The 72,089-nt window shown below is 45.6% G+C and overlaps 1 protein-coding gene across 1 annotated transcript; it reads left to right on the top strand.

The window, feature by feature from the left end:
- The first annotated feature begins 29,540 nt into the window (after positions 1-29,540).
- Positions 29,541-58,195, top strand: LOC119372599 (uncharacterized). The gene is made up of 2 exons (XM_037643079.2): positions 29,541-29,748; positions 52,761-58,195. Exon 2 carries the CDS (start codon positions 53,001-53,003, stop codon positions 54,582-54,584), a length of 1,584 nt encoding a protein of 527 aa, XP_037499007.1. The 5' UTR covers positions 29,541-29,748; positions 52,761-53,000; the 3' UTR covers positions 54,585-58,195.
- Positions 58,196-72,089: the final 13,894 nt, after the last annotated feature.

Below are 72,089 nucleotides of genomic sequence, written 5' to 3'. Positions count from 1 at the left end.
GGCTGTGGCACCTGGCATGGCTATCTCTCATTTCGCGCATCAGCCGCTTTCTTTACCAAAACACGTTGGCCTGAAGCATCGTTCCAGTCATAGAGTGAATTATCAATACGAAGTCTATCATTCACAAAGTAGTCCTTCTGGCCGTTGGGTTTATCAGTGTTAGCGCATTGCCGCAAGTTCTGTCGTTTCCTTCGCGTTTCATACGAAACGTCGTTTTGAAGAAATATACGAGTTCTATTTGGGAAACGTCTAGCCTGCACGCAACATACAAGTACTACCGTGTCAAATGAAGCCAGAAGAGCGGCAAGCCTTCACAATGTTCGTGCCATCCAGTTATCACCATGGGCAGGTGAGCACATGCGCACTGCGGCAAAACCAAATGCGAGCGCCTGTCAATGGTGATGACAGGACGGCGCGCACTATACCACTGCGACGGCTTGCCGCTGTTCGGGTTTCATTTGACGCCGATTGTACGTGACGAAAGAAGACACACAAGCGCGAACTCACAACTCCGCTTATTGGTGAAAGGCGCCCGAAATTTCTCAAAATGCATTCATACCAACTCGCCCAGCTTCCTATACTTTTACATACAAGTTCTTGTTTCTCCAAGTAATATTGAAAATACAAGATTACTGGTCGGCTTCATGATGTCTTTCCTAGTCTATGTGTTCGTTCGATAAACAGCGAACCCCAAGCTTGTCCTCAATTACTTGCTTAACAACATTTTGCCCGAGCATCGCCTGTGTTTCCTATTTTGTTTCATTAAATGCAAACCTGAAAAGATTAGGTGCTCTACTCCTATCTTCCAGTTCCACTAACTTCTTTTGGCGCGCTTTTGTAGTTTCTTGAATTTCCCGTAGGATTACATTGGAGCTAGCATTATCATTTGTCTTTTTTACTTTCTTAATTTCATCTTCCCCATGTCGACAATCCGCCCGTCAAAGACTCTATGGTTTTATCACTTTCATCCAGTGTTTTTATGACGTCAACCAAGTTATTGCGTATAGCCTTCTGTGCATCTATCAGCGTTTGAAGCATTTGAGCGACATCAGGACCACGGTTTTCTTCTACGTCCCCACACAGCTTACAGACATTAAAACACTCCGATACAACTTCCAAAAGTCTACGTGGGCACGGCAATATCCAAATGCATCGCTCATCCCTCTTGTGTAAACAATATTAACTAGCCTGAAAGCACAATAAAGTAGGTATGTTTAGAGCTCTGGCAACTGCACTTTCACCGAACCCACCGGATCCATTAAAAAAGACTGCCGCGGCCCGTCACCTCCAACTTCGGCTCCGTCCGTCTTTGTCATCGGTTGAAAGCTGCTGCCAGATAGCATGGACGGGTTTGGAATCGCTTTCACGAAGCGTGAGCCCAGAGACCGTCTGGCCGCTAGTCTCATCGGGATCATTGGCTCGCGAGCTATTTCGCACTGGTTCGGCTGCAGCTGGAGCCGCCACGCAGTGAGTTTGCACCCCTTTATACCCACCCGATGGAGACTTAGGATGCCACGTTAGCGATTGCTATAGATGGAAAGATCTGTAGAGGTAATGCATCTTGCGAACATTCACTGAAGGGTATTGCTTATTACAGTGGTCGCAAACTGTCCTGAAGCATATGCCAAACCTCCACTACCACAATACAATATTGGCCTACCGGATGCCTTCGTACACTCGTTTCATGCCTTGGTGACACCGGGGAGGCGGTTTTACATCCAAGTATGTTTTGTGGTTCGGCCAAACACGTCGATAGCCGACCGTTTTGACAGTGGCAACGTATGGGATAGCGTCATCCTGCAAACCCACACTACATCGATAGTTCTCGCACAGCCGATGCATACGGATGTAGGGGAGAGCCCGCAGCGAAGTTTTCTTGTCTAATTAGTTCATACCGAGATATTCATGGTTTGTGTTCTATTCTGTCTTCCATTACTTTCTTTCTACTTGCCCAGGGCATCAATAGTTCTGTGAGAGCCCACGGAGTGCAGTGGCTACGAAGTACACTTCCTGTGACTGTAGCGCCATGGTTCACATGATCTGTGCTATATTTTCGCTTAAATGGGATGCACAGTTTCGGTCCACGCACGAGCTGTTTGCTCACTCTGGCAGCCCTCAGCCCCTAACTACTCCTCGCAACATTATTCCTCCTTTATCACCCGACGGAAGACATAGATGAAATGCTGCTGACATTGCAAATTTCATGTAGGCTACTGAATTGGCAGAACCTGATATTGCTGAAATGTGCAGAGTGTGGGGGAATATGGGCAAACTAATTTTATATCATGATTGTCTGTCTCGTATGAGCGTTCCATACTTAAATGCGTGACATAAGATGCGATGATGAGTACGTGGTAATGGTTGGTCTATGTAGGGCAGCGTTCTCTACCACGCGGCCTGCGGGCCGCATGCGGCCCGCGGACGTTTCGCTAGCGACCCTCGGCTTCAGAGGGAATAAAATGCCTCTGACTTTGCTAAATAGTAGAGACGTGTGAATATTCAAGCTTCGAATTCGAATCGAATAATATATAATTGAATAATTCGATTCGACTTCTGAATAACCAGTATTCGAGGTTTCGAATAATTCGACAGGGCGAACATCTACATCGCGAGAAAGAACAACGGTGCATGCTAATGATTATGGAGCGGTCAGAAAAAAGACAAAGGGCGGAAGAAATGTACACGAGATGCGCTGTCGTGTGCTTGGTTAGCGTGGGGTGGCTAAAACTAACGCTAACGTCGATACATTTGGGTATTAGTTAAAGCTTTCACCGATATCCTGGTTCAAAAACGAGCGCATGTTTATTTTAAAGGAGATTATGTCAATTCTTCACGTAAAAATACACATGAGAAAACTATCAAGCCCTTTACAAATTCGTTTCTGAAACGAAGGGACGGACTTCTTGCGCAGTTCTTGTGCGTATGGCGTATGCTGCAAGCGCCGTAAAGCGTTCCGACTGTGGCCGGCCAAACCCTCGGTGATTCGCTTCACATGTGCAAATTTGTTTACGTTTCCAAAATACTTCAATGAGCCCCTGATTCCAAGAAAGGATGATTCTTTGAAATACTGAAGAGAGCATAGAGCTGCATTTTATGCAGGTATCGCCAAAATTGCTTTGCCATCCTGATACCTTGCCATCCCTGCTATGGATGGATATGAGGAGCGTAGGTTGAGGGGCTAGTTGGTAAGATATTAAGAAAACGTGAACTGCGCTTAGGACGAGACACATGAGTAGAAGCAGACAGGACGAACGCAGACTAACAACTGATTTATTGAAGCCTAATAAACTTCCCACCAGGAACAATGCGCTTGCGCAATGACAGTCATGACGGCGTAACGAAAGCACACTCCTCCACCAAGACCTCTGTCTACACAAGAAAATCCAGCTCTTTCCTAGAGATATACACTGATGTATCGCTGGCGCACTTATCTGGGCCATGTCTAACGTGAAACACAGACGGGTGTATGTACCATGCAGAACGGAAGTGGTGTATAAATTTCCCCTGACCTATGTGATGGTCTATGTGGGGCAGACCGGGAGGTGTATTAATAAGTGCTTATTGGAACACTCCAACTGATTAGGGGATGGCAGTGGGAAGCACCTGCCTGTTCATTGTCGCACATGTGCGAAGAAGTGCAAGCCCATTTTTAGTAGCACGAAGGTGCTAGGGCGTTGAAGGGCCAGAGGGCACGTGAAATCTTGGAAGCATCGTGGATAGTTAGACATGGCCCAGATAAGTGCGTCACTGATACATCTGTGTATATCTCTAGGAAAGAGCTTGATTTTCTTGTGTAGGTAGGGGTCTTCGTGGGGGAGTGTGCTTTCTTTACGCGATCATAACTCTTATTGCGCACGCGCATTGTTCCAGGAGGGAAGGTTATTTGATTTCAATAAATAAGTTATTTGTCTGCGTTCGTTCTGTCTGCTTCTACTCTGCTATCTCGCCCTAAGCGCAGTTTGTTTTATAAGACGGATAGATACCTTGCCATCCCTGCTACTGAGGTACCCAGTGAGCGCATGTTTTCAACTGAAGGAAATACCGTGAAATGACGGCGAGAGAGCCTCAAGCCAGGTCGTGTGGAACAGCTTGTGTATCTGCATGAAAATTTGTAGTTTTTCTGTAGCAGTCACTCTGCGCGGTATGTGCTCGAGGACACGAACAGACTTCATTTCTATGTTCTTTCTTTCAATTTTCAATAAACTCTTTTGCCTTTCATGTTCGATTCGATATTGTATATTTTCGGCCAATAGTCGGATTGCTATTTAGTACGGGTGTGCGAATAGTGAAGTTTCGTGTTGAATCGAATTACAGTCGAATATTGCCGTGAAAGAAAGTGAGCTTGCGTATGTTGGTAATCAATCTTAACACCTACAGCGCACAGAAGGGACAGCAACACAAAGAAACGACGTGGACGCAGGGCACCTCAGCGCTGCGTCCACGTCGTTTCTTTGTGTTTCTGTCCCTTCTGTGCGCTGTAGGTGTTAAGATTGATTACCAACATACGCAAGCTCACTTTCTTTCACGGCAATATTCGACTGTAATTCGATTCCACCCGAAACTTCACTATTCGCACACCCGTACTAAATAGTAATCGCATTATTTACTCGCCTATTGCGATTACTAACGCTTTGCTCGGGTAAGCTACAGAGACGGGAATAGTGTCGAGCTTTTTTTTTTGTTGCGTGAGGCGGCCCATGCGGTCACCATGTTTTGAAAAAGCGTTGAAGAAAATCTTCATGTTTGAGATCGGCGCCCAGATTTTAGTCATTCTGGTAATAAGTATCGATATGTGTCTCGAATCCTGACGCCAAATCCCCTTCAGAAATGATCATATATACAATATTGGAAAGCTGTCCTTTCAAATAGCAGCGTCAGGCAACTTTTTGTTCGCTCCCTGCCCCCCCCCCCCTTTCCTCCCCCACTTCAGCCTTCTTCATTGTGAAGCAAAACGGAAAGGCGAGCTAGTTGGTACTGAATCATAATGGCGTAATAGTTGCGCAAAAAAAAGACGAAGACAGCAAAGTGAACACCACAAGCACTTACTTACAACTGAAAGTTTTATTGCTTGAACAGAAAATATATATGTAAACTTGACAATCGAGTAAGCGCTTGTGGTGTTCACTTTCTTGTCTTCGTCTTCTTTTGCGCAACCATTACGCCATTATGCTTCTTCACTTTCCCGACCCTTGCGGGACTGAATTTCGTGACTGCGACCTGCCACCTGCGCTGAGTTTGAGACGCCTGATTTAGGGAATCCTACTTGTATGTGTGCATCAAGATGAAATGCTGGGATGAATTGTTGGTTTTGCTCGAAGCTCTAAATGAAGACAGCGTCGAGAAGACGGCTGTGAAGGAAACAAGTAAGCAGCAGTGGCAGCGCTGTCGTTCAGCATAGTTTTTATTCATTTCCTTGTTTTTTGCGTTGATTTCATGTTGGGCCAATAGTCTGTGTTTACGTATGTAGCCGAATACACATAAGAATAAGCAAGAAGTACGCTGAATCTGCCTGCTAAGACCGCGCTATTGGGCAACAAGCAAACCCAATTTTAAATGTGGCATTCCTGCTACGCTTTACCGCATAAGCTCTAAGCATGCCAGAATGACGCCAGAGATTAGCTAGTGATCAATGTAGGCAGTGTTCCAAGCGTAAAAAAGACGACAAAAGTGAGCAGCTCAATTGTGCAGAATAGAAATTGTTTATTGCGAGTTGCCTACTTTTCATTAAAAAAATATGTATACCCCATGGAAAGAAATTTTCAATATTATTTATCGTCCAGAGGTAATCGCATAAAACGGAACGAGGCCACAATGCCCCATTGTTCCCTCAAATACACGCGCAACTCTGTAGGCGCCGTCGGGACTCAAGAAAAAAAAACGCTGGACAGTCGAATATACATTCGCATTGCTCTGAACTGAAAGAGTCACCTCAGCTATAAATATTAGTTTCTACTTTTAGGGCAAGATGAATAGTGCGCGCATTGCTTAGTGAACTGACTGTACAATGACCACAGTCAGCCAGCCGAAGATGTCAGCGAATCTTCTGTTATGCTGTACGTGTTAGCTATGATCACCACACTTTAAAAAGTTCTTTCTAAAAAATATACGTCGAAAATGGTCTTCTGCGTAAGCAGTGACACGAATCTTTTGTCTAACCATTTCTTATCACAACGCAGACACTTAGTATATGGGCTTTCATCAGAATTTATCACGAAGACACCACTACGTTTTTAAATGCGAAGCATTTTTTAGCTAGCTACCCGCCGTGATGGTCTAGTGGTTATGGTACTTGACTGCTGACCCGATGGTCGTGCGATCGTATCCCGGCCGTGGCGGCCGCGTTTTCGATACAAGCGAAAATGCTACAGGACCGTGTGCTTAGATTTTGGGGCACGGTAACGAACCCCAGGTGGTAGAATTTTCCGGAGCCCTCCACTACGGCATGCCTCATAATCACACCGTGATTTTGGGACGTAAGATCTCAACAAGTACTATTATTTTTCAGCTGAACGAAAGCACTTTGACCGTTTCTATCTATCTATCTATCTATCTATCTATCTATCTATCTATCTATCTATCTATCTATCTATCTATCTATCTATCTATCTATCTATCTATCTATCTATCTATCTATCTATCTATCTATCTATCTATCTATCTATCTATCTATCTATCTATCTATCCACCTACGTCCTGGCGCTCTCGTGGGCATCTCGTTAACTTGGTATATACCAAAATTGGCACAGGAGGACATCGGTGTCCGAAGAAGACGATTAAGGAGAAAATGCTTGAGGCTCGTGTACTTATGTTGTGGTGCACGATAAAAAAAACCCTGGTGGTCGAATTTTCCAGAGCCCTCTACCGGTGTGCCCCGTGATCACACCGTAGTTTTGGGACGTAAAACCTCAACAACTAATATTATTTCGTAGCGAAACCAAAGCACTTTGACCGTTTCTATCTATCTCTCTATCTATATCGACTCCTACGTGTTAGCGCTCTCGTTTCCGTCTGGTTAATTTGGTATACACAAAAACTGGCACAGGAAGACATCGGTGTACGAGGAATACGATTACCTATGACTCCGTAAGCTGCAGTGAATCGTTGCGCTTGACTACAGCTATATGCACGTCATCGCACCATCGCGTGCATTTCGGGGAGATAAAGATGATGCTTCTGCTTTTACTTGAATGCCGATAATAATATTGTCTGGGGTTTAATGTCCAAAACCACGATATCATTATGAGAGACGCCGTAGTGGAGGGCTTCGGCAATTTCGACCACCTGAGGTTCTTTAACCTCCACCAAAATCTAAGTACACGGGCCTCAAACATTCTCGCCTCCGTCGAAAATGCAGCCGCCCCGGCCGGGATTCGATCCCGTGACCTTCGGGTCAGCAGTCGAGCGCTATAACGACTAGACTACCAGGCGGGGTCCTGAATGCCGATGTCACGTTGGACCATGAGCTATCTTTTACACACCTGTGTACTCGTCGTGTCTGGTAAGCCTATGATATGCGCCCAACTACTAAGTTTACACAAAAACGTCGAGTAGCGTTTTGCTCAAAGCTAAACACTTGGGACAGCCTGCTGCCGCTGACTTCTTCGCATGACATTGATTCCCACAATGCGTGGGATCTGCCGGATTTTTATTTATCCCAAGGGACAATCTTCACGCTTGTCACGATATTATATGCGCAGATGCTTTAGTTTTCTTCTGCAGTAACATTCCTTGTAACACGTTACTGATTGTATTTCGTACGCAATACGTAAAATCTCAAAGGTGCGCTAAGCCTATGGCGGACGCCACACTGAAGAGTAACGTACCAACGTTGGCGAATCAGCTTGTCCTAGTAGCACATGTCTTACTTTGACACATTTGCGAAGAAAAATAAGGAACACATGCTGAAGTTGAATTGATGGCGCAAGTGCTCGAAAAGGGACGAAGAACACAGGACGCGGACAAGCACGGACAAGTGCGCTTGTCCGCATCCTGCGTTCTTCGATCCTGCCCGAGCATTTGCGCCATCATATTCAACTTCAGCCATGTACGAACTAGCCCGACAGCAAACGCTACTAAGGAACACATGTCATAGTTTGACACATTTTCACTGGGAAACGCCTTGCAAGCGTATATCAACTTGCGGTGCTTAAATCTGGAGATTTCACAGGCCAGAACAAAGGAATGTCGGTACGACATTGGTGTAAAACGGCCAAGAAATAAGGACAACGAAGCCATGACTATTGAATAAAAGCAACTAAAATGCCTTGGCGTCGATACGTGAATACGATTTTGAAAGGACAGCGCTGGTATGACACAAACGGCACGACACTAAAGGTAGAATAGCAAAGAATTCACAATGGTACCACGGCAGTAATCGCATGAAGATGACGGCATAGGGACGATTGTATGGCGATGGCGTGATGGCTTGAGTATGGCATGATGGCTTGAGTATGACCGTGGCTGTCGACGGATGGACCAATCGATGACGTCGGTGTGACGAAAATGGCATGAAAACGGTGAAGCGATGGCAATAGAATGATAATGACGATTTGACCTGGGCAGAAGGAATATAACGAAATGGGGAAGACCACATCATAAAGAAGGAATGAGCACAATGAAATTAATGTGTCTTCTTTGGCTGTCATGCTCATATATTCGAGCCCTGGGTTTAAATGAATCATTGCCGCCTCAAAAGGCGCTACATAAGGTATCGTCTAATCATGCAAGATACCTAAAACCGCATACACGTCTACAACTTTATCCATCGAGGTACCAGCTGTCCGAAGAGCCGATTGTATAACATAAAGGTGCAGTGACACTGTCGTCCTAAGGGCCCAGTATGCTTAGCCGCGCAATGAAGTCGTCGCTCAGCCAAATTCTCCTACTGACAGTGAGCCGCATTACGGCACTTACTCCGTGATGCCATAAAAAGAGAAGCCGTCCTTGTGCCGCGTTGTAACTGTATGATACTAGGCGGGACTTATTTCCCCGCATCCTGGGAACTCAACGGCACAGCAAAGGCGGCGTCGTTCAATCATTTCACGTGCATAATAAAATTGTTAGACAAACCGCTGAGACGCACACGAACATTGAAATGCTGCATGATGGCCATGACATTTTCTGGCTCTTGTATTCATCGCCTGTTTTAATGTGATCGGAATCATGTAAACACTCTCGCCGCGTTTTTGTCGTCATCGTAGGTGTCACCGTGAGGTTCTGCATAATGTCCAAATTCATAACATCGCCCCGTGCGCCGCATTTCCCATTCGCGAGTGAAAGCGTTCCATTGGAGCCGAAGAACTAATGATGCAGAGACATCGATGGTACCATCGATATTTCCGATAGTTCAGTCACTATCGAACTATCGATGGTAAAAAAAAAAAACTATGGAGAGCGCCATCGATCATAAGTTTGATAGTACTACCGATAGTATGAAATCACACCGCGCGAAGTCATTGCAGCGTAAACTTGGTTCCCAGAATGTGTGGAGCAGGAGGAAAAGCTGTCATACTTGCGCGCCTTCACCAGAATTTTCGGCTGACATATGGCAAATAAATTTAAATGTTCAGCTGTACAGAAAACGAGATTGTTGCATTTCATGGTATTGTGCGGCTTCAAACTTATATTGCATTTTGTGATTTCGAAATAAAAATTATCAAGAACTAGGTTTGTTAATTGCAAGGTGTAAGTGATTACTTCCGAATATGAATTTATTGATGAACATATTCCTGCGTTTTCACTGCTCAAATAATTTTTATTTCGCCAGAACATTGCTCATTAATTAGGAATACTGGTTATTGCTGATAGTAGGCTATCGCAAATACTTTTTGGCAATATCGCCGGCCACAACAGCATAATTATTCACAGCACTATTGTTAGTAATGTCGGTAGTAATACTAACGACATTACTACATTACTAATACTATCGACATTACTACGATGGGCTTACGATAGGCTTGCTGTTAGATGTCTACTGTTCAACAATTAAATGCTTGACTCAACATCGAAGCTTCGCGGTCATGGCGCCTTTTAAGGTGAACCGAGCTGCTTTCAATGACCAACGAATCTTCAACCACGACATCATACTGCTACTGCAAGTTGTGGAACCTGCTACTTCGAACGAGCTTGAACAAGGCTCTACTTTTTTCGTAACTCAGTTCACAGTAAAAAATCCGGCAGATCCCACGCACTGTGGGAATCGATGTAATGCGAAGCAGCCAGCAAAGAGCTGCATACATCGCCTTGTTTGTCTTTGAGGAAAATGAGGTGACTCATGTAATGACATATAGTGCACTATATATCGCATGTTTGTCATGCATGCATGTACAATCTGGTATATATCATGTTAATGAAACGTATATTCGGGTATATACGATGCATGACCTGTCATTTATGTTCATCACGCCCTCATGTCGTGCCATGCCAATATTGTATACACCTATTTAACAAAACCTCTGGAAGGGCAACAAGACAGTGTGATGTAAATCATACCATACATGACATTAATGTTATGTTTCGGATGTTGGGACCTGTCATTTATGTTTGTCGTACAGTCGCGTCACGCAATACCAATTTCGGTGCATATCAAGCCAGCGAAACGGCCGCGAGCGCATCATGAGCATGGCATGAAAATCATGCACTAGGTGACATGCAATTCGTGATTATCATGTTACCAACGGGCATTTATGTTCATCATACGGTAGCGTCACGGAATCCTAATTTTGGTGTATATCAAGCTTGCGAAACGGCTGCGATTTGACCATGAGCGTCGCATGTAAATCATGTTGTACATGAAATGCATGCACTGATTGTCATGTTACCATCATCATTTGTCTTTGTCGTACAGTCCCGTCACGCAATACCAAGTTTGGTGTATATCAAGCAAGCGAAACGGCCGCGAGCGCACCATGAGCCCCTCATGTAAGTCATAACCTACATGACACGCATGTCATGATTTTCATGTTACCACCGGTCATTTATATTCATCATGCAGTCGCCTCATGCAATGCCAGCTTTGGTGTATATCAAGCAAGCGAAACGTCCGCGAGCGCACCATGAGCGCCTCATGTAAATCATAACCTACATGACACGCATGTCATGATTTTCATGTTACCACCGGTCATTTATATTCATCATGCAGTCGCCTTATGCAATGCCGGCTTTGGTGTATATCAAGCAAGCGAAACGGCCGCGAGTGTAGCAGGAGCGTGGCATGTAAATCATTCATTATGTGACACGAATATAATGATTTTCATGTTACCACTGAAAAAAAATCCGTAGTCAGGGGGTGGGTGCTCGAGCCGACGTTTCGAGAAGTGGACTTGTCTTCCCCAAGGCTTCAACTGTTTTCTTTAGCTCTCGTGTGTATATAGAGCTAAGGAAATCAGTTCAAGCCTTGAGGAAGGCAAGTCCACTTGTCGAAACGTCGGCTCGAGCAGCCACCCCCTGACTACGGATTTTTTTATCGCAAGCTTCCATCTTCCACTTCCTGTCATGTTACCGCTGTCACTTATGTTCATCATACAGTCATGTCGGGCAATGGGTGTATATCAAGCCAGCCAACCGGCCGCGATCTTACCATGAACGCGGCACGCAAATGATACTGTTATGAAATACATGTCATGGTTGTCATGTTACCACCTGTCACATATGTTCGCCTCTTGTCACCCCGTGCCAGTGTTGGTGTATATCAATTTATTGAAACGTCCGCATGAGCACCAAGACCGTGGCATGCAAATCAGGCAGTACATGAAAAACATGTCATGATTTTTGTGTTATGGCCTTTTATTTATGTGCGTCATACAGCCACGTTATGCTATACCAAATTTCGTATACATACCAATAAAGAAACGGCCAGGAGGTCATAGATAGATAGATAGATAGATAGATAGATAGATAGATAGATAGATAGATAGATAGATAGATAGATAGATAGATAGATAGATAGATAGATAGATAGATACGCTGAAAAGTCGCAGAAGTGCGCTAAGAAATGCTGCGCATTTGAAAAAACGCATCTGCTATCCAGCTCGCACAAATATTCCTCACATCGCTGCTTATATTTGCGTACTTTGCGTAACATAACCTTAGAGCTCCTGTTACCCTATAATGTTGCTTCCTGGGAATGCCTGATAGCTGTGTGTCAGCGGAACATACGACAAAATACGAGAAATATCTGTAAACGGCGAATATATCCGCCGTTTACAGATATTCCGCTGGGGTAGCATTGTAAGATATGGCTATAGACACATCTCACAATGGAACCCCAGCGGGAAACTGCTGAGATTTTATTCACTCTCATTTGTCCGGGGAAAGGCAACATGAAACTGAAGCGCGCATCTCTTGTTTACGGTTCATTGTTTCATCAAAACAGTTGTGCTTTAGGACTACAATAAAGCTGATTTGTCAAGTTACCGAGTAGCAATCCACTGTATTTAGCCACTGTAGGCGACACAGTTGAATCATGAGCGCAGCGAAAGCACGTATTTGAGATCTTACTTAAACATTCATTCACAGGGACTATAATTTAGCCCGAAAAACACTTTTCAAAGGCAGCGCAGCTAAATACCAAGCTACCGTCTGCAACTTCGATCTCACATAGTCAATACCAGCGAGCATTGAGCTAGACTAATTGTGGCTTTATAATCTCAAAATGAAACCAGGTGTGTTTTCAAGGGCTTGCCCTTTGCCGGGTAAGGGCAAATGTCCGCGAAAGCCAACTTTCTTGACAAAACAAATCAATCACAAAATGAGCGCTGCGTTGTAAACAAATGAACCTGTACAACAAGAAAGAGCAGATGAAACGTCATGAAACTTGCCATCTTTATGCTGAGAAAGCTTAGATTTAGTACAAAAGCTTTTGTGTACAGGCAGTTTAGCTCTGTAAAAAGTTTATGTTCACAAGTGGTTGAGTGCGGCTTCGTTCAGTTTCTGCGGCGTTACACTACGGCTATTGGCTGAAAGGGCTACGTTAAACAGAATTTGTCGAAAAGCAGAGTAGAGCCGATCACGCTTGTCTTCGTTGCATATTATCGATACTTTGACAAGGATGCCATGGCAACACTTTGTGAGTTTTGCATTTCCTACGTACATTTTTGTAACCTTTGTGTGTGGGTCTTACAGATTCGTAAAAAAATTTCTCACTTCATAATCTCGTGAAGCTCAAGTGGGCGTGCTGGATGAACGTGAGAGTAACGTGAATAGTAAATGAAAAGAGTTATTTCAGAGTTCTTGTGTAAATTCCGTGCAGGTGAATTATGTCAAGTGCTAGGCCAGAGATTCTGGATATTTTAACCTGGTAACAGACAATTGAAATTTCGCTTAATGAGAAGGTGCATTTGTTATTAAGTAAGAATCTCTAGGCATTTCTCCTCTTTTTTCGCCAACCCGTTCTTCCTTCTCTCGTATGACTCGTGAGCGATCAATTGTCTTCATTTTATGTTTCTGACTGTGCAAGTGGAGATATAACAGCGTGTATCCGACAAGCGCGAAATCGTGATAGGTTCGATGCTTAGTGCTGATATTGTACACGTGCTTCATGAAAGAATAAGTGGCGAGGAGGAGATATCGCCTGTACGAAGGGTAGTGAGGGCGAGTAAGAATCCACTTTTTCGTCTTTAAGCTCGGAGTGGTATAGGGGCCTTTTAACAAAGGAGCAATTTAAAGCTAAAGGGGATGCTTGGGCGTGTTGGTACTGCGTAGCGGAAGGAAACAGCGCAAAAGGCAAATAAAGGCAATTAAAATCAATTAAAGTCAAGGCAATTAAAGGCCTGCTCACGCACACGCTGCCCAGCTAAGCCATATCCAAAGCCTCCAGGATAGCCGGCAAATGCCAGGTAGATGTGGCTTTCTCTGCCCCCGAGAAGCTGGCCAGCTTGTGTATCCTGATCAACCCTGATGATCGGAAAATCCGCACTTGCAGAACCAAGCATGGGAATATGCTTGCTCCGTTTGCAGAAGGCGTCATGTATTCCCTACCGCAATAGGGCAGCGAGTTGGGCGTGTTGGAAAGTACTCATGACGGCCAGGGCAACCGGAACACAGACGAGTCGTTGTTTCTTTTTTTCGTCCGTGTTCCGTTTGAGCTGGCCGTCGTGAGTATTCCCTACCACTGTCTTGTGGCAAGCGGTACTTCGGCCAAACTCGCCGGCCAAACTCGCCAAACTCTCACACGGCTGTACGCGCAATATGCACCGTTTGCAGTGAGGATGCTGATAGGTTGTTCATATCATATTTATCATTTCTCTGTTTTTCTTTCGTTTTGAACTGCGCAAGTATACATTGCTCGGTTATGACGAATAAACCTTCGTTGTATATCAGCACTTTTATTTGTCTCTTCCTTTTTCATATGCTCCGTCTTTAGAACTGTTTCCTTATTCTAAGCTGTTTAAAGCCGAGGTAAATCCCTGGAGATTCGTCGTCCGCACCTTCTAGCCCAGCTGCGGCAGCGACACCGTACGAGGGGGAGAGCATGGGTAAAGCTAAGTGTGTGAGAGGGAAGCCTAGAGTTCAAGAGAGTGGTAAGCTGGGCTAGCTGGTATGTATTCATAGTAATAAACATCATGAAAACAGATAGAGACAAAAGCGAAGAACAACATGGGACGAGCGCTGGCTGCCAACGGAAACATTTATTACGCATAGCCATGCCTAAGTAACAGAGGTGAATACCACCTGCACCACATGGTCTGGTTTGAAAAAGAACGAAAACCAATTACAAGACATAGCAAAACGGTAACTATCTTCGTACGCTCAGAAAATCCAGCTCTTTGTCAAGTAAGACAATCGAAGCCTGAGCGATGCATGTATCATGCGTCGCTCAGGCGAGCAACATATGCGAGCAACGTAGAAAAGACGAACAGGTCAATAAAATTTTTTAAGTGCGAACGTAGTGCGCACTCACTGACGTTAAAGGCCAGAAACTTTATTTAAACATTTTGTTCAAGTTTATTCAGTAGCGCTGATAGAACATGAGTGACATATTGCAAAAGATTAATAGTTATGGGGCACAATACTAACCACTCGCATTCCTTGTCATAAGAACACTGGACAGCTACAGGGATAGATATGCGCTTAAGAAATTCCGCGATTTTTTTTCATCAAAAATGAAGATGATGGAAAACATGGCAATTGTAGGAATGCCCAATATCGGCGCTCCTCTCCTTAGAGATTATTCGTTTGTTGGGTGAAAGTAATTCATGAAGGTTACGCAGTGAATGACATTTTCTAAAAGCAAGTACCTACCAAAATTACCTTCATTGCGATAGCAATTATACGGACACTCTCGGCACATTTGTGCCGTTGGCGGCATGCTTTGCATAAAGTCCAAATCGATAGCATCGCCGCGCGCATCGTAGGTTCTACGCGTGAACGCTGGGGACGAACGCGGCCGAAGCACAGATGAAACGAGCCGGCCATCTTCATCGCACGAAGGGCACAATCGATACCATCGTCCCGCGTACGAAGGCTGCCGTCGATGGCTCCTCAGGCAGAAAGCAAACTCCGGTTCTGTCTTTCATCGGGCGAAGGAGCATGTAGGGGCGCCGGAGGAAGGGTGAGGGGGGCGGGGCTCGGCAGGCACCAGTAGACTGTACTCTCAACGCTTACTTCGCGTTGAAACGATAGACAGCACGACAACCCTTTCGCTCCCTAGAGCGGCCGTATTCCTTTACACCAGCGTTTGGTAGAGTTACGCGAGATCGGATAAGAAAGAGTTAGCTGCTAGCTTTACTTCGTATAACAAAACCATTTCTTGCTATCGCATTCACTGCTTCGCCATTGTGGGGAACTTGTGGTTCCTTTTTTGTTTGGCTGCTACGCCCCATATTAATAAACAATAGTTTAAATGCGTTACAAAGAGTGAATAATAAAGTTCGAAAAGGATTCGAGCCACGTGTGGTGCATTCCCGCATACCACGGGTCGCGCTTTGCGCCACACGGGACTCGTACTCTATATCGACCAAGAAACAGCAAAAATGGACATTGAAAACTCTATAAGACAATTTACTGTGTTAATAATAGAAAGACATACGGTTTGTCAGGACTCGCGATATTAATATAGCACAGACGCTGAAAAACGTGCTGTATTCACCCTAATCCAGTAACCACAAGGTACAAATCGTCAATAAATGTATTACATTTAATGGCAACTTAGCCTCACTTGTGGTGGCTGTGGTTGTCTAACGTCAATTCTGGTTGCTGTGTAGGCTATCCGCCGTATAAGGACGGAATAAAGATTTCATGTTTACATATATAACTCGGCGAAATACAGTGTAGCCTTGCTCGTCCCCGCAGGACCATGCCAACGAGCGCTGCTTACCCTTCGCTTCGATAAGAAAGACATCTGTGCTCTAACGTGAGTGCCGACGTCACGTCGCACAATAAGTTACCTCTTCATGTTGAATTGAGTTTCGTATAGCTCTTACTGAAATACTAGGCAATGGCATTGAAACAACATCAAGCGGAAGCACGTGGCGCAACTGTTGTTTATGCCTCGTCGTTATATAGTTGTTCATCAAGTGTTACTCAGCGCAATTCAATGTGAATGCGCACTAGATAGTCTAATTCATTACATCACTTAGCTATTCTTTACACGTCAGTGTATTCGACATGCCTCCCAAGCCCACGATATGCACAGAATTACTACATTTGCTCAATAAAGCCAATGAAGGTATAGGGGATGTTATTTTTAGATATTATGATGTAAATGGCTACGAATTACTACAAATAACGTCCCCTATCCTTTCATTGGTTGTGTTGTCAGTTTGTTCTCATTAATGCTGTGTATAACAAAGCAAAACTAGCCCTTAGAATATTCCCCTTCCTTCGTAAGTTTGCACATGTACGTCGACACACCTCGTAAGACTTGTTTGAAGGCCAAAATATCAGGCATATTTAGTTACCGACAGCTTCCACTTGCCTGTTAAGCCCACGATATGCACACAGCTACTAAATTTGCACAAGTAGGTGCATACACCTTGTAAGACTTGGTTAAATGCCAAAAAATGCGGCATAGGCAGTTACTGACAGCTTGGCATTATATCGGCTCTCAGAATGCGTGGGATCTTCTTAAAGTTTCAATGACTCTAGAGCACTACGCTTCCTGTTCATTTCAAACATATGTTGGTAGAATAACATTCACTCTCTTTCCTTGCGGCTATCCTTCGTTAAAGGGGCCCTGCAACACCTTTCTTTGTTATATTGGAATAGTCCCATTATTGACGTATGACTCTTCACGAGCCATATGCCGCAAGAATTTTTCGAATCCGTCAAGTCTAAGTGGTGTTACCAAATTATAGAGATCACGTTCCGCAGCTTTCTCTCTCAACTCAACGCAGCGAGCGCGCGGAAAGCTGCGCGCGGCGTGAGGGGAGGGAGGGAGGGCGGAGGTGCGAGGAGGCGACGTCAGCGCCGGCGGCATTTTTTCCATTTTTTTCTCTCTGGCGTCTCGGCGCAACCACGTGGTCTGTGCCGCCACTTCCGGTCGGCTTGCGTCGTTCTCGTCGAGCGGAGTCGATCGCGCTGTGTATCGCGCGTGCTTGAAAACTGCGCGTCGGTTTGGTAATGTTGGGTGTGCACCTCGAACGCCGTAGTGTTTTCATCACTCTGCCAACCATGGAAGCAAACGTGCGCGCTCGTTTGGAACGAATGACAGCTGAGATCGGTTTCGGCCCATACTCCGATACACCGCCTCGTAAGACGGCACTGGCAGACGACCCCGAAGCGCCGCCATTACCGGACGCCAGCATTTTTATCGGAGACACGCTGCGCCCGTGCCTCGGTCGGTCATGAGAACGTGCCGACGATGCAGTTCTCAGCTGACGAGGCAACACTCGAACGGCTGCCACTCTCAACGGCAACCGGCGATGGTCAAAAGCACAGAAATATTCACGTTTTCGGCACTGCGCATGGCGAAGAAAACGGAACCACGCAACTACGAGCAGACGAGCTGTCGGTGAGACCGGAAGTGCTAATATTAATGTTTGTTCGGTGTTTTTAACGCGATAACATAATATAAACATACATATTATCTACTTATTGAACTCAAAATTAAGAACGAAAGTAATAATGAGGGTGTTATCGTGATTATAACATCAGCCAATGGTGGAACTGCCGACAATCGCGTCATATTTTGCGGACTAATACATCATTTGTCGAGAGAAGAGGGAGCGATTTTCAGCTGACTTTGAGAATTTATTGTAAATTCCAGGCCGTGCGCATCGCTATAATATTTGGCTCGCGTGTTCTCGGGAGCCTCGACTACCGATCGGCAGCGCTTTTTGAGCATGCTCGAAAAGTGTTGCAGGGCCCCTTTAAAGGCCTACCTTGCCATTATTTCTCTGATACTAACATAAAGAGACTGCCTAGGCTCCAAAGAGATGTAGCGAGACAAATCGCGCACTCTCTATCGTTGCCTACAAAAACTGTTCGCGCTTCAATATTCACGTATCACCTTGAGAAGACGACCCTCCGTTTACGTGCATATTTGGCAAAGATAGCAAAATCAGCGATATTCTAACCACGCTGGCGATTCTTACGCTTAAAACTCTCAGAGATTATCAAACGAGCAACCGTGAATATTAGCAATTTCATCCTATTCGTACGAACTATGGGATGCATACATTGCAGCATTAACAACTTCGTATTTGAGATATATAAGTCAGAAACGTGGTGGCCATCCCCTGAGTAAGTTATCAGAACGTTGCAGTCCGCATTTTCATCCCAAAATAGCATGCAGCCTGCTTTTCATTGTTTCTCAGTTACAAAGCCGCTTGTTTACTTTCTTTGCTCTCCTTGACAAGGCTCCGCACTTAAATTTCCAGTTGTCTTCAAAGGGCATATCCATTCTTTACAAATATAGCTCTGTCCGATGATGCGTAGCGCCATGCCGTACTGCTTCCATTGCAGTTTTAAATTTGATCACAATATTGCGTTTTACAGCGAAAGCTGTTATGAGATCATTTCAACGGCCGTTTTTGGCGCCGTAGTTTTCCGCCGCCGCCGGTGTCCGTAACCGCTATCTCACGAAATAAAAAAAGAAAAAATTTCCAGGATGGAACGAAGTTCGAACCTGGGCCCTGTGCTTGGGAGCCCAGTGTTCTACCTCAGGGCCATGCCGGTGCTTGAAACTGCGTTGAAAAAAGGCCCTATACGGGCTTCATGTCGGGAAGTAACCACATTAACATATGTAGTGTAGTGTGGTAGAAGAGCAAAATAACAACCAGGCGTCACACAAACGCGAATTCTGTAACCGGGCGCCACACAATGCGAATTGCGCAAAGAGCGGGTTGTTGAATGCTTCCAACCCATTACTAAGACCTCTGCGATAATTCTTCATCGTCATCAGCCACAGCATCAACAAAGTGAACATAATGCCTTACAGGTGTTTAGCAAGTACCACGGTTCTCCGCAGAATGACGAAAAATTGCACAGTGGCTGCTTCTCTATTTCACAAAAATTATGATGATATATAGCATAGTGGGTTCCTCGCAAGTGCACTTCTATTGGTTGCCAAGGAAGCCCATAAAGCTCTCATGATCTATTTTCTCAGGCTCTCAATTCCCTCTCTCTCTCTCTCTCGCTCTCCGTTTCTGCGGTTAACGTATGTTATAATGCGTGGTGGGACAGTTAGATAACGACCGGGCGTCACACAATATGAATTACGTAACTAGTGGGTCATTTAAAGCTTCCAACCCATTACGAAGGGCTCAGCCACAATTCTTCATCGTCATCAACCGTAGCACCAACAAAGTGCACATAATGCCTCACAGATCGTACCTCGCTTCTCCGCAGAATAACGAATAATGTCGTGGTGGGTGCTTCCCAACTTCCCAAAAATTATTATTTGTAGCGTAGTGGGTACGTTGCTAATGTACTTGTATTAGTAGCCACAAGAGAGTTTATAACGGGCTCTAGAAATGCCGATCTTCCAGCTTTCGCTGTGACTGTGCTGCGCTTTCCGCGCAGGCCTGGCGTTTTTTTGTTACATTGGTGCAGTAGATTTTCTGTTATCAATATTGCGGGGAATACAGTTATCGATATCGCAAAAGGTCATGTGACTGTTTAGAATAAGAGAGAGCTAAGCTAGTTGGTGAGTATGTCCAACACGGACACAAGAACGAAGTCAAGACACCACAAACGCCGAGGAACAAATAAAATGGCGCACAATGGCGGGAAAGAAAGAAGGCACGAAAAGTTATCTGCGCATGCCCATGTCAATCCGGCACGCGTGATGGTCTAGGTGAGAGATAACTATTCAGAACCTTGATTTCTTCTTTGTGCAAGTTAATCGATGGTTCAGAGAAGCGTTCAGAGACAGTGGCCACTGCCACGCGAGGATAACCTACACCTTGAAAACGCGTAACCTGTGCGTTAAAGCTGGCACTCATTTTGTGTTCACATAACTTAATCAAAGAAAACTTAAGGCATGACAAGGCTGTACCACTTTTAAAAATCTCATAGTGTTTCGACGAGAAGTTTAGGAGCGGTTGAGAAGATCTAGGGGAATATTTCCAGCAAACGTGGTTCTTCTGAAACGTTAAGGAAATGTCCAAAAATTGCATTCCATGATTATGGGGCAATAATATAGTGAAGTTAAGTCCTCCTCCGTCTCATTCAAATTGTTCGCTCACTGATGTAACCACCGGTTTAAAGTCGTCATCACTACAGAAAATCAAGTAATCGTCCACGTACCGAAAAACTTTAATAATACAATTACCTAAGGCGTCCTCTAAACGTTTGTCGGTATTGCTAAGGTCTAAATCACTAAGAATCGGGGCACCCTTACAACCAAAGCAAATTCCTGATTTCTGCGCATAAACGTCTTCCTTCTAACCTACCAGCGTCGACTGTAAACACATGGAAAGGATTTCTAGAAAAGCATCCGTAGACACACCAAATTATTAGCAAAAACCGTTTACTGCACTTGTTCATTATTACAACCTTTAACACTCTTTAATAACCCTTCATGCGATAAGGAGTAATGAAGGTATTCGATATACGCGCTGAAAGCTTTATAACCAGCGGGGTTTTCCTCTGATAGAAACTGAACTAGCGCCTGAGTATTACGCATACGAAAAGGGTCTGAAATCTTAGTGAGGTTAAGCAGCTTTTCAAGTACTAGAATCAGCGATTTACCAGGTCCCTTTCTCTGAAACTATAGCTCGAAAGGAAATCTCGTTCTTATGTGTTTTCGCTGAAAAAAAAAACAATTCTAAAGTGAGTGATTTAGCCTTCTTGCCTTAAGTCTTCTCTCACTAAGTTGTGTGAGCACAAAATGAGTGCCAGCTTTAACGCACAGGTTACGCGTCTTTTAGGTGTAGCTTATCCTCGAGCGGCAGCGGCCTCTGTCGCTGAACACTTAAAGAAGTCCGTGGTTGCAGAAAGCAATAGACTTCCAAAACAAAGTCGAGCGGCGCCACTGCTCTTATCGCAACTGGGGGCATCCAAGGCCGCAACACCGCCGCCCCCGCTTCCACGCACGCGCAAAGCTCTCGGACTGCATCGGTGTTGCGTCACAGTGTAACTATTGCTGAGTAGCAGAGCTCTGGGCCGAATGAGGAGCGCATGCGCGCACGCGTCCTAGCCGCCGCCGTTGGCAAATCCGGCGACAAACCGCCATCACAGGCAGCGTCTGCCCCAGTAACGCATAGCTCAGCCGCTCGAGCGTCGCTCCAAAACATAAGCTTGGTTTCCCTCTAGTAAAAAGCATGTCATCGGTATTCCTTACATTTATTGCGTATCTCACAGGCTAAAGAAAAGGGCGGGGGAGGGTAAATACGGTGTTAATGCAGTTTTTGCGGCTGCCAATAAGCTAGGTAAGATATCTGCCGCCGTACAAAGAAAGAATGAGCTGGTGATAGAGAAGAAACGGACTGACACTTGTTTCATGCAACATACCAACAAATTTACTGACTGTCGTACGTGTGGGGTGTATATAAGATTCCGTTTAGCTGTGGCCGCTTCTACGCAGGACAATCGGGCCGCTGTGTGACCCAGAGGTTAATGGAACATAAAAGAGATCGCTAACCGAAGGCTCACCGTCTAATCTACCGTTACATTGTCGAGAGTGTAAGTGCACGCCAAAATTCGATGAATGCGCGATATGGTACCGGCACAGGAATGAAGAGAGAGAGAGACATATAACTTCATTTTTGTCCTCGCTGGTGTAAACGGAGGCGGGGGCCGGGAGCCTAGCCCTACCGGAGCCCCCATTCCTCAGGCGGCGGCCAGACCTTGAGTCTTGGCGGCGTCTTCGGCCAGCCGGACTGCCCATAGTTGGTCATCCGGGCAGGCGCTGAGCAGCATAGCCTCCCACTGCTCGGGCATGGTTATTTTAAATTTAGGCTTCTTGCTGTGTTCGATGGTGTGAGGAACGCGTTTAATGGTTGAGGCCTGTCATATCAATAATAGTGGTACTAGCGCATGCGTGAGCTAACCATCGCTTAACCTGCATAAAGAAGAAATCAAGTGTCTGAATAGTTATCTATTACGTAGACCACCACGCGTGCCGGATTGATAGGTTCGCCTATTGCATGGGTATGCGCATATGAGTTTTCGTGCCTTCTTTCTTTTCCGCCGTTGTGCGCCTTTTCATTTGCTAGTCGGCGCTTCTGGTGTCTTGACTTCTCTCTTGTGTGCGTGTTTGCGCGCCCTGTCTCTTTAACATGTGACTGTGTGGTTCTAAAGTGGTGAGATCTACAAAAGCTCCTTTTGAACCACACTTAGCGTTTCCTGAAGAAATGAGCATTCAGCGGATGGAAAAGAGATGGAACTTCAGCGATGTTGTCCAGTGGTGAGTTGCACGTAGACCTTACCTGCGGAGCCTGACGTTGACTGAATTCTAAATACTCTCTGATCGAAGAGTGCCCTCTTGGCAGCTATCAGCCATTTTGCCAACATCACCTTTGACGAAGTCCAGCACATTCCTATAAAGGAATGCCGTGGCCATATAGCTGTCATGAAGCAGGCACGATCCTTGCGTCAGTGTGCTGCTTCCTGCAGTTACTCTATGCATAAGCTGACGCGTTTAGGACGCTGCATGAATGTAAAGCAATAGAATGTGCGTTTTGGTGACCAGAATTGTGAGGGGAGTAGCGTGGCCAAAAATGCAATCAATACGGTCGCAAAATAAGTGTAAGTACGCCTGTCGATAATTCTGGAAATGGTTTTTTAACACGAAAGCGTTTTATGCCAGAGTCTACCAAAACATTACTGCCGTATTTCCGTCACGGAAACACAGTGAAATACGTATGACAAAGAAAAAAAGTTACGTTGATGTGGCTGTCCTCGGAGTCGAACCCATGACCTCTCGGCCCGCAACGATCAGTGCAGGGCGTTCTACCCACCGCGTCACTGATACTCAGGCATCAGGCTTTACAGACGAGCTTTAGATCCATCACACAATTTTTCTTTCACAGTGACCTTGGTTGGCGGGGGCGTTGTCTCCACTTGGGATCAGTGAAGTGAAATACTGCACCGTGACGCTAACAAGCGCCGACAGTGAGCGCTTCGGTAGATTTAGATTGCGGTGCAGCGGGAACCGGAACGCCTTCCCGCGTTCACGGCTCAATCCAAAAAATCTGCCTCTCGCGTTTCTGAAGCGTTGTGTTCTATATGCATGAGTACAGACGTAGCCTAAATTATTAATGGAGAGCGCCAACCTGGGCGTTTCTCTCCTCAAAGGTTGTTTATACGTTGATTATCAGCGCAGAAAGGTTCGAGTTAAACCACAGACAGTCACAGACACGACACGGATGTCCAGCCTCCACAGACAGAAACTCGTGCTCAAACCAGTGTTCACACCTCTAAAGATATACGGTTACGTCGTCGCTGGTGTAGGCCTTCCGTCGCGTCGGGGTCTTTATGCAGCCACCGCTGCCTTTCCCGTCACCTAGTATTCTGTCGTTTTGCGTACTCGGAACCTTCGGCTCACCACCGTCGCTTCGCAGCCATTTGTTGTTGGGCTAACGGTTGCCTTCATTTTTAGTGGACCAGTGGTGAGTAGTGGGATTTAGGCAATTTGTGTGGCGCATTTCCTGGGCTAACTGCTGCCTTCTTCATTTTTCGTGGACCAGTGGTGAATATTAGTATTCACCCAATTTCTGTGACACATAGCCCTTTATGATGATGATAGCTTTTGCCTTCATGTTTAGTTGACCAGCGGTGAATAGTGGGATTTACCGAATTTCTGTGGGACATACCTGTTTATGACGACGATAGTTCTTGCCTTCGTCATTTTTAGTGGACCAGTGCTGAGCAGTGGGAATTACTCAATTTCTGTGGCACATACGGGTTCATGTCACGTGTTCGGGTTCAGGATTGAAATGTGTCCCCTGCTTTCCAGAAAATAAACAGTTGGCAGTCTGCGCTCGTGGTGTTTCTGAATGTTGTTCTTACTTGTGTGTTCGTCTTCTCGCGCAGTTTAAGAAAGATTATCGCTATGAACCAACTAGCCTGGCATAACGTATTACTGAAGCACATACCCCTTTATGATGATGATAGTTTTTCGGTTTGTCGGACAAGGAACGATTTGCTAAACACCTTCGCTGTTAAAAGAATTCTTTAGTGCAACAAATGTCGTAGCTGAATTCACTTTTCACAGGGTCATTCACGCTAAATTGTTCTCCTGTGTACGAGGCACATGTGCTGCTACCAGATGCTTTAGTGTTAACTTATTCAGGCGATGTTTAACAGCGAAGTTGTCCTAGCTCACCGTAGTTCGTGCGGTGTCCCGAGAAAAACATCATCATGCACCGGCAAGCGCTCTCTTCGCCCTCTTCTTGATCGTCGTCGTGGTCTTCGTCTTCTCTTTCGCTCCCGTAATACAAGCGCCGATTTCTCCGGCGCCTGTTGCAATAACTCTGGTGAGCGAGACGACGAGTACAGGGAGAGAGAATATCACAGAAAGAAAGAGAACTAAAGAGAGAGAAAGAGACAAATTCTAGGGGAAAATTTGGGGAGCGGCAAAGCATGCAGAGAAGGGTGCTTCAGATCCACTAACGTGAAGCCTGTGGAGTGGCGAAGCATGCAGTGTGCGCTGATGTTTCCCACAGTAAAATCACTGCTAATGGGCAATGAGAGACAGAAGAAAGATTAGGCACAGAGACCCGCAGTCCGCTTTTAGTTAACGTTCACGCTGCGTATCTTTATTGTTCAACTACGCACAAGGGAAATATCCCAGTGGCACTACATTGCAGGTCAAGATCCAGTTCCTATTATATACGGGGTGGCCGGTGAACGGTTGTGCAGCGCGAGCACTCGCCTTTTTCAAGAAACTCTCTAGCAAACGCTGCCTGCATAGGCGTTCTCTCTCGCGGGCGAGGGTGCGTTCTCGCCCCTCGCGAGCAGGTAGTTCAGCATTCATCGCAGAAAGAGAGTTTGCATAGTCAACGCTCGCCGTTCGCTCTCTCTCGCCACACGGCGAGCGCTGAGGTGGTGGCACCCTCTCTTGCGCTCAAGCAAATGGACAGGACACGACGATGCAAGCAAGCAAATAGCTCAGGAAGATGCGCGCGGCGACAGCAGATGACGATGCACCGCCGACAAGCCGAGACCCTAAGGCGCTTCACCCCTAAAAATTTCTTCGCGAGGCGAGATCCGAACCCGCGTGCAGACCATCCGGAGGCGAGCGGCTAGCAGAGCGCAGCATAGCCTTGTATAGTACAGCATAGGAAGGGGATGGAAAAGGGAATTGAGGGAGAGGAGGAATGCTGTGAGGGTGAGATGTAGGTAAAAAAGGAGAGGATAGAATAAAACATACTATTTAAAGAAAGAGAAAGAGAGAAAAAGAGAACGAAAGGCAGAAAATAAAAAATGGAGAGAAAGAGGCAGAATCCAAGAAAGAGAGAGATATACAGAGAGGAAGAGAAACAGATATAAAGAAGAAGCAAGAAATACAGAGATAGAGAAAAAGAAATGTAAAATAGAAGAAGAAAGGTAGAAAAGAGGTTCTTCATGGAAAAAATAGAAAGATGGAGTGACACAGTAAGTGTCTCTCAGTCAAGGACACCACAACCGCGTCCCTTTAGGGGAAGGGGGGTAAAAGAGAAGGAGATAGATGGCTGGAGAGAATGGAAGATCACAACAGGTAGAGGGCTGGGGGACCCAGAAAGACAAAGAAATAGAAAGAGAGAGAAAGAAAGAAAAGTCGCAGCTTCGCCTCAACGGCGAAGCAATGAATGCGATGTCCTTGCGCAAACGCGGCCGCTAAAGCGGGCAAAGTGACCTTCGTGTGGCCTATAGCTTCAACGCAAACTTTGCGGCGAAAGCACAAAACGTACAAAAGTCCCCCTCAAGAGATAATCGCGCCAGCACGGTCGACCACGCTATGTATGTCAAAGTACAAGTCGAAGGCGCACATCAAAACTCCAGCGAACACTACACAGTCTTAGAATTGGGGACCCAAGAAATTTGCGAGCCGCCAGGATCCCTGCGCAGAACGCAAGCCACTCTCGGACTTTTGCGCTCGCGTTGTCCCAAGACCCTGCAGCGCCTTCCTTTGGGCGGCAAACAAAACCGCAGAGCGCATGACTTCAAGAGAAGAAAATAAGGGCGGCATATGGCAGTGGCACAATGAAGCCACGGCTCGCGTTCCCTGCGGGCGTCGATTCTGGTCATTAAGATAAAACTTCATTTGATTCCAGTTCGTTCACATTGCTGAGGCTAAAATGACAGTGCAAAGGCACTTTTTCGGCCTTCTTACTTCTTCTCTACTTCTTTGTCCATGCACCCATATGAATATAATTTCATGTCTTCGAGTATCTAATACACTATATTCCTTGTCACACGCTTTAGTTTAGAGTTATTGTTATGTGCGCATGTGTGGTAAGATTGTATTGGGCTGATATATGCATTGACATATGAAAGAATAAAGCAGCTGCTAGTTAGAGCTTGTGTGTACGTTTCTTTTCTTCGTGGGTGTCTTGTGCGTTTGCGCTGTAACATTAGCCTCAGAATTCTGGTCGTGGTGTGACATATATACTGTGATTCTTGGTTAGACGCTTCGTTTCTTCCCTCCTGTGGCACAAGTCTCAAATAGCCAAAGTGTTCCCACTAGCTCGCGACACCACGAGCCACTGGACGCTCTGCTTTTCCCCTGGCCGACTGGCCACGAGTGGCGTGGCGCTACAACCCCGAAAAGGAAAACTAGTGCGGGTCGGCAGCAATACGACGCAAATGCAGCGCGGGCAACGATGCGGCATGGCCACCGTCTGGCATAATTTTCATTTTGCCAGTTGAGGCGTCCCGTGTATTTCACCCAACGCCGCGTGCGTTTGTATTCTGCCGTTGGTATCCTAGAGAACGAATGAGGCATGGCGTTATTGTCTAGGGCAGCGATCTGCGAAGCGAGGGTCCGCGGGTTCGAAACCCAGGTCGAGCTGTCCGGATTTTTTTCTTCTGAATTATTTTATTTGTGGCTTTTATTTATATATACTATGAGGAACCGCTTTATTCAGCCACGCTCGAGCCGAAATCACATTGATGATGATATATACAAATGACGAAGATGCACAAGTGATGATGGTATGTAAAGAGGAGGAAGAGTCATTCACTTTTCGCGCTCACAATACATATATTTGCATGTCCGAGAGTGTCCATATAATTGCTATCGCAATAATATGTCGAAGTGAGGGCGAGGAGGAGGGAAACGGCACCAGCTATGCCGCTACCTCAGTCTTCGCGCCACTATACTGGGTTACAAGTGAAGAGCAGTGCCGTCTTTCAGAGTCAGAGGACCCCTCCAGCCAATTGCGTCGCCTTGTCATCGTGACGTCGCGGCCGACCGCCTTCGCGCCGCGCTCACGAGAGGGATCACAAAGCGTGTTCTTCCGCGCTTACGGACCTTGACCAAAATGGCCGCCTCCGCTGTTCGCGACAATGAATCGTCGTCGTCAGTGAAATCGCGCTCTCGCAAACTGACTTTAGTGCCGTTCATACGTATCCCAATTTGAATGCCACGATAAGCGTTGCTTGTGTGTTGTGTGCAGTGTTCGGTAACAACGATCACCGTGGTGTTTCTTCTGCTTCGTAAGCGCTCGGCGCTGCCTGCAAACAGCCGCCGATGCACGTTCTGGAATATTTGAGCCGTTGATCGGCGGTTCAATACACTGTGCGATGTAAAGTGATCTTTTGCTCGGGAAATCGGCGATATCTTTTCTTCTAATTAGTATGTTACAATTTTGAATTGTGCTCGCCTGTTATCTAAGAAGTGTATCTTTGAAATTGTTGTGCAGCATTGAACTATTATCTGGAATATATTCGTCACTTTCGACACAATTGTAACCATTTTATCTACTACCACTCCTGCTTGGACCGAGAAGGTCTGCAGTATACTGAAATAAATAAATAAAAATAAATAAAAAGGTCGTCACCGTCGGCATGGCGTGGATGGTAACGAACCTCATTCGAGAGCAATAAAGCACATGCCGGTGTGACCTGCTCGGGCTCCATGGCCGAAAAGAGAGCCGGCAATGCGCAAAACCAGAATCAAGCGGATAAGAGAAAAACCGGAAGAAATTCAGCGTGAGCAATAAAGCAGCTATTCACTACTCCAGCTGACCAATAAACCTTTTCCCGTGGTTTATTCTAACGGGGAAATAAAAAAAAATGAACTAAAATTTGTTCGCTCGAGATTAAGGCTTTCAGAGGATCTACTATAGGGCGCGGACGCACTCATAGAAACTTGGGTCCAAGCGCTGCCTGTAGGTGCAATGCGGTCAGCCGCGACCTCACGTTGACACAGGGACACCATTGGCTGGAGGGGGGTCCTTTGACGGCGAAAAGCCACACCGCTTTAGACTTGTAACCGAATGTAGTGCGGAGCTGCCCTACGTTTTTATTAGACAACTTAAACAATATATTGTATCACGTTGGTTGGATATGTGCAATCGAAGATAACTAGGAAATTCTGCCTTTCACGGCGAGTAGAAGGAATTTCATATTATTCAAACGCCCAGCAAGCCAACAATGCAAGTACATTTATATATCAGGGTGATTGGAACAGTTAAAAAAAAGAAGTGAAGGTTTGCGTTGTTTAGAGCTTTTCCTTCTTTTTATCTGGGATGGCTCAGGTCTGCAAGGAGGAGCAGTTAACCGATTAGGGCCTCAAAAGTTATGCTTGAAGATACGTTATTACAGTTTTCAGCATTTGCAACGAAAGAGAACTGCTAACGCTGGTTCGGCTCGCAACGTCGTCAAAAGTTCAATTTTGAAGCGCTGTCGCTGCAACATTGCACTATAAATGGGGAAGGTCTGCCGAAGGTTGGCACAAAAGCTTTAAGATTGCTTTGTTGCTCAAGATATGTCTTCTCACAGTGTCTAGACATACTCGTGCTACTGTTGCTTTGTATATGAAGGCTCCCTTGTGCACTTCAGCAAACGCGTGTACACAAGCGACAAAGAATTCTATTTCTCCCAGAATAGCATATTGCTGTCTTTTTAGCGGGAACAATAAGTGGACCTGTCATTGAAACTTCCACCGATGACATCAGCGCAATTGTTTCATCTGCAGCAAAACGCCTTCAGGCGCGGACATCTACATGTGCGCATTTGCTAAGCTCGTAGTTTATTTTCTTATTTCCGCGTTCGACCAAGGTCTTCTTTCTTGACCAAGAATAGCGAACCGTCGTCAGCTATACCGACAAGCTGAGAGACAGCGGTGCGGCTTTTCGTCTTCTTCCGCAAGCACTTGGAAAGTACTTACCCATTGAAAGGAGTCTTGGGCCCATTGATAACGTAACTGACCTTGCGGATGTAAGTATATCGCTCCATACCCTAGGAACGCTTCAGAATTGCATCACTTCATGGCGCAGACCTAACAGCTCACGATTCTTACAGTTCTTGCTGTACATGAAACTTAACCGCGCGACAAATTTAATGCTCGTCTACTGAGTAGTGCGATAGACCAAATGTTGAAATCAATTGAAGGAATTAAATATGTTGATCAAGTTGGCTCTGTGGACAAACCTTTGTGAAGCGACATTTAACTCATTAATAAAAGCTATGTTGATAGCTACAAAAACAGCTCAACTTAAATTGAGGACGACACAGAGAGCCATGACAAGAAAGGTAAATGCCGTAATTTTAGGGGACAAATCAAGGATCAAGCAAGCAAGCAAAAATTCGCAGATCCCACGCATTGTGGGAATCGGTTTCAGGCGAAGCAGTGAGCGATTAGTTGTCTATGCTCCATTTCTTGGCTTTGAGCCGATCCTTACGAGGTGGATCGACCTGTTTTCTAAGCACAGTAGTTGTGTGCACGTCGTGACTTTACCAGGCACGTCGACTACACTGGTGTTTAAAGGCTAACTTATGGTCTAACGTAACGTCAACACTCACATTAGAGCACAGACGTCAGTAATATTGAAACGAAATGCACTTTATGGTGCAATGATGTGAATATCACAGTAATTTTCGTTTGGATGTTGCTCCGAGGTCAAGCAACGCTTGAATATAGCTTGCTGAATCATAGAAATACAAATGTAATGTTTATTAGACTTCTATAAAAGCGGTGCTAACACTGGAACCACAATTGACGTTAACCCGACATGACTCCTGTATCATAAGAGTACATATGTAATGGTTATTGCTTTGTTATTAAATTAGACAGCCAGCACTACAACTACAGCTTACGTTGCACTGACATTACGCGTTCATAGGGTGTTTTTCCAAAGCAGCTTCAAGACGTGACATGGCTCTGTGGTAGCATACCTGTCTGTCATGCACAATGCTTGGGTTCGATTTCTGCTGGGATCCTATTTTTATTGTTTGCGTTCGTCGGGCCAGCGCTACCAATGTCGCTTTTTCTTCACGCTCTCGCGTTTCAATTAGCGATATATGTCCTTTCCGTTCCTGAGAAGATATAAACTGTCACACATCTGTGGCGCATGCCGGCTTACCGTGGCCCGTGGTATACGGATATGTGCCACACGTGTCTGGTGCCAAAGGGTTTGACGACGTACTCGACAGCATTTTCACGTCATTCGTGTGATGATGAGAAATCATATTCGTCAAACCCTTTTACCCTCTCATGCCAACTTTGGTCACACCAAGTCAAGGAGGCCATCACGAGAACACCCAGACGTAGGCGGCTAGATGGATGGATACGAAGATAAAAACGCTCAGGTTCCTTGGGTTCGCTAAGAAATGCTTCGCATTCAAAAAAGCAGAGTCGGTCAGGGAACAAACGCGTGTTAAGAGCATCTCAGTCGAAGCGCAGCAGAAGTGGGGACAGGGCATATAGCCTAGATTCCAGGAGAAGGCAAGCACGCGATGAAAAGAGAGAAAGTTAGGCTTGAAGATGAGAATATGAAGTTTCCGGGGACAACGTGGCCGTAGCAAGCACAAGAAAGGGGAGGCTTTTGCCTTTCAGTGGCTGTGGTCAGTCTCATTGCGACGATGATAATCATGTTTTCATTTTATTTGCTGTTGTGAAGAGCGAAGGACTAGCGTACCTATGTGAATGCACCTGAGAGATGCGCAAGGTGAATGATTTTCGGGATTTCACTGCCTCCAAGTGAATATTCTTCATTATGAAACACGATAAGTTTGTTTCATATGCAGAAAAACGCCTTCAGGCTCGGACATTTACATATGCGCAGTTGCTAAGCTCGTTCACCTTTTATAACAAAGGGGGAGAGAACATTATTTCCAGAAATTCAAGTTTCAACAATCCTATGTCTAATGTGTTACCTAATGTGTTACATCCTAATCTCTACAAATAAGATCACGTATACTTTCCTTGGCATAAACATTGAGATGGACGGCCATGCCATAGCCGAGGTTACTCGGCACGCATACTCGGTTTCTGGGTCTAAAGCAATGACAAGGCCACTCACACGATAACTACCTTGAAGGCTGCGGTTAAACAGATTGCCAGAACAATCCGTCGCATCACCTACTATAAAATGGCTTTAAAGAAAAGGATACCCTCCGGCTGTCCAGGCCTTGGTTATGAGCAGAGTGACGTATGGCGCTCCGTACCACTCGCTCGACAGAAGCGAGAAGAGCGAGGCAGATGCCTTCATTAGAAGCGCTTTTAAGGTAGCACTCGGTCTACCCATGAGCCCTCCGACCGAGCGCCTCCTAGCGGTCGATATACATAACTCTTATGCTGAGCTTAGCGCGGCGGTCCTCATCTCTCAGAGGAATCGCCTAAGTGAAATTTGTACTGGCAGGCTCACTAGGATAGGGATCTCGCTCCACCTCCCGCACATTGATGAGGCGCTGTTCGACGTAGCTCAAGAGGTCCGCAGGCAGACCTCGGTCTCACCGGTGGCCACAAATATGCATCACGACGTTCACGCTGAGCGAGGTAATGGGAGAATAAACTGGCTCCGAAAGCAGTTCGGGTCAACTTCTAAGGTCGGAAGAAGTGACGCGTGTAAAGTCGTCTTCAACGTATTTAGTGTGTGTGCGAAACACAGTGCCGTTTGTGCACGCGGAGCACCTGCGACCATCGGACATCGAACCAACGGTACGACGTGACCCACCACCGGAAATGGACTACCACATGCGTCTGACATCACTGATGCTACGCCGACGGCCAATCAAAGCTCGGAGCCGTCGTCACCAACGACACTGCCACTTCCCGACAATCGTGCGCAGCCGGCTCCCTTACGACGGAGCACAAGGCAACGGCGCCAGCCTGGCTTATTATAGTTTTTAAAATTGTGCGTCAAGGAAGTGTTGTGACGTCAGTCACGCGGCCTATTTGCGCGCTCACAAGCTACTGCTGGCTGCAAATGCACCAAGAGATAGCGTGTGTATATATACTGGGCAGAGTATCATTGTGGGCGTTATTCTGCTCCGTACATCTTGCGTTGAGGCTGTCAGTGTGCGCCTCGAGGAGAAAGACCTTCTACGATACACCCCGTGTCAGGCTAGGACAGCTGCAGATTGCGAAACCAAGAACTGAGGCGAAGTTTTACTTCAACACAATGATCACGTAATTATGTAATGAAATTTGTCCTGCGATTCTGATGTGAGGATGGTCCCCCATGTCTCACGACCACGCGCTGTTAGGTTCTCTGCGGTGCGGGCCGCTTATGCGATGCCTTCGCGTTTTGTGCTCCAGCATTGCAGAGGAGGCTACCGCTGAGCAGGGGCCAACTTTAGAACACTCTGTGATGCTTTTATTCTGCTATGCCTGGCCTGAACCTTAAATCATCGACGACGCATAGACGGAGAGAAACGAGTAAATGTTGTATGGACCGATCAAACGTCTTCCTGCTTCAGGAAATTCATTTTCTTTCGTCGAAACGAAATAACATCACTGCTTCTCTCTATTGTTATGTTCCGCAACCCAAGCTGATGTGAGTCCAAGCTGCTGTGGGTCGATGAGAGTGCAGAAGTGTTGAGTGTTTTAGTTGGGCAGCGCCAGGAGAGGTTAAAGAAGTTTGCGCTTTAGCCTCCAATTAACATGCGTCGCCTTGGTTATCATATGGCTTGCAGCGATCGCGGCGGCTTGCAATAAGTCGACGATGAGGCAGTGGACTCGAGCACATCTGGAAGCCCAGACTTCAGGCTTGCCCCGCAACCTGATCTACCATACCAAGAAGATTGTCAAGGTTCACAGTTTTCTGGACTAAAGAGACAGAACTGACAGCTAGGCTAGTGGCAGTGCAGGGCAGTATCGAAGATACATGTATCTTAAATACTATCTTAGATACTCTATGGGTATCTTGTATCTGTATCGCGATACGTCTCGAAAGACGAGTATCTGTATCTGTATTTCCGATACACTCGATAATTTATCGTGTATCTTAAGATACAAGATACTTCTATCGCAACACAACCATGCGAAACAATAATCGCTGGCCAAGCTCCGCTTCTCAAGCTGGTACTGGTGTCACTAAGCCATCTGAATAAGTCTAAGGGCAGTGGCGTTATTTTATTTTTACGCCAGAGTCATTCAGAGAGGGTAGAAAATGAGGAAGACAAGCACGCGGACGTCTACGCCCAGCCGACGCACCTTTGGTTTTCTCGATTTCTGTTCTTTTTAGTTGCGCCAATGCTATGACACTTGCTCTTAGCCACTGTACTGCGCCGCGTACTCCACTGCGTGTGGCGTCTATCGCGCAAATTCTGATGTTGTTACAGTGTCGTTATTGAAGATTCTCTTGCGTCTTGCTCCGTAACGAAATGTGATGCGTGCAAGAATGGGATTGCTTTGCTTCGCGTGGATTTTACATATCAGCGATTTGAAGGATCTCGTGGATGTAAGTTTGACTTGCGGGCAATGAATAAACTTATATGCAAATAAGATTCTAACAACTTTAGCACCACTGGTACTGATGCTAGATCTAATTGAGTAAGCGGTTAACTAACAGAAAATATCTTCGCGTACCGTATTTTTCACATCCATCTACATTTATTCAAAGAATTTATGAAATCATAATTTGTTTATTAGCACAAGTGCTTTCTTAGCTGTCATTTTGCATCACATACATTACCTAGGTCTCAGCGCTGTTTTTTCGGTCTGGTCACTGCAATATGTATTTTGTAACGCGTTCCCGAAATAAGATTTCTGCTTTATTTTTCTGTCTGCTTTATTTCTACTACTGTTTACACATTTAGACGTTGCCAAGGCGATTTTGAAAACAAATATATTATTATGGGGGCGTGCCTTTAGTATACAGTACAAAATATTCTGCTTACCGCTTAAGAAAATAGCGAAATTGAGTTTGCATTATAATATTGCAAATCATTAGGAGCCATCTTAAAGACGTTAGGAAGGGGATTCGAGAAACGTTGTTTTACTGAATGCTCCGTTTTATTCATGAGCGTCCCAACGAGCCGTTTCAGGCAACTTTCCGTAGGCACTGAATTTTCTATTGTCTCAGCAGGTAAGTCTACGATACTTCATGCGCATAGCTATTAAGGGCGCTGTCTGTATTGTTTTTCTGTACTCATTCAATGTGAATGTTTGATACACAACCACCTCTCTATTTTACTTGTATTTGGTTCCCTGTTTTAGGCAGTCTTAAATATTTTTCCTATTACTAATCGACACGTAATAAGAGAGAGAATAACAATAAAAGAAAGGCGGGGAGGTTAACCAGGGCTGAGCCTGGTAGGCTACCCTGCACTGGGGAAGGGGAGAGGGGGAAGGAAAGTTAGAGAGGAGAGAATGGGAGCTATAAGCGGCAATAGTGCTAATAGCGGCAGTGTCCTGCGACGCTTTGTGCAAGTATAGAGTACGTCTGAGACATTTCTGCGTTGCACACGTTCTCTCGTTGAAGAAAAATTCCTGAAAGATTGCACGTTAGTGAGCATATCAACAAGGAATCCCTTACGCCAGCAGCTAAATAGAATCATGGAAATTCATTGCAATTTTGCGTCATCTACGTATATACCAGGGGTCTCAAACTCAGCTTATAGCCGCCGGGCCGCAGTCGCGAAATTTAGCTCCAAGGGCCGGGACAGTGAAGATGGTGGGGTCGGAGAGAGTTTGAACAAAATGACGTTGCCATTTGAAAGGATCCCGTATCTCATATATAGGTCATTTCTGAAGGGGATTTGGAGTCAGGATTCGAGAAACGTCGATACCGATGTACACAACGAGTGAAATCTGGACGTGGATTGAGATGTAGATTTTGTGTTCCATGGCTTTGTTTCAGCACATGGTCACCACAGGTTCCTCACGAAAGAAATGCTTGAGACCAGACATGTCTGTGTAGCTCAGGAACATACTTATTTAGAAAATAAAAACAAATGGGAAGGAGACGGTCGTGTGTGCGGCCGGGCCGCTAGTGAACGGTCTCAAACCCCGTATACACCATGCGTTCCCCCCTCTCCCCCCCCTCAAAAAAAAAAAAAGCCGCTACCAGCGTTGCTACTGCTGTACGCCTGTTCGGATATACGGTATTGTGCAAACCTTCTTTTACGGACAAGGTAAAAGTCCACACCGTTATTTGCACCATCGTGCGAAGGCTTCCTATTGACGTTATTGTGATTATATGGTAACCCGCTAGCTGGTCGGCAAGCTGAGCAGCGACTCCCATTAAATGCAAAAATGACAAGCAAGAACCGCTGTCAGCGAAGTGTATAAAGAGTCGTCCTGTGAAGTAGCTAAAACAAGCCCCAATAAGTTGTTTTGGAAGGCAACTAATTCATTTTGAGAGGAAAGGGCAAAACTATTGAGATAATAACAGACATTTCATTCAAGTGAAACAAAATAGGTCACAGTTAAGAAATTTTCGAGCAGTCATTTTCGTGCATAGGCGTTTGCTGCTACATTATATGAATCTATAATAACAAATTTGAGAATGCATCGAAGTATCTTAAGATACAATTGTCAAGTATCGTATCGGATACAATTATTGCGGCAGTATCTTGTATCTGTATCTCCAATACTTTTGCCTGAGTATCTTGTATCGTATCGCGATACAATTTCAAAGTATCTTTGCCCAGCCCTGGCTAGTTGGTACTGATTCATCTTCAGTTGACTTGTACAGCGCAGAATACAACTAGGACGGCAAAGAAGCACACACTCTCAGCGCTCTTTATTCCTCTCTCTCTCAGCGAGGATGAGTTCACGGAGTTGTATACGCAAACGAACAGCTGAACATCGCTACAATACAATTGAAAATATTTATTATACTCATATGAATCCATCTCGCCAGCTGCAATAAGTAGCCGCTGCCGATGTTATCGGCGGGCAGCCGTCTTGAATTAATTTCAGAACAACACACTCTCCGGCTATTCCAAAAAAAAAGTTGAGGTAGTGCTCGGATAGTGATAAGCAGTTTAGCGTGCATGCACGATTTTAACGTCGCGAGATTTCACGCGTTTGTGACGTCGCGTAATGAGCTAACAATTTTATGGCACACCGAAAAATTTTCACGAATCGCGAAGAACCAATATGTCGTACTGAAACGAGTTTATTCTCGTTTTTTTTTACGTATTCGTGCATAAGTGACGCGATGGATCATTCACACGTCACTTATGCACGACTACGATGCAATGAGTATACAGAATGAACTACGCCTTTAATGCCACAAATTCTGAATTTTTTCGAAGAAAATTTATGGTTCATAACTAAAGAAATATAATAAGTGAAATAACAATAATAATAAAAACGCGCTGAAAATGCTATTTCGACTACCAGCAAACGAGGCAAACTATAAATCTTGCGTTTTTTTTTTCAAGAGCCAAATGCAGAAACCGAAACTAGGCTAAATTTCACGGGAGCGTAAAGCGTGCCTAAGTATCTTTAACTTCTAAAACAGTTGGAATCAAAATGGGGCAATACCTGATTGTAAGGCCAACTCAAAAAGGCAGTTTCTAATCAAAATTAGCGAAATCCTGCATCTGTTTCAATCAAGCTAAGCCACATTCATTAACCCAGCGCTGCGTCAACAATAGTGACCAAAACAACCAACATGGCCTCATCCAAACTGTTTCATTTGTGTCCTACTTGTTTTGCTATCGTGTTTACGTTCTACAATTAGTTTTGCTAGGGCGAGTTGGCACTTGCTGATGGACATGATGTTGTAGGGCAGAACTCGAATATAAAGAGCAAGAGACCGATTTTCTTACTTCTTTTTGTCTCTTAGTGTTTCTTTTCGAGTTTAACGCTAGAGTATCCTGTCCTCCTTTCGCTCCAAGATAGCATATTTGAAATAAAAGATATATGAAATGAAGACATTGGGCACGGCGATCTATTCCTTGAACAAGAAGTGATCCGAAACGGCACGGCATAAAACGAGCTCGGAAGAAGAAGAAGAAGAAGGAAAAAGAAGAGCGGGAGCACTTTTCAAGGCATTCAATAGACGCCAAGAAGAAGAAAATGCTGCCTACAGCACACAATAGCGCGCCTTCCGCATGCACTTTTACTTTTACCTGCTCAGGTCTGGTCTGTCTCAGTCACATTTATGCCACCACTGCACCGAGAGTGAATCTCTGCACCACTTCTTTATAACATGCAGATTGTACAAAAATCAAAGAAAAATACTGCTAGAAGAACCCCTCCGAAGGATGGGATTAAATTTATCCCTTCCGATGGTTCGTCCCTTTGGTGCAATTGAATTGGGCCACAGCCACAGGAACCTTTTCGAAGCCGTATGCGATTTTGTACGGGAGACAAAGCGAATTGCTTATTAGGTTATTTAATTTCATGTTATTTTTCATCCATACTGGCTTCAAAACACACACACACACACACACACACAGATATATATATATATATATATATATATATATATATATATATATATATATATATACATATATATATTTCTTTTTTTAAAATTTTTCTCTAGCCTTGAATATTAGTGTGAGTTTTTCCTTACATGTCCTTTTTATAAACATATTTGAAATGTAAAACACTTTTATCTCAAAAATAAGGTGCCGCCCGTTTCATGGCCGATCCCCGCAGTGGGTTGCGCCAGGTTGCCAAGGTCCAACCAACCAACCAACCAACCAACCAAGCAACCTTTCGCATGCAAAGGCCACTCGCTTTTCAAGTCCAGCCATCGCCATTACGCACATGCGACGAAGGACGGCACCGACTGAAGCAGAAGGCTGTTGTTAATTTTATCGCAAAATATCGTTTTACGCTACATTCGAATCGTTTTAGACTTCTAATTTGTTTTAGACGAGCTAATTCAAGCCCAAACGAAATGTTCGAATCTATATAGGAGCCAAATACAAATTGTTCTCCTGAATACCGACGAAGGGGATATATATATATATATTAGCCGAAATATAGATTCGAGGTATTTAGGGGACAGGAATCCACTGAAAAAAAAATTCTTGGAGCAGGCACGACCCCATTTTCAGTCGCAAAAAAGTGTGTTTTTCCCATGTTCAGTTAAGTGCTTGGATATTTTAGAAAAAAAGATGGCTCATCATTCCTTCATAGGAATCGGCATAATACAAAAGTGAAACGTATTGTCACAGAAGTAGTTTATTCCTTATAGTGAATTGGTATATGAGAGCTTGTACAATGTCTACTGTTGTTTGGCAGATATAGCATCGCTTGATGTGGACGCAACGCACTCACGTTGACGCCTAGTGGTACATCTCCGTACCAACGACAAATGCCCATGGTCATGATTTAACCCTTGCGGTAGCTGAAGTTCTTCACATATACGTGGACACCGCATGGTGAATCCCGCGCAAAGATGGCGTCAACAAGCATATAATAAACACTAATGCTCGATATGCACTCCTTCAAAACGTCGTGAAATGCGAAGTGGAACGCTACGCGCGTCGTAGCGTCGTGTCTTCCCTCTAGCCTGGCCGTTACTTCTCACAGGGCGAGCGGGGAACGCGGTGCGACAGCAAGGGGAGTGTCGGAGAGCTATTCGTCGATATGGATGGATGCTATGAGAGAGGCTTGCGCTAAGGCCGCCACCTCGCTGTGTGTTGAAGCGTTGACGGAATTAAACCTCTATTGGAAACGCGCCGAATGGGATGGTGGTTGCAACGGCGCGTTTTTTAAAGGCGAAGCATTTCCTAGTGAATCTTTGGCACTTTGAATATTTCTATCTACATATCTATCTACATGTCTATCTATCTATCTATCCATCACCTACGTCTGGGTGCTCTCATGATCGCCTCCTTAACTTGGTGTAGACCAAAATTGGCCTGGGAGGGTAAGACGATCTGACGAATATAACTAGTCGGGTCATGACATGAATAACATGAAAATCCTGTCGCGTACGTCGTCAAACCCTTTCCTCCAGACACGTGTGGCACATACCCGTTTCCCACGGCCCGCGGTGTACGGGTATGCGCCACAGGTGATTGACAATTTTATCTACCCAGAAACGGCGAGAACAGACAATCGTAATTTAAATGCGAGAGCGTTAAGAGAAACCGACATCCGCAGCGTTGACCCAACGAATGGAAAGAATAAACATTAGGATCCCAGCAGGAATCGAACCCAGACATTCTGCGTGGCAATCAGGTATTCTACCACAGAGCCACGCCAGGTATATAAACTAGCTTGTAAAAACAGCCTATGCAAGCTTAATGTCGGTGCAACGTCAATTGTGGTTGTGATGCTGGCTATCTAACAAGAAACCACTAAACACTACATATGTACTCCTAACACACAGGCGTCATATCAGATTAACGTATGTGGTCACAGTGTTGGCTCCGCTTTTATAGCAGTCTAATAATCATGACATTTTATTCCTACGATTCAGCAAGATATTTCGGATCATTGCTCGACCCCGGAGGAATATATTAACGAAAGCTACGTACGACATTCACATGATTGTACCATGTGAATATAAGTTACCCACTATAAGTTACCCTTTAAACGCCAGTGTTGTTGACGTGCCTCGCAAACCCACAATATGCACACAGCTACTAAACTTAAAAAAACACGTCGATCCCTCTCGTAACGCTTGGCTCAAAGCCATAAAATACAGCATAGAAGTACTCGCTGACTGCTTCGCATGAAACCCATTCCCACAATGCGTGGGATTTGGTTGGTAACAACTTTATTGATGGTCCGGCAGAGCTTTCGCCGACTGGGCTTTAGGTCTCCCACGTGGGGACGTCGAGGCCTTGCCTCACCGCCGCCTCGCGGGCCTGCTGGACAGCCCGAAGTTGGTCGCCGAGGCTGGGGCTGCGCAAGGCAGCGGCCCACCGCGGCGGAAGCCATCGGCGCTTGCCCGTTGCCGATAGGGCGAGGTGGCTACATACTACTACTACAGAGGAGGGAATGACCCACACCCTAAGGAGCTTCGCCCCTAAAAAACATTCTGCAGATCCCATGCATTCTGCAGAATGTTTTTTAGGGGCGAAGCTCCTTAGGGTGTGGGTCATTCCCTCCTCTGTAGTAGTAGTATGTAGCCACCTCGCCCCATCGGCAACGGGCAAGCGCCGATCGGTAAAGTCGTCCCCCCCCCCTCTCTCGCCTCGCGACGCCGACGCTCCGCGCTCGCTGCGTTGCAGATGCTTGCTCTACAAGTGAGTCCGGTTGAGGAAAATATTATTGAGTCTGAGTCCGAGTGAGCCGTGAGCGCAAAATATATTTGTTGAGTGAGTCTTATGGAGCTCCACCTTTTATTGACGACATATGGTCATATCTATTCATCTTCAGAATTCATATCAGCCTTGTATTGGCTTACGTTTATACTCAAGTTTATTCACACATATCTCAATGCAATAGCGTTCATGCGCCACCTGATTGTTTATTGATTAGAGGCGTAAGTTGGCAGTGGGGGGGGGGGGGGGTGCTATTACTTTCCCCCGCGAACTCTTTCAGGGGAAGTCATTGATATCTCCTGTGAGTCGCGTATTTCTTAATGTCCTAACTGGATTGAAACCACTGATAACTCGTAATTGAAGGCACAAGTTCACAAGGCGTGCATGCTACGTCAAACTGACTGTACTTTTTCTATAACGTTACTAAACACTGCTAGCATGTTCTCTCTCTGTAGTTGCAAAATTACATTAAATTGGGTGCGAATTAAGCTCTCTCTCTCTCTGTATATATATATATATATATATATATATATATATATATATATATATTTCTCACGAAGTGAAAAAGGCTTGCTTGCCCCCCCCCCCCCCCCCCCCCACTCGCGAAGAAGTTGGTGCACCACTGCGCAACGGCGTCATTTATACGTTGTAAAGAAAGGGCAAAATGGCGCACGGGCTTCCCGTGCGTAGGATTGTTCAGCTCCTTCTATTGGCCTTGTCTTGCAGCATCAGCGGCGACTGAAAAGTGGTCATGCGTCCGCGTGAAGATCGAGTTGAGGGTAGGCGTCCTTTTCGTTGTATTTTGAATTGTCTAGGCTGAATAACTTCGGAGTGCGTGTCCCTGATGCTGCCGTTCTTGCTACAGTGATCTACTCCGCCTTCAGTCTACGCAACCCGCAAGTCCAAAAATGTAAAACAAAGAGGTCTTGGAAACTGTCGCAGGGCCCTTTTAAGACACATACGCAAGTTCACAGATGAATTCATTTCGAAATTCAAGTGTTCATCTTTAGATATGACGATGATATGTTGTCCCCCTAATACGGCTCGTACCCACACTGCCAACTTGGCCGAGAATAAAACATGTGAGCTTCGAAATAATGTATTGAAATATAATGATCGAAATTAATAAGAAATTAGAAAAAAGCGATCGATTGCAGGAATTGTGGACTTGCACTTTAGACCAGACGGCTTAACATTTATCCTGAACGTATTGATTGAAGTCCTCTTGATGCTTGTTTGTTACCTCCTCACATTCAGGTTATTGCAGGCAAAGTGAACACACAGCTTTTCGCATAGACGAAGTGAGCGCACAGCAACGCACGCCTCGGGTCTCGCTTTTATTGCTTGGCTTTTCTTTTTTCGGACAATTTCTTTTGACACCTACTAGGCCACCAACTCATGTAAATCTACGGCTATTACCTTAAAGGGGGCAACACAACTCCTATTTTATGCCTGACATTTTAAGCGCCATTGTGAGCATTCACGAATACGCCGGCCAATGGTTTACAGTATTCGCATTTCTCTGAGCTGCTTTAGTCGTCTCGTTCACGGACTTTTATTAATTGTACAATGTAGCGGTTGGTATCTCTGGGACTATATCCTTGCGTTCTGGTTTTGCACTATGGAAATAGTACGGAATCTTGGTAATGTCGGCTGAAAGGCAGAACTGCAGCGCGAACTTCTCGCAACACCGCCGAAAAAATTGGCGCGTATCTGCGTGATTTGCTGCAAAGGTCGTCGAAAGACGATAAAGGAGCGCTGCGCTAGAGTTACTGTATATGCGACCTTTGGGTAGGAGAGTTGCGCATAGGTCTGGCTAGCAACCATGGCTCTGTCGCGAAGTCTAAATTCGTTTTTGCAGGCGACATGCCTACCGGGTCACCGGTCGACATGTCTGGCTTGTCAAAGACCGGTGATTCACTTTAATGTGAATGACTAGCGTCAATCCAGTTCGCTGCAGCGGCGCCATCGAGAAATACAAAACTTAGCCCCAGCGTCAGCGTCTTCGCAACGCATGGTTGCTTGCGCCGTTTGGAAGATAGATGCGCAATTCTGCTACCTAAAGGTAGCATATGCAGTAATTCTACGCTGCGTGAGATATGGGCGCTATCTGGCAATACGTCGGGAAACGAGCTTGTGCAGAGGGCACGGAGGAGGAAAGTTCTTTCCTTCCTCCGTGGCAGAGGGCTTTCGTCGGCGCGTCGTATTTTCAGCGCAGCTTAAGAAACTAGGGTCTTTAGAATTACGTATCTATGCATTTTCCAATAAAGGAACACACCACCTAATTCTTACCTAGTGATGGTGCTCTTCAGATATGCGTAATATTTACTTTTTGATCGACAACGTTCACAAGTATGAACAGCCGTACCAGTTCAAGCTGGGTGGGCGGTAAGCAAGTGGTTCAACTTTGGTCGGGTGGTTGAATCGGGTGACAGACAGACAAAGAGAAAGAAGGACAGACAGACCAAAATTTCTGCGTTTAAGTTCCCCAAGAAAGACTCGTCTTTATATGAAAATTGTAGGCGACCGTAAACATTTACGTGGTTGTCCGGTAGTGGCGCTCGCACATCGGCATTGGTGTGGGGCTCGTGTACTCCTTGGGCTATCTTTGTGTTTCGTCGCGCTGGCGAAGCGGATTTTAAAGGCCATGTGGAAAGAGGCGCGTGGTTGAGCTCTCCTCTGCCAGGTGCCCCAACGATCCCCGCTGATCAGAAGAAAACCGTCTGCTCTTTCCTAATTAAATGCGTTTGCATCAATAATTGGGACAGTTAGCGGATTATTATCTTAAGTAAACTTATGCTCCGATATCATAGCTGTCCATATAAGTGTCAATTTCAACAAAAACCATCGATTTCGTACCAGTTATATTTTTGCAAACAGCTTTCTTGAAGCCTAGAATAACAGAGAGCTGAGCTAGTTGGTGAGTATTTGTTCCAAAAAGACAGGGCTTGCTAACACGGACACAATAAAGAATTCAGGACACCACAAACGCCTGACTAACGACTGAAGAGACGCACAGCGGCGGAAAAGAAAGAAGACACGAAAACTTATCTGCGCATGCCTATGCAATAGGCAAACCTATCAAATCGGCACGCGTGGGAGTCTACGTGGAAGATAAATGTTAAGGTAGTAGTTGATTTCATCTTTATGCAGGTTAATGGACGATTGGCTCACGCATGCGCTATCACTATTCTCGATATGCCATGCCTCAATCATCAGGTGCGTTTCTTCATTTTTATCCCGGTACAACACTGCGCATTCATCGAACTTTGTCGTGCACTTACACTCTCGGCGGTGTAAAGATAGAGTAAATGGTGAGCCTCATTTGCATTGCCACAAATGAGTTGCCACTAACTTTAATATTCGGAAAACCGAAGTAAGTGATCTACCGGATATGCTTGGTAGAGAAACAAGAGTGACACTGGTGCTGGTGCACTTAAATGAAAAAGCGCTTTGACGCCTTTATCTGCGTGGTCTTACGTGTAGTTTGGGCTGCCATTCGAATGTGTGCGCCATAATACTGCCAAACAGATTTACTAAGGTGAAAGCCTTATATGCCTCACTAAACACGAAATTTGACCGTCGGCGTCCCGCGTCGTCGGTGGCGTCTCACGTCCTTTGGCGTCGGGACGATCCAGTGGTGCAAAAAAGCATTATTACGTCATGACGTCACCATATGACGTATCATGACGTCAAGAAGTCTGGCGTGACGTCATGTGACTTAAAGGCCAACTCCGGCGATTTTTCGAGGTCAGTGGCTATCGATAAAATTCGCTGGGCACGCTCCTTTTCACGTTCCCGTTATTTATGCCAAATTACAAGCTGGAGAGACGCGCACATTCATTACAAATGAATTTTATTGACTGCCCCGACTCTCCCCACCTCGCTTCCCAGAATTATTGGCAACATTGTGTGCGTTACGTCATTTTTGGCAAAGCGGAAGTGACGGAACCGAGGGGCCGCTAGAGCGTCGGCTATCCGCAAGGCAACGGTCGGGTGTGTTTGGCCAGCGCTTCGTTGGCTAAGCGTGTGAATTTCACTTCCTTGTGGTAGTGCGTGCGATGGCTGGCAAGTGGTGTTGCGTTGTGGGCTGCACACGATTCCCCGTTGGCAGTCACGAAACACTAGCACCTAGCGATTACCCTGCGTCTTTATATTAGAGTGTTTTAGCTAATGCCGGTTTACCGCACGGGAAATGCGGCAATACCGTGCCGGCTAAAGTATGCACATGCGTGAACATTACGGTACGGTAACACTTTCCGTAACATATACAGAGGGCACCGTGACCGGCTCTATCGATATACGGTGAGCTGCGCGTCGTGCAAAACAACGTGGCCTAGTCTAGTAACGTTTGTGCGAAAGGTGGCTCGTACTCGGCTTATATTAAATTCCTTCGTCCCTACCAACGCGATGTTGAACGCCGCTAATGCCAAAATTATGCATTCTTCCCATAGCAATATTAAGAAGCTTCAGTTAGTCCGCAAACTTCTCAGCGATAGCATTTTACCCGATCGCGGCCCCACAAACTTAAGCCGTCTGGACAGTTGGCGCCATCTGGCGGTGGAATGCACAACCACGCAAGCAAAGAACTTAACAGGTATGTGTTCCACTTCATCGAAGAGGAATGGAATGGCGATTTTAGTTGGCGTCAAAATGCGTCGGAATTGCAGCTGTCATTTTCCGACAGCTCCGAGGAGCTTGTGCACGTGGCACGGTCAGTCACACACAAGATATATTTCCGACGAAGTCACCTTTCCCCTGAGCGTCTGATCTTCGCCGCTTTCGCAGCTTTCATACTGTGCGTTGGCGGGACCGGCATACCTTGCATGATTTCCGGTTTTTGCCGACTTATACGTCACGCGAAGACAGTATGCCCGGTTGGGTTTCGGTTTCGGTGTTGCGCTTTTTTGTTTATTTAAAATTATTCTCCAATTTGCCGAGTATTCTTGCTATCGGGCCCGTGACAGGAGCGTCTCAGGAACATAAAAGCACAATTACCTTGATATGGCCAAAAAATCGCCGGAGTTGGCCTTTAAAGCCACATAATGCCGTTGTACTGCCCTCCTTTGGGCGGCGAACAAAACCGGAGAGCGCGCGACCCCAAGAGAAGAAAATAAAGACGGCGCTTCGCAGTGACACGTGAAGCCACGGCTCGTGTTCCCTGCTGGCGTCGATTCTGGTTCAGCCGTCTCCTTCCTTCGCTCATGTCGCATACGCCTACACCGTCATCACATGACATCGTAGCTTGGTCAAAGGCTCGCTGATCACGGAGGCAGTGCAAAACTAGGTGAAGTTCCTCTGATCTTGGAGGAAGCGTGAAACCGCGCAAGGTGCACAAAGCTTTCGGAGGGTGGCGGGGAGGATAAATACATCCAAGAAGCCTTCATGGCCGGCTGTTCATGTAGGCTCCCTAATACATCGAGTGAGAAGGAAAAGACGGCTTTCGCCTTCGAGTCGTCTGCGGTGAATTCACAAGGGACCCTGTGATTTTTTTTTCTACTCCGTGTATTCCCTTGCGATGAAGTTCGCGATACTAGTACTACAGTTCAATTTGCTGTAAAATTTTTGTGCTCCAGCATCTCCGTTCTGATAAACACATAGGCAACACATTTTTACCTCCAACTGTGCTTTGCAGCCCGGTGCGTCATGACAGCTCTGTTTGACCTAGCAAGGTACTATTGTAGCCTAAGGACTGATCGAGGAGACAGGCATTCAGCACAGGTTGGAGCGATCATCTTGAGCACGCATAACGCTGGTTAGGTTACCGCGTAACAGTCGCCTCGTAATTTGTCTTGCTTCATGATAATGGTTCCATATGTACATAAACCTGCGCGTTTCTGCTGTACCTTTGGTCGTTCCCGCGACCGTTGCTGTTTGGTTGCTATGGCAAGACGCCGCTATATAACGCCGCTGAGCATTTGTTCGCGGCATCGATCCCGCAGGTAACGGACAGGGATGGCCGCTAAACGCACAAATGCTACTTAGCGCACGTTGAGGAATTCCAGACAGCCGAAATCAATAATGATTTCTCCCCTACAGCATTCATCATCACGAGATGTTTGCTTGGAGATCTAAACCGAGAAGACGTAATTATGTGACTTCTTCGCTATAATGAACGCTATAATGAATGAAGCACAATTAGAAAGGAAAGCAGAATGTAGTAATACCTGTACGCCCTTATTTATTTCTCGTCCTTATTTCTCTTCTTTGCGTTAAATAATTAACAAATAACAGCTCCCAAACTATCAATAGGAGTTCGAATATAGCTTATTAAATAAAACATGCCTACCTTGCTGAGCATAATGGTCTTGTGAGCGCGATTGAATGCTAAACACATAACAACTAACTGCATCGTTAAAGCTAAGTTGAACTTTTCCTGATAGGCTTGCAGTTCTCGTGCATTTTTCATATATATGAAGAGATTTGTTGGGTTTTCCATGGTATGCGGGGTAGAGGGTCACTGAAATTTCTTAACTGTGCATTGAAACAGCCAGCTTTGACAAACATTTTTTCGTTTTCCTAGATTACTGTCAAGATAATCTGGTGGTTGGCTTGCTTCGCGCATTCGTTCACAGCGTCAGCATTACTATGTGCCAATGCCACGAAAGTTCTCCCCATTCGGCATTTTATTAAGTCTATAAGGATGATGAAATCAAGAATTTGACGAAACATCGTCTGGTCGGGAACAATCAGGGTCAAAAATAAGAAGGCGCCGACCAAAAACACTTAAAAAATAACAAAGACGTTCCGGCTCCCGTACGGGGGCCTTGTTCACAATAATTTGTGAACAAGGTCCCCGTGCGGGAGCCGAAAAGTCTTTGTTCTTTTTTAAGTGTTTTTGGTCGGCGTCTTCCTACTTTTGACTATAATAAGGATGTTGCTGCTGTCATGTGCAGTGTTTTCTTCCATATGGATGTGGACTCTAACTATAGCCAACAACAACCATGTGCCTCATCATGAGTGAAAACACGATTATGCCTTTGTGTTATTACATTTCACTTATAAAAATACGAAACGAATATCTAAGCTGTTCAAGCGGGTAATGGGAGGGCGAGGAATGCGAAAGTGGGTGAATAATTTATCTGGATATTGAACAAAAAAAGTATTTATTGGTTGCTGCTTCTAAAGGATAAACGGGATATATCCGTATTTTCTTTATATTGCAATAGCAGAAAGAATCTGCAACGTTTCGTTAGCACTCAACGAATGTGACTGTGAGCAAGTGACTCAATAAAATTGACACATTGCGGCACCGTCCACGTCGACGTCTGTGTCGCTTTCCGGGAATTGCATTCAATTCTGTACAGTGGACGCAAGAGAGGGCATGGAAACATTTGTCTAGCGAACATAACCCTTAAGAAGGCATTATTGCTCAGTCGAAAGGGCATGCAGTTTGATTGTACTTGCCGCAAAAACGTTGCAAAAAAGGAGAAACCTTGTGATTGTAATAGGCTTTTCTTAGAACAGCAGTGCGCCTCGCCTTTGATATTTTGCGCCACAATTTCAGCTGTGAAATGCGAACAGCAAATGCGTCAGCAACACTTGCAATTGTTTCTTCGGCCGCGGTCAATGTGCCACGCGGCCATTCCATGACTGCACAGTCGTCAGCAAGCTTAACTCGAACGCTGCGTAGCGTGGACTGGACTGCTTTGACTGATGCCAGCCGCGAAGCGCTGGGCGCTGTTGCCGAGATAATGCCTCGGTATGCTTGGATAGTATGTCGGCATGCAGTGGTAACATCTCGGCAAGAAAAGCCAAAGCTACGTGGCGCTGGCGTCAATCAAATTGTTTCAGGACACGCTGCGGAGCGTTCGAGTTAAGCTTGCTGACGACTGTACGTGCTGACAAGTATACCTACCCCTGATAAGGAATAAGTATTCTGCTACACAGCGCTGCAAACCTTTCTGTTGTAATTCACCAGACACACCTATTTCGCAGTCAAAGCGGTGGCCTCCGTTGGTGGACACAGAGGCCATTCTGAACGGTCATGTGAACCCTGACGATGTTCGCGGCATTCATGATCGCTTCATGCGTCACAGCTCCTGTTCCTCCTCATATGAAGCAGATCGGATGAAAAAAAACATTCGAGAAATGTACCGCGCTAGAGGTTTTATAGGAGTTCTGGTAAAGCACATAGTCAGAAGAATAAGAATGAATAACTTACTTAACGTGCCCAGGAACAACCGTAAGGCCTATGTGCCGGCGCACGCAAGAAAATGACAAATAAAAAACAATACAATAAAGACAGTCCACAAGAAAAAAATGCTAAGAAAAACGAGGGCAAAATGTAAAAACAAAAAGACAGGACAACAGGCCCCCTTTTCAATAACACAGCTCGAGAACAATAGAAAAACAATAAGTACAATTCACATACAGCAATTCACAACGTAGGCAGTGTATTTTGAAATTAATAATAATAATAATAATAATATTCATAACAACAACAACAAAAATATTAACCTGTGATTTGCCGCAACAGGCACTGACAACCGCTAGAATGAAGGTGAAAGATGCTGTGCCGATGCCACTCGACTCAACGTTCCAGGGAAGCTACTAGCTAGTGATGCATAGCAAGCGCAGAAAGTACAAGCGCTTGATACTGGACGTCATATGGTACAAAGAACGCTCTACTCTCCTCATACAGCCCCATACAACGACGAAACGGCTCGTGATCAGCAGCAAACGGTTGCGCATCACCTAGATAACGCCCCAGGAAATACGCGAGAACTGTACGGTCTATGAAGCAGCTTGCTTCTAGCTTGGCCAACGTTTTAAGGTATTGATCTTTGTTGTGGTGCGACGCGCGCTTTTGCAGGACAGACAGTTAAACCGCAGTGGTATATTTTGCATTACACACTGAAATTTGTGTTGTCTTCGTCTTATATAACTGTTTTTGTATTTCAGATATTATCTAACAATTTCTCAGACGACTAAAACGAGTGCTCGTATATAGGCACTGGGAGTGTCTTCCGTGGTGTCGCAAACGAAAGCACTACATTAACACTCACGTCAGTCAGTGTAAATATTATGCTCGTATTTCTATTTCATGAGGATTCCAACACAGCTTATAAATAGCTGTCATTGCCCTGCCCTAGGAAGAAGCAGCAGGAAGTGTTATAATCTCACAGACAAGTTCGGTGAAGAACAGCGTCTACACTGTTGCCATCTCACGCGAACGGGCTTATGTTCGCCCGATTTGGTTGTTGACCGGTCTCCCTCGAGTAAACGCCACGTCGCCCTCGCTGTATTGTTAATAATATCTATCTGTTCAATCGTCCTTTCTAGCATTTCGGAAACTCATACTGGGGGAGTCACCCCCGGTCGTATCTCCTGCGGAGTGCATTGCGCGATGTGGCCCTGTATGATCCGATCCTCACGAAAATCCTCTGTATGTGCGGGGCGGAAGCAAACGTAACATGGGTCTTCTCCCCGTGACTGTTCGGGTCAGCTTAGATGTCGTGGACACTCTCAAGCTTCTCCTCTTATGCGCCTAACGTCCGGCTGCTGTGCTTCGGATAAAATAGCATGTACTTGGCTCTGAATTAAACCAAGTCATTTCAGTGTTCATTGAAGAAAGTCCTTACCTTTCTCGCGGAAATTCGCTAGGCCCGCTTTCAAAGAGTCTGCTCCAAGAAAACGTGCGTATCCTTCCGAGCAGGCAATAGCACAGTGAGTTTAAGCACGGTAGGTCAGGTCTTTGTTTCTCGCTGCCGTGACGGAAATGGGAGCGATTCTTTTGCCGAAGCGCATGTCCTTGTCTGCCTCTTCTTTGTGTCCGTCTTTCAATTGCGTTAGTATCACTTTGTCCAAATTCAAGTCTCAGTGGCCCAGCACTCTGTCCTACTCAAATGACATTCACGGAACTGTATTCCAGGAGGCCTAAAAACAGCCAGGAGCTACTTCGACTGCACTGTGTTATTGCGTCTTTGATAAAGCCATGTTCTGTTCTTTCAGTCTGCTTATTGAGAGCTTTGGTTATGTGCTGCTAATTGTTTGTACCACTCATACCTACGCACTTACCCGAACGGAAGGGTCCCTGTTTACACTTGCATATAAATACATGTCACTGTTCATTAGCAGTCACGCTATTAACCCGGAGTCTCGAGTGCTAAAAACATAATGATGGTATGATGTCCGCGAACTATTAATCACTGTAAAACGGCAAGACTACGCTGTCGCGGTAATCTGCAGCATGGCTTGAATAGGTTGCAATGGCACATGATGATTTTAACACGATTAACAAATAGTAACCGTGTCTGTCGCTGTCACTGCTCCTAAGATCTCTCCTACGCGCAATACGAAGCTCATTCTGGAGTAGCCTTCCTAGCAGTAACGCATTAATTCTGGAAAAAAATGGATTTAGTTGTTGCTCCAGCCCACCTCACGAGGAGCCATCAAAGTACAAGTTATGAATCCTTCAGCGCTTTTTTTTAGAGGTTAAGCATTCATTACCATGCGGCAGTGGCTACAATCATGCCGAGCAGTTAGACGTGCTGAATGCAGACAATCGAGTAAAACTAAGTACAGAAAATACCGGTCCAGCATTCAATGCTTCATCATATGGTCGCACACGGCACTAGCCAGTTTTATAGAAGCAAAGTAAGTCTGTGTAATGCTCTGCGGAGCCTGAAGGATATCAAATGAAATAAATTCGCAGCTCACTGGAGGTGCACACAGTGGTGAACACCTGCGACCAGTGTCGTTCTTCCTTTCATTCATCCGTGCATGTCTGAGCGCATTTTCCACCCAGATGAATACATGCCAGCTAGCCCAAATGTCCACTTTGTTATTGTGCTTGGAATACTCAGCTCAAGGCGCTATCAGCAGGGACGATTTATGCACTAGCGGCTCCGCATTCTTGTAAGGAACCATGTCCTAAAATATACGAATTTAAGCGAAGCACCACGACACGCCCTATATAGGAAGCCGTATATGACAATGGCCTGTTTCAGTAAGCACTGCCTGAAGCTTCTTTTCCAAAAACTGCCCAATAGGCAGCAACCTGCTCAAAGGAAGCCTTGTGACATAGGATCTCTTTTCACTATTTAAGATCGAATCGCATGTGCGCAAGACTGTTAAGTGATACATCGTAAACTTTATCAATGATGCGATTGCCACTGTAAAAGACGCACAGTTAAACTGCTTTTTGCTTTCAGGCTTTCAGGCGGCTTTTCTATGCTTCTGCACTCTCATGTAGCTCCAGCAACAGTGTGTTCTACCACAGATTGTTGATTGATCATTTTGAAGTCGAGCCAGTACCCTCTGAGGGCCTACTCGATGCAACTGCGCAAACGATGTGAACCTTGACCTAGGCGAAGTACGAAAGAAGAATAATATATGAATGACTTGCCGTCTGTGGAACACAGATCCGGCAGAAAAAAAATACCTGAAGCGTTTATGTATCATTCGAGTGCGATCCTGAAAGCACTTCGTAGATCACTGTAACGTTATTACGGTGTACGAGAGACGGTCATTCAAATAATAATTGCTGCCTGAAATATTGCCGCGACGTCAGCAAGCACGCCTTTGCACTTTCGTGATTGTAACGTCAAGATGTGTGCCAAACGCCCCTTTCACCGCATCTTGAGCTCGCAACGCAAAACGAGATTGATTCTCTTGAGGCTATGTGATCTGCTGAGTACTGTCAACTGTTTGGCTGATAACAGTATTAGTGAAGGACTCCATGAATAATAATGGTTCTCACAGTTGGCATTGTTGCCATAGTCATCAAAATTTTATTTATACATGTCGCGAATAAGAACCACATTTCACGCTTGTAAACAACTCATGTTCTTTTTTTGTTGTTGTTTTTCGTGCAGGTTTTAGCGTTTGACAGACAATCTTCAAGCATGAGGCCTGACTGCTACCTCCTCTGCCCTCTGATCGCATCTTCCATTGGCTTCTGTGGTACCCACAACTGAAAACGCAAAGAAGCGCACTTTCATCTGCTGAAGAAGGGTCTACTGAGCCAGGATGACTTGGGAAGGTGTGGTTACGCTTCGCAAGAAGAAGAAAGGCGACTAACCCAGACGACAAGGAGAGGCCCGTGTGGTGACGCTATGAAGCAGGAGTCCTGCGAGGGCGATGTCCTGCTCAGGCCTAAATCGTGTTCGTCGTCATCCACTCCAGAGAGCGACCTGTGTCGAGATGATACCGATGATAATGGCTACTATGACTTTCCCATGGACTTGCGTAAGAAGTCGCCTAAAAGCCCTGACTACCACTCAGGCGAGGAGGAATGTGAAGAAGGGGAGACTATGACTGCAGTGCGGCGACGCCCTATTCACCCGGTGGCGCTCAATCATGCCTGGCAAAAGATACTGCTGAACGCTTTGCCGACACCTGCCGTCGCTGCGGCTTTCCAACATGGCGTCAGAAGGCATTCGGAACTCAGCGCACGCCTCATGGATGTCGGTGAACAGAATTCAACGACAAATATTATGACAAGAGTAAGCGATGACCCTGGCTCAGCGGACAAACCGTGTCAAGATAACAAGGAAAATCACTGCGCTTGCGCGTGCCGTGGCCGAAACGAAGGAAGCCCCGGGAACGATTTGTTGGACTTGAGGAAAGAGGAAACCAGACCTGAGTCACAAACACGTAGTCCTCTCATGAGTGGCCCGTACCGCACAGACAAGGACTCTAACCCTACACTCATCCGATTTCTCGAGTCGCGTGCACTATCAGCTCAGCAGCAAAGGCACGAGAATGATACTCCCGAGGATTTATCATCAAACAAGTCGTCCATTCCTGAAACCGAGAGCAATGACAAGCACAACCACTACCAAGACCAGGCAGTCAAGAGGGCAGCTAGCTGCTCAAAGCTCTTCGAGATCACCAGTGAGAGCCTCGTAGAGCGACTGATGCGAGCACGCTGCAAGTCTGATAGCGAAATACAGAACCGCCTCAACAGTGGCGCTATTAAACCTGCCAGCAACGAGGAACTTTCGATGTCCTCTCCGCCGCCCCGGGATCAGCGATCACCATCTCTGACGCTGAAAAGAAGGATACTAGGCGGAATAACAACTCCGGAACGAGGTTCCACAAAAGATGAAGACGAGGCTGACTACAAGCAACCACGAGTTCGCATCGAAACCATCTCGAAACCGGGCTCACGACCCTGTTCCCCAATCTGCGACCCCAGGGCGCCGCAAGAGACACTGTTGCAGCAGCTGCGACATTTGGCGCCCGCCGCACTTCCTTTAAGCATATACGCTTACTACACCCAGATTATGCAACGGCTACACGAGCACGAGCTCCTGAAGCGGCACCTCGAGGGAATAGCTGCGTCCGGTGTGATGCCAAATCCACTTCTGGCGCCGGTGACGTTGACCTCCTCCGTGACGCCTGGGCTGGAACCACTCGAGGAGCAAGACGAACTAGGAGCTGCAGCTGGGAACCATCTGGAGTCGTACAACTGCGGGATGCGCAAAAGGGCCCCGCGTGCGCTTACGGGCAAGCACGTCAAGCACGGCACCGGGGCTAGTCCATCGACACTACTAACGTTAAGGCAGAAGATCCAAGAACGCCAACGAGCGCGTCAATTGGGTCTGCTCGAACCTGCGGTACGCACACTCAAGGGAACAAGGAAGAACTTCGGCAAAGGTTCCTCTAACGGAAAAAAACAAGCCGTGAAGAAGTGAATACCACATAGCGTACGTTTCACAAAACACGAACATCGTAGATGACAAGGTAGACTACGCTAGCAGGCAAACAAAAAAAAAAGACATCCTAAGACGAACGTTAGACACAAAAGTTGTCGATGTTTTCAGGCGCCCCACTGGTTGACCAAGGCGAACAAACAATGTCTTTTATGCTTCTTAATGAAAGTTTCCTTCCCTTTTTTTCAACCATGTGGCCCCGCTGAGCGCGATGACACCAAGGTTAATACCGAATGATTATCTGAACAAGACCTTTCAGAGTTCAGCATTTGCCAGCGCGGTTCTCAAGCACAGTACTATTACTCCAGGTGGCCTTCTAGGCAAATCTGCTTTTGCGCTTCTGCCACTTAATTTCACATGACGCTGTAAGCTCTTAAACATTGGTGTTACATTCAGTGCATCACGCAACCAAAGATACGGGTGAATTCGGTATGCTTGCACATAAGATAGAACAATGCATACAACATAATCAGGAACTATGTCAAACGTAGTATGGCTATGGAAAATGTCAGCAACAAATTACTGATGCATATTTGGTCAATACAATTTAAGGCATAGTTCGCTCATCGATTGAGCTGTTCAGAAAGTGCGCGTCATTGACGTAAAGTAGCTCTATTGTTTGAGTAGCGTTTCTTGCCCTGATTGTTGAATGAATGTTTTAACTACTGATTGGCGCAACAATTTATTTAAGCAGTGTACATTTTTGTAGCGCGAGTATCGCCTGGTAATCAGAACAGCCACAATTTTATCTTTGAATGCAGCAAATTGGGCTTGAAGGAACATACTCATGATGGTCAGCCCAGACAAGTCACAAAACACAAGAAAGTAGTGTCGTAGTTTCGTGTCTTGTGTGCAGTGACTGTCATGAGCATCTTTCAATTTTTTCGTGATATTCGAATAACAAATGATGCCATGCTAACTAACAACAGGCCTATAGGAAAATGCACCCGGTCCTTTTCACAAGATGTCTTCACTCTCCTGGTGAAGTTCACAGCAGTAAGGACTTCAAGCGACATTTTTATACGCAACGTGTTTTGGCTTGTTACAAACATTTGCTCAACCCGTTCATCCCAAGGAGCAAAAGCTTTATTTTATTAATAACCGTCTCGTGAGCTACCTGAGCAAATGTAAAATGCTAAAACTATCGTCGGAGAGTCTGATGAAGCGCACAGTAGGGCCTTTATGGCTTGTGATCAGCTTACCACTTATATGAAGCTTGTATCAAAATCACGACTTCGCACCATTAATTGAACATGGTGTCTTCTTTGCCCCAAAATGAGCAATGCCTTGTTCTGCGTAAATTGACAAGCACAGGCGTATATATTGGCATATATGCAGGCACACGCATGGTATATATCGCCGTGCACCACGCCTCTCGCATGTACAGCGGCGGTGGAAAGAAACGCGAACACAGCAGCTTCTATATGCTCTGCAGCTTTTCATTGCTATTCAAGCGGTTGTAGCCTGGATGGTAACAAAAAGCCACTAGGGCCATTCATGGTACAACTAAGAATCGTTCTAGCACCTTTTTGTTGCCACCAAGGTCAGAGCGTGATGAAAACAGCGCGCAGCGCTGTTCGAATTTCTTTGTAATTCCCATGTACATGTCCTTTCACACACGTTACCTTGACATTCCAGAGCTGAGTCGAGAACTGCATACACGGGGAGCGAAGGCTTCGCGTATCACGGAACGTACACATGCCAGCAAAATTTATAAAAAACGAGGCTTACATGCGTCCCTCTATGTTTGATTCAAGCTTTCTTCGATGACTTTTGTATGAGAACACTTATACATGTACACTGCACATTGTGTTTTACTTTCTATGTTACTGTACTGCAACATTCCATTCAACCGTTTGTGTATAATCTCCTGCCTCATTACCCATACATACCATTTTTTCTCGTTACAATTATCATTACACTGATCGCTTGACATCAAATTTTCATGCGCTGCAAGAGCGTCAATCGGACAATTATTGGTACATAATGTATTACGCCGCTCTTCATTTGTGCACCTTGTAGTGTAGTACGCAAGTGGGCATATTTTTGTGGCGACAGGGCGACACACACAAAATAAAATTTAAAAAAATCTGGCGTTTTAACGCTCTTATTAGGCTGTTTTAATGTGTGAAAAGGCACGGTTCTTTTCTTTTCATGAGAATTCGATGTCAAGTCAAATTTCGATAGTACAGACAGTGTTTGTTACCATTGCCGTGCTGGTGAAAGTAGCGCACTTCTGTCCATATCATCGTCCTTGTGTACGAAGAAAATACAAAATAGCATGCAACACATTTTTCTGAAAACATTTTTAAATGAACGTTCACTAGGTGTAACCCTGTACATTCGGCTGGATTCCCTGGAAGATAAATTTACCGGCTATGTATTAATTCAGTTCTTCAAGCATCGTCATTTTGATGTTATTTAAGGCAAAAATGCTTGATAAACGCCACACCATACTTCCTCGAGCTAGACGCTGAAAGACAGCAGTTAACGCGTCGCAAGCATTGGATCTGATATTTCATGCACGAAAAGTCTTTAAACATATCATCGGAAAGTTGTTACTCTAGACTACTTGGCATTCCAGTTTATTTGGTGAAAGGGTTTACCTGCAGGCTGACACGATATGCACCAGAATAAACCGCTATCATCAACACAATCATGACAAGAAGCAGTGTCGCTATTGCTGAACAAGCACCTTTGACAAAAATGCAAGAAAATATCCGAGATTGTTTCATAATGTGGCGTAGGTTGCTTAAGGATTGCTCTGAAAATTTAAGATGACGTATTGGTTATTTATGCAAATACAGCTGACTTAAAGACGCAAGCCTAATAAGCACACTAACAGTACGGTAATCTGCGACTAACATTTATTTTAAGGTGGCCACCTTATCGTAGAAAATATGTTTTTCGAAGCCATGTGACAAAAGCACTGAGAATGCACTATGAACTGAGGTTTGCGTGCAAAGAAAATGTAAAACAAAATTACGCGAACACCGTAGTCTGGCTTAGTAATAACATAATCTATAGTGTGGTACATTAGAGCAAGCAATCAGCAACAACACAATGAGGCTATACATGCACTTATATTTTCTTCGAAGTTATGCAAATAACTAAGCATCGCTAAGGATAAACACAATGCCATGGCGTATGTTGACCATCGCAGAACTTTAGGTCTGAAATCAAGTGAAGCTCGCCTGATAATCCTTTATAATGAGACCGTACTCTGCGTAATTGAGGTAAAACAGTTCTATTGATTGAGTAGCGTTCTATTGTTTGAGTAGTAACAACGTCAACATTTTGACGTTGTTAAATAGTGAAAGTGACACTGCTTCAGCTACACATTCCTTACAACCTACTTTGAAGGTGGCAGAAAAACACTACTTAAAATAATAAATGTTCAATGAGGAAAGTATGCTTACTTGCTGTTTTTCCATATGATGGGAACGGGAGCCATTATGCTATTTGTGTTGTGTTTACAGCTGCCGGCAGTGAAACATCACTTGTGAAAGAAAAATATTTTTCTGCAAGTCTTTCTGTAAATCTTCCTGTGTGTCAAAAGGCGTTCGTATTTATATTGTACCTTCTGTAATAAACTGAGCATTTTATCAATACCAAACCATTCTTGTTGTCGATGGGTTCCCTCCAGCCAAGAAAATGAAAGCATTTAATTCAGGTGAGTTTGCTCTCCAACACTCAATTAAACAATTCTCTTGTGGGTTTATTCTCTTCGACATACTATAAAAATAGTAATGCTAGTTACAATGAAATCACCGCTGTAGGCAAGGAACGCTTAGTAGTTCAAAGAAGCAAGTTGTGATCTATTGTGATCGGGTCATACTGAACAGTTGGTAAGAGCGATGGCTGAAACTATGATGCGATAATTGAAGGGTTGGCTTAGGACTACGACATCTTCAAATGATGCAAGCTTATACCATTCCTTTCTACGGCAGCGTGTCACCACAGTTTCGTGGGCCAGGTGTTCGGGCATTTCCCACCAATGTCGCGCGAGGCCGCCACTGCTTACCGAGGCTGTAGCCAACACGACAACTTCAAGTTGTCGAAACACATCAGAACGGAGACCCCATTGCGAGCGGCTTGTGCTATTTGCCCATAATTGCATAACGACGTTATAAAAAAATGCAAGAATACACAGTTGCGTGCGGCCGCACGAGACCAGGCCCTTAAACCTGTGAGCCGCCGTGGTGTCTTAAGGCTCGTTCGCACTGAAGGTGGCGCCGCCAAAGCGGAGGAGCGGGAGAGCGGAAAGCGGAGGAAAGCTCCTCGCCAGGCAGCTTAAGCAGGTGGAAAACAAGGCGGCGAGCCGTATCACTAGGGGAGCGATTTTTAGGGGCGAAGCTCCTTATGGCGGCACCCGTTCGTACCTCGTAGTTGTCGTAGTCGTAGTGTGTAACCAGTCGTAACGCTAGTACCAGACCTTGACCTCCAAGGTGGTGCCGGTGGGAGATTTTTCCTGTGCGTTGTTGAACAATAAAAAATGCGCAGCGTGCGCGTTAACTAAAAGCCGAATTCTTCTGTCTCTCATTCCCCATTAGCAGCCATTGGCATGTTCCAGTAGGAAACTTTAGTAGAAGTAGAAGTGTAAGTGTTAGCTAAAAGCCGACTTCTTCTGTCTCTCATTCCCATTAGCAGCCATTGTTTACCTCCAAGGTAGTACCTGGTGAGATTTCTCCTGTGCGTGATTAAACAATAAAAATTTTGTTCAAAACGCCGTTAATTGATGAAATAAACCAACGAAAGAGGCCAGATGTTTTCTAAAAGCAAAACGAAAAGACGCCAGATGTTTTCTAAAGCAATGGTTTTCTAAACAATGAAAATTCACAGCGTACATGTAAAATTAAAGTGAGCTGCAAGTCGTCATAACTCATCGAACCTTTAGTATAAACGCGCCCGATCTCACGTCGGTGATGATGTACTGGGCAGAATTCACGGAAGATTCACGGTTTACCGATGAACCTCCGCAGCTTCGCCCACTCATCATCATTCACTCCGTGGATATGCTGTGATTTTTTTTCCGCCCGCCGAATCCCCCCCTTTGCCTCAGTCAATCAGAACGCCGCTTTCGTTGTTGTTGCCAACGGATGCCCCAGGACATAGGTTGAAAGCGCAAAAGACGAAGACAGAGAAGAGGCTTGACACACACGAGCGCTGACTTACAACAGTATTTTATTCGGAACCAGGCAACCACATACATAGCTCAAAAGCCGTGACGCATGTCGTGTGCGCTGTTGGCACAAAATTCATCTCCCGACGCAAGAAACATGACTCTTTCCTAGAAAGAGCAATAAACGGTTGTGATACACGTGCGTCACCTAATCTATAAATTAACTCCGCCTCAATAATCTCGCGGGTTAGCCGATTTCTATTTCTACTCACAACTGAACACTCGTCGTAAGACGGGTCACGTGTGGTCATAACAGTGCAAGATCTAGAGTGCGCATCTAAACACCCCCCCCCCTCTCATCTCGGATACGTGTAACGATGCTCCCGGAGCCTATCATTAAGGCATCGTCCACTTTGGCCAACATAATAGCTACCGCAAGTCAAAGGCAGTTGGTAAACTGTGCCTTTTGCGCAGTCAACGAAAGAATTTTTGTGCTTCTTATCACACTCACTCATTCTTTGGAGCACACACACTAGTCAATCTGCACAAAGATCGCAGTTTATCTGGCGCAGAAAAAACAACTCTAACGCTTGCACGTTCACCGATACTTTATAGACGGTGTGAAAAACCGTGAATGCACGAAATAACTGTTACTTTACTTTTTGAAGGCGGAGAAATGGTTCTTTTCGGTGCCATACGGTTCAGAAGGCCTTCAGAAACGCTAACGTGTACATGCGAGGGATACCCCGCATCCCTGAGGCGAAGAACCTGCTCACAAAAACTGTCACTCATGAGCTCGGGGGAAGACCTACGCAAAGCATTGGACAGACATAACTTCGCAATACTCCTTTTTACCAGCTTCGAGTGTGCCGAGGGATACGGGAGCAATGGTTTATTCGCGCGCGGCTCCCATTTCCAGTAAACACGTTGGTCGCATAATAAAAGATTGATGTCAAGAAAGCGTAAGCTTCTGTTAGATGGTAACTCATGAGTTAAAACTAGGGGTGATAATCCATGACGAAAAAAGGTAAGTGCGCTAGTTGCTAGCGTCTCGAAACCGCCAGAATTGCAATCAAGAAAAATTAAAAAGTCATCCACATACCGGAACGTTCTTGTGATGCTAAAGTCATGAAGGCGACCACTAAGGTTTCTGTCTAGTTCAGCTAAAAAGAAATCGCTTAAAATAGGGGCAATGCAGGAGCCAATGCATATCCCTTCTTTCTGTATGTATGGCTGGTCTCCCCACTGAATAAAGGTAGACAAAAGGTAAAACTGGAGCAATTCTAAGGATCCACCACATGACGTGCCAGTCGCATTCATAAAAGCCACACTTCCGAACCTATCAATACAATTCTGTACGCAGGAAAGCAAGCAAGACTGGGGTAAAGAATAAAATAGATCCTTTATATCTATGGAGAAAGCACCAAGGTTCTCGTTCGAAGGCGACCTCAGGTAATCTATGACACTATCAGAATTCTTGACAAGGAAGGGGTCATCAATGGGGAGCATGTTTAGCGATTTTTGCAAAAATAGGGCAATAGACTTCTGCCACGTACCATTCTCAGAAACGATGGCTCTGGAAGGAGCGTCAATCTTATGTGTTTTGACGCTGAAAAACACTTGGAGACAGCCGCGCTTGCTCACGTCTATACCTTTGAGGGCACACAAAATTATTCGAAGGCCTGTACTATGGCGTGTCTACTACCACACCTCGCTTTGGGACGGTTAACTCTTTAAACCAACCACGCAACGTTAGCCCGATTCCTCCAAGGCATGTGATCAGCGCTACCGACTGTTCCATAGCCAGGATGCTTTGTGTGCGCACCATATAAACAGGCACGGCTATCGCTTTGTTTAAAGAACTCATAAGCCACCCCTCGGCTTTGGTGAGAAAAGACATCCTACAAAAGCGGACACTGCTATCAAAAGCTGAGCCAAGGCTTGCAGTCGTGTGCGGCAAGAAAAGTAAGCAGTGGAGTCCGAAGCTGGCATTTTCTCAAGCAAGCTGTCTTCAATCAGAGACCTGCGCTCACTCTCTTCGGTGGGCAGGGCGCCTGCTGTTTGACGTCGAACAACCGATAGCATGATATTAGCTAACAGCCGACATAAATAAAGAGCGGTGTTTAGATCAAATCCGCTTCTTAACATGGGTGCCGCCCCGTGCCGGTACCGCGCTCAAAATAAGTGGAACTGCACATATCGTGCTCGCAAAAAAAGAGAAACGGAACTTAGTTCGATATATCTAACAATTTGATGCAAAACTGTTAAGTATTTATTGTATTTTCAAAGTGAATTTCGGTGTCCAAGTTGGCTTCACGGCACTGATGTGGGAAAAACTGTGCTTCGGCATCTAAAGGCGCCAGAGAAAAGAGACGCAAAACCGAGCATCCATGTTTCTGAGTGTGTTCTGTTTCACTCACGTTTTCTTCTTCAGGTCTATCTCAGAACGTGTAGGCCACATACATAAACCGAAGTTCTGGAATTCGCACAATGAATGTCATTCAAGCTGGTACATTCTAACAACCCATTACCAAAAGCATTGGGTCGGTAACCCCACAATATCCCACAACCTCACACCCTCTGCTGTGATTATGTTCTTTCTACATGCTGCTACTGCTAAATAGAGTGAATTAGTATTCGGAATACCTGTAGGAATTTGAACATTAAATGTGGAAAATGATGTATAACCAGAAAAAGCTACATCAAATACCAGAGTTCTACTTCCTGTCAATGTTGACCGATATGTAATCTTCACTCCATGGCAAAATTTCGTAGGGATGAAAAACGCTAAGCCCCCTCTACAAGAAGGGCGATACAAGCGAAAGCAGTGATAGTTACCTAAATTAAAGCTTTCTCCTGTGGAGAGTCAGGTTTCTTGCAATAGAATCAAATGAGGAGGAAGTTCTGCACAAAGGTGTAGCAGGATAATTTCCTGCAGCAACGACTGACCAACAATTCCACTGTAGTGCTTATAATGACCCTATGTTGAAGGTAAGCCGGCGGTCCCAGCTGCTTTCTGAAGAATGCTATCTTAAAAAAAAAACTTCGTTGGTTGGTGAACTATTAGCCTTACATTTTCGTAGCGTTAGCTACACTGGCATAGCCTAGCCAGTTTCACGTGCCTCCTCAAGAGCCGTGCGGCGCATACGCGAGGATCAGTGATGTCACACAGCTGGCGCAACGGAGCCGGCACCTCCCGCGCACTCCGCCGCCGCTCTGCGCTTTCCAGAGGAATGACATCGTAGTCTGGCAGACGAAGTGGCGCTGGCGCGCGCGCGGTTATTCGCCTTCGCTCTGCAGTCGCCGTCTGGCACTAGGCTGGAGCCGCTTGAGAGCGCCTCTGACTGGCGTTTGCCAGCGTAGTTTAGCCATGGAGGAGGAGAGCGCAAATACTGCTCAACGGCGCAGAATAGCGGAGAAGCTTAACTTATCGGATCCCGAAGTAGTTGCCTGGCAAAATAAATATACATGTGCCACATAATACGTATACGGGTGTGTCATTGGAGCAGCAGTATGATAATCAAGTTAATCCTAGACTATCCGGAAAGCTAAGAATATTCAGCTGAACCTTTGCTAACGCTACGTTATCCTAGCATAGCCGAACTAAGCCACTGCAACATTTTTTTTGTCTTGAGTCTACGTAGGAGAATCGATTTCGGAGAGTAAGGGGCGGCCCGACGTTTAGTGCCTGTAGTGTCCAAAACTATGTTTCTGTGTTTTTTGAAGTGGACTTGGAGTTATTAGCGCCCTCCTGTTCGAAATAAGATGTGGGAAGATGAGTGTGGTCAAAACTGGCAGACGCAGATTCTGTCGTGGCTTCCTCATTTATGTCGTCGTGAATAGGCTTGATACCAGTATCAGCAGTAGTTCGCCCTACAACTTGCAAGAGTTGTGTCATCTGAGCCGTGAAAATTTGCCCGACTGTCTCTGAAATGTTTGCAAAAAGTGTGTTCAGTGCTTTCGACAGGGGCTACCACAAGTTCGCCTGTAGTTGTATCCGTGGCTTTCTAATGCCCAGCAGCAGCTTCAGCGCATCCACAGGATCAATCTAATATGAGAGCACGAACTTCATGACGCGAACATCGCTTTCTTTCCACAATCTTTAAAATTCTGTCCACTCTGCCGCGTTTTCTTCGTGGTCTTCATGTCTCATGTTCGTGCTGTTATTCCAACGAGTTTATGCATCACCAACTAACCTGCCAACAAACGTTGCTAACATTTGAAGCGCTTGAGCTCTCGCCAAGCAGTTGGGATGATCGGCAGGATGAGAACCTTGACACGGACAACAACTTTCGCTTTGGGAAGAACATGTTCTTGTGTCATGATCTTTTCCGCATATGCGGCACCGAGAAGATGCTCGACATCATTTTATACGATGATCATATCGCCAAAACTGAACGCATTGCAGTGGACGGCGAGCAAGTGCTTAATCTCTATATATTAGGGGCCATGACTTAATTTCTGTCGGCCTGTTCATGCCTGCCAGTGTCAGAATGACTGACTCTGGGGGGTTTTTGATTATCAGAGACTCGTGAACATCGATACACTGATAGGGCCCCGGCCGCCGAAAACATTTCCAAAACCTCTGAAGCGCACAGGCTCGAGTCAAGTCCTCAAGTCCGCAAACTAAGCATTTAACACAATTAGCTGAGCAGGAATAAGTGGGCTCACTGCATGACATTCAAACGTTGTGCACTTTAATAGGCCTAACAATTGGGGGACCCTTAAGATTCGCCTTTAAGAGTTGAACGCGATAGCGAAATCCGGCCCCTAGTGCGCACTTCAACCACTAAGTCCATACGTATTAATGTGTATTGTTACCGGCGCACACACACGCGCGCGCGCGGATGGTGCAGGTTTTAGATCTAAAGCAAGAATCGCATGGCCTCCAAGACATACGCCGCGCGCTCGCCATCTCGGAGGCCATGAAGAGTCTCACAATGCCTCACAGATGGCAGCACATTATCTAGCGTTTGCTGTTTGCTTGATCAACGCCTCCGCAAGCCGGCGTTGGCTTGATATGTTTTCCGCTAGATGGACATAGTTGTCCATTTTTGTTTGAAAGTTCGTGTGTTTTTAGGGGCGATGGCTGCACTATCCCGGCCTTTTTCGACGTAGTTTGATGGCCTCCCAAATGCGCCTACAAATCGCCGAATGGGCTCGTTTTCGTCGAGAGACCTGCCGAACAAAATGCGTTAGGAGACAACTTCCACTACATGGCATTTATGTAGTGTTTTTTTCCGTAGCGGCTGCGAGTAACATCGTGGCTTTGTGGTAGGACACTTGCTTGCCACGCGAACGGTCCTCCGGGTTCAATCCTCAATGGGGCCGAAAATTTTATTCTTTATTTTATTTGCTTCTTTCTCTATTTTTCGGTCACGGACGATTTTTCGCTCACAACCAACGATGCCGACGCCGACGGCGGAATTTCGGCGACACGCGCTCTCTAACGCTATCGCGTTAGAACACAGGCCTGGTCCGGAGAGCAACGCAGAATGCTGCATCTGCCAAACTTTCAGACATTGGTGATACTCTGGTTGTGCGGGGTCGCTTTCCGTAGTTCCTCCTGAATTACCTTCGGATTCTTCACGCGGATTAATCCCCCATTGGTCGGCGCTAGTGCAACTGGAAAGATGCGGATACCACTGTGCAAAAAAGCCTTTACATGTATGTCATTAAAGGAAACATAGGACGTCCAGAGGGAAGACCTCCGGACGTACTGTAAGACCTCTGGCCTCGCAGTACAATCAAATCAGAAAAGGGGGAAATTCGAAAGAAACATCACGAAAACGGTGCCACCCGAGACGCAAGCGGCACCCCGCCAACAGATTGTGCGAAACCACCAGTACTCGAACGTGCTCGAAAACACAATAATCATAATAATAATAATAATAATAATAATAATAATAATAATAATAATAATAATAATAATAATAATAATAATAATAATAATAATAATATCTAATAGCAATAATAATATCTGGGGTTTAACGTCCCAAAACCACGATATGATTATGACAGACGCCGTAGTGGAGGGCTACGGAAATTTCGACCAGCCGAGGTTTTTGACGTGCACGTAAATCTAAGTACACGAGCCTCAAACATTTTCGACCCCATTGAAAATGCAGCCGCCGCGGCCGGGATGATACTCGAAAACAGAAATAGCTGGAGCAAACGAGGACGTCTCTCTCGAAGACGGTTCTTCGAACTCTGTCACGCACATCCCGCTACAATTACGTGTGCTTTTCGTTGTCGTCTCCTCCGCGATCGCTAAGTTTGGGTTTCGCTCTTCTACCCTATATCGCAGCTATCTGAAAATGAGCACAAATTCGATATGCCTTTTGTTGTGTGTGTGTGTGTGTGTGTGTGTGTGTGTGTGTGTGTGTGTGTGTGTGTGTGTGTGTGTGTGTGTGCGCGCGCGTGTGTGTGTGTGTGTGTGTGTGTGTGTGTGTGTGTGTGTGTGTGTGTGTGTGTGTGTGTGTGTGTGTGTGTGTGTGTGTGTGTGTGTGTGTGTGTGTGTGTGTGTGTGTGTGTGTGGAAGGCTTTTATTCAATAAAATGAGAGTTTGCAGGCCCAAAAGAGCCTTTTACATAGAGGAGTCCTTATTCCGGGACCCCGCTGGACAACGCCGCTACCCGCGCCCGTTGGACTGGAGCCCTTTGAGACTCCAGGCCTGAAGAACTAAGTAGGGCTGTCTCCCTTGCCTCTCTAGTAGGGGAAGGGTTAGGTGGAAGTGAAGGATTCATCTGACATGCCAGAACCATGTGAAAGTTATCAGAGATTTCCACACAGTGAGGGCAACGCCCATGAACTTTCGGGTCAAAATGTTTTACTATTGCAGGACACAACAAGGTGTTAGTCGGCAGGCGCCTGAAGGTTCGTTCATCAGCCTTACTCAGGCCCTTAGCAGGGACCGGGAAAAGCCGATGGTGTTCGCAATAGTGCACCAAAATTTCTTTCGATCGCATAAGCGGTTGTCTAGTCTCTGAGCCGGAGAAGCCTGGCTGAGGTGCCCGGGGGATAAGCGCGTTACCTCTAAAGCCCTGGTGGCCCGGAGTCCAAATGATGAGTTTAGGTGAGGGGTCCGAATACGTCTCGGCTCGCTTTAGAATTTCGTAGGCTAAAGGTGAGACCGCGCCTGCCAGGTAATTTTCACAGGCTCTGCGCGAATGTATGATGATTACCCTGGAGTTCATGTCCGAGGCGGCAAGCGCTATTGCTACCTCCTCTGCCTGCGCAGAGTTGACAGCCCGATAGGAGAGCCCATTAACGCGTTTGTCTTGGTGAACTACGGCGGCCGTGTAGAATCCGGTGGGCGACGGCCCTGCCACATCAACGTAGTATACACTCTGCTTGGACCCATATTGTTGTTAAAGGGCCTGAGAGCGCGTCCCTCGTCTGCCTTCGTGTGTCTGGGAGTGAATGTTGCGAGGAAGTGGAGAAACCCAGAGCTTGCGGCGCCACAGCTCTAGAACTCGGCATGTCTACTCTGGAATGCAGGCATGTTTTATGTGGAAGCGGTCTAGCAGGCGGCGCCCAGATACCGTCACCGAAAGTCGGGTATATTGGTTTGCGAGGTGGGCCTCCTTCAATTCCTGGTAGGAGGTGAGCACCCCCAGTGCCGACAACTCGGCTTTGAAGGTAGCTACCAGGAGGTCCAAAGCTCACTTTGTAGCCTTTCTTATGACGGCGTCGATGCATTCGTTGTGTTGCTTTGCAGTGCGCAGGTAGGGTACGGAAGAGAATATCCGGCTGATTACAAAGGCATAGACAAGCCGAAGCGCATCCCTGCCCCGCAACACACTGCATTTGTTGGAAACGAGGTGAATCATACGTCCTACTTGTTCGCCTATGCGCTTGAGGTCGGTTATGGTAGATTCCGGTCTGAGTCTGTTATGGGTGAACAGGCCCAGGATCCGGATCTCTTCGACCTCTCCGATAGGAGCTCCCATAAAAAAGATACGCTATCTAGTGTTGTAATTCGGATCTATTTCGACGTGCAGATGCTCCGCTTTTGGGGGCGCGCATTGGAGACCATAGCCGATTGCATTGCTATCGACGATGGAGGCGGCCCGCTGTAGGCGGTCCTCCGTTTTTCCAAGGCTCCCTTAAGTAGTCCAAATTGGTATATCATCCGCGTAGAGTGCGTGCGCCTGGTGCAAAGGATGGTCTTGCAGTTACTTGTCGCACTTGGCGTGTTTCATAAGATGTTCCAGTTACAGCATGGGCTTTTCTTCCCTGATTCAAAGTAGCACAGATAGCTTTCTCGAGCCATATTTGAAGACTCAAACAGGAACTTAACATACAATAAAAGAAAACACTGCCATTTTGGGAGACTTCTGAAGCATTTGGTCAGCCTCGATAAAAATTACTCAGTTTTTTCGAGCCTGTTCAATTTTTCAGAGCATTCTTTCAAATCAACTTAGCATGAAGACGAGCAAACGTGAGTAAAATGTGCCTACAAGATATATATTTATTTCAGTTCCACGTTAAATAATATTAGGGGCTTTTAGCTTGTACGTATACTTCTTTACGTTACCGTGTTACCGGATACCGGAAGGAATCAGCCCACGCGCGTTCCTTTACGGAAAGTAGACTACTTGCCGTATAGGCTTTACGTTTACGACCTCATCTCGCAAATCCACCTTCGTTTATGGCTACTCTCGATATCCGCTTTGCAGTGACACCAGCTGCCGAGTCAAAATAAGTCGATTTGAGATCCGTAAGCTACGTTATTATTGAGATTCGTAAGCTACATGAACTTAAGAGCGATGGCATTTCCGACATAGTAAGGAAGAGACACAAGTACAGCAGTCAATACAGGTACACCGTGCTGAAAATTATTTGTCCATGAAGTGAATCCTTTGGAATTCATTGCCTAGGTGAAGAGATGGCGTCCGCTCTGCCAGCGCTCACATTATGTCCACCTTGCTTGGCCAGACAGAGCTGCTTCTTTCTCAGGCACATAACATGCTCGAAGGGACCTTCGCAAAATTACTTTAAGAGAACGCATAATTTCCCATATGGTTATCAGCGTTCCGTTCTTTCTGAAAAAAATTACACCCTAGATAAGTTCAGGAACTTAACTCGGGGGCCAGTAATTTTTTGTTAATGTGCCAGAGTAGCCAAATAAGGTTAATATGTCGAGATAGAAGGCTAGACAAAATATTCAAGGAAGTGAAGGGCGAAGTGGCAACGCAGGCAAGTAAATTGATATATAGGCCCGCTATATTTCCAAACATGTCCGTTTGTTCCGCTATTTGGTCTGCTACAGTTCGGCATTGCTTCGTTGATCGTGCAATACCTGATCACAAGTATGGCGTACTACACTCGCCTCGAACAATCTGCGGAAACGGTAACGACAACAGATGCCTACGTGCCGGATATTGTAGTGCGATGTGCCCAAAGGCGCATGTAAATGTAGAATGTGCGACAACACATACGTGCCTAATACTTTTGTTTGCGCGCGTGTAGCCGACAGGCTGCTACCGACACTGTATAATTGTTTCGGGGATGCACTGCTTCACAGAGCCTGCATCATTCAGAGTGCAGCCCAGTACAACCGCCTCCTGAGCGGGCTTGCCTATTATTTCGCTGCAATAGCACTACGGCGGCTGCTTCCAGAATTCGAAATTGATTTGTTTTAAACATTGAGAGGAGACCACGAGTAAAAGAAGTTGCTTCACAGGTGTTATTGTCCTTCAGCTGCGGGAAATGAGCACGGTCGAGAACAAGCTCTCGCATTACAGAAAATCGCAAAAGTATTATGACACGAGCGAAGTAAAACAATAGTGCGCATAACTGGTCACAAACAGACGATTAGGCTTAGAATAACAGAGAGCTGAGCTAGTTGGTACGTATCAGCAGTCACGTGATCATGTGGTGTCCTGACTTCTTTCTTGTGTCCGTGTTTGCACGCCCTGTCTTTTTAGAATGAATACGTACCAACTAGCTCAGCTCTCTGTTATTCTAAGCTTGATTTCTAGGACTCTGAGCCCTTTTTCATGTACTCCTACTTATCTGAACAATCCTGCTTCTTTGGCTTCTGTAATTGCTGTATGCATATTGCGTGCTAGGACTTTTTCATGGTTTTCTAAGAATAGAGTTTCCCCAGTTGAAGTTAAAGTTTTGTGCGGCTTTCTGCAACCATCTACCGGACATGCCAGTAGGATGTGTGCCATATTGACCACGGAATTATGGCGTCAAGTGAGATTTTACCAGGAATGCCTCAAGGTCCGTTGCTGGACTTCGCGTGACGATCGCCGCCAGAAGCAGGTGTACGCCGACTGGATGAGGGTAGCTAACCAGCATGCGGAATTCATATGGAAGGTAAAACTTCGAGAACATCAACCATGTAAGAGGAAGATTATTTCTAGTGTTTCAACGCAAAATAACTTGCTAGTCCTAGGAGGAGCTGCCTTAGGTGATAGTCACTGCAAAAGCCTAGCCTAAGGTCCTAAATACTGTTTTAAGCCGAACCTGAAAGCAATACATGTTTTAAATTTACCGCGTACAATCACTAGACTTGTTCCTGAAGGAGAGCGCTCCCACTGTATTTCAGACTGCGTTGCTAGCACCCAGGGTTCTAATATGCATCTCAAGTGTTCTGATCCTCTCCGGCCTTTGGTTAATTACTTTGTCGAGAAGAAACTCAGTCCAGTAATTTCAGATAAGGAACGCTATTTTGTAATTATGCCGGATAGTTTCTTCTCGGAAAAAGCATTAACAGCCATAGAAAAGAATTTTAGGACGGTAAAACATAAGCCATCGGTAGTCAGGCAACGTGCTGTCGACCTGTTGTTAAGACATAATCTTGAGAGAATAGCTTGTAATGTCAAGAAAAGCTGAATCATTTAGTTTAGAATTGTTTTTTTTTCAGCCAAAACACATAAGAACGAGATTCCGTTTCGAGCAATCGTTTCAGAGCAAGGCACCTGGCAAGTCGCTGTAATCTAGTTATTTGCAGAACTGCTTAACTTCTTTGAGTTTTTCAGACCCTTTTCGTATGCGATATTCTCAGGCGCTAGTTCAGTTCCTCTCAGAGGAAAACCCCGGCTGTTGTAAGGCTTTTAGTATTGATATTGAAGTCCTGTATTATTGTTTTTTGCACATGAGGACTTGTAAAAATGTATTAATGAATGTATTAACGAAGAAGGGCACGAGACGGTTTTCACCGATAAATGTGGTGTTTCTACCGGGGCATTTCTAGAAATGCTTTCCACGTATTTAAAGTCGACGCTGGTAGGTTGGAAGGAAGGCGTTTATGTGCAGAAATCGGGGATGTGTATTGGTTCTAAGGTTGCTCCGGTTCTTCTTGATTTATACCTTAGCAAGATTGACATTCTTTTGGAAGGCGCCTTAGGTAATTCGGTTATTAAGGTTCTTCGTTATGTGGACGATTACTTGATTTCTTGTAGTGGTGAGGACTTTGATATGGTGGTAACTTCAGTGAGCAAAAAAAATTGAATTAAATGGAGGAGGGCTGAGCTTTACTAAAAGGTGCCTCAGAATAATGGAATACAATTTCTAGAAATTTCCTTAACGTTCCAGAAGAACCACGTGTTCTGGCAGTATTCTCCTAGATCTTCGAAACCGCTGTTAAATTTTTCGTCGAAGCACTCGAATGTTGTAAAAAAACGGTATCGCCATGTGTTGCCTGAAGTCAGCCATCACCAAGTCGTGTGAGCACAAAATGAGTGATAGTTTTAACGCACAGGTTGCGCGTCTATTAGATGTAGCTTGCCCTCGTGATGCAGTGGCCACGGTCGCTGAACGTTTAAAGAAGTCCCTTATGTTAGGTGCGAGCATGGTTGCAGAAAGCGATAGGAAGAAACGTGTCGTAGGTATACCGTACATTCATTGCGTATCTCACAGGCTAAAGAAAGTAGGAAGTAGATGCGGCGTTAATGTTGTTTTCATGGCTGCCAATAAGCTAGGTAAGATTTGTGCCGCTGTGCAGAGCAAGAATGAGCAAGTAAAAGACAAGAAGCGGATCGATATTTGTTTCGTAAAACACACCAACAAATTCACTGATTGCCGTACGAGTGTGGTGTAAAGGCCCCTTTGAGCTGCGGCCGCTTCTACATAGGACAGACGGGCCGATGCATTAACCAGACATTGTTGGAACATAAGAGATCGCTAACAGGAGGCTCACCTTCTAATATATCTCTACATTGTCAAGATTGTAAGTGCACGCCAAAATTCGATGAATGCGCAGTGTTGTACCGGCATAGAAATGAAGAAACGCGCCTGATGATTGAGGTATGGGATATCGATAATAGTGGTAGCGCATGCGTGAGCCAACCGGCGATTGACTTGCATAAAGATGAAATCAAATGCCTTAACAGTTATATTCCACGTAGACC

The sequence above is a fragment of the Rhipicephalus sanguineus genome, chromosome 10 (genome assembly GCF_013339695.2).
Source record: "Rhipicephalus sanguineus isolate Rsan-2018 chromosome 10, BIME_Rsan_1.4, whole genome shotgun sequence".
NCBI classification, from domain to species: domain Eukaryota; kingdom Metazoa; phylum Arthropoda; class Arachnida; order Ixodida; family Ixodidae; genus Rhipicephalus; species Rhipicephalus sanguineus.
Note: the sequence above shows the minus strand (reverse complement) of the source record. Positions and strands in the feature narration are given on the sequence as shown.

Coding starts and splice junctions, on each gene's coding strand:
- LOC119372599 (XM_037643079.2), top strand. CDS start 53,001: ATGAAGCAGGAGTCCTGCGAGGGCGATGTCCTGCTCAGGCCTAAATCG.